This window comes from Electrona antarctica (assembly GCF_951216825.1).
Source record: "Electrona antarctica genome assembly, chromosome: 9".
Taxonomy (NCBI): domain Eukaryota; kingdom Metazoa; phylum Chordata; class Actinopteri; order Myctophiformes; family Myctophidae; genus Electrona; species Electrona antarctica.
The window spans coordinates 4,662,672-4,734,760 of record NC_136790.1 but is presented as its reverse complement, the minus strand read 5'-3'; the positions used below and the strand labels follow the sequence as shown (position 1 = coordinate 4,734,760).

At 44.6% G+C, this 72,089-nt stretch overlaps 2 protein-coding genes and 1 long non-coding RNA gene across 4 annotated transcripts; 2 read left to right on the top strand and 1 right to left on the bottom strand.

Moving 5' to 3' along the window:
- Positions 1 to 221: 221 nt before the first annotated feature.
- Positions 222 to 2,561, bottom strand: LOC306928995. The gene is made up of 3 exons (XR_013790741.1): positions 2,465 to 2,561; positions 1,500 to 1,598; positions 222 to 357 (listed from the first exon to the last, which is right to left on the bottom strand). It is a non-coding gene; the product is annotated as an uncharacterized lncRNA (long non-coding RNA).
- Positions 2,562 to 25,260: 22,699 nt separating this feature from the next.
- Positions 25,261 to 34,820, top strand: LOC306930391 (uncharacterized protein). 2 transcript variants are annotated; one of them, XM_079511334.1, is made up of 7 exons: positions 25,261 to 25,433; positions 25,523 to 25,578; positions 27,731 to 28,234; positions 30,175 to 30,792; positions 30,997 to 34,003; positions 34,282 to 34,363; positions 34,750 to 34,820. In XM_079511334.1, the coding sequence occupies exons 1-6, from the start codon at positions 25,411 to 25,413 to the stop codon at positions 34,301 to 34,303; spliced, it is 4,230 nt and encodes a 1,409-aa protein (XP_079367460.1). In that variant the 5' UTR covers positions 25,261 to 25,410; the 3' UTR covers positions 34,304 to 34,363; positions 34,750 to 34,820. The 2 variants fall into 2 exon arrangements, with proteins under 2 accessions (XP_079367460.1, XP_079367459.1); XM_079511333.1 differs by having other exon boundaries at positions 30,175 to 34,003.
- Positions 34,821 to 41,838: 7,018 nt separating this feature from the next.
- On the top strand, positions 41,839 to 51,363 carry LOC306930360 (uncharacterized protein). Its single transcript, XM_079511288.1, has 5 exons — positions 41,839 to 41,931; positions 42,021 to 42,076; positions 44,864 to 50,561; positions 50,843 to 50,920; positions 51,293 to 51,363. Exons 1-3 carry the CDS (start codon positions 41,909 to 41,911, stop codon positions 49,720 to 49,722), a joined length of 4,938 nt encoding a protein of 1,645 aa, XP_079367414.1. The 5' UTR covers positions 41,839 to 41,908; the 3' UTR covers positions 49,723 to 50,561; positions 50,843 to 50,920; positions 51,293 to 51,363.
- The last annotated feature ends 20,726 nt before the right edge of the window (positions 51,364 to 72,089 follow it).

The following is a 72,089-nucleotide window of genomic DNA, read 5'->3' as shown; positions in this document are numbered from 1 at the left end:
TGTGTCAAAAAATCCTTTCAGGTTTTTTACATTACTCTAAGTTCATCTTTTGGGGTTTGATACTTTGTGTTCTCACTTTTCCAGTGAAGTCTTATAAGGTCGAGGTATTTGGTCTCTTGGCTTTTTTCATAGCCTCAGCTATAAATCTAACATAAGCAACTGGTTTTGAGGTTGAATAAGGGTAATTATGCCATGATAATAGCTATGCAATGCAGGTTAGACCCAGGATTTTGAAAAAACATTTGAGAAGGTCTAGAAACATATCGCACAGCCTTTTGCCAAATGACTCTGCTATTTCCTCCATTTCCTTTTCACTCAACTCCTGAGCCTGAGTATAGTCTTTGCAGTTTTCTGTGCCTGTGTGGAGAAAAACACAGGTTATGTTTAACAAAAAACACAACGGAATGATTATGACAAACTAACAAGAAAAAAGGGCACACGTACACCAGTGTTGCTGAGTTGCTGACCACGGTGCAGAAGACTTTAAATGAGAAAGAAAGAGGCCGCACTGCTCATAGCCATGATGCAAATAGTATTTTAATGAAAAACAACCACAGTTTTGACCAGAGGAGTTCTTCTTCAGGGATTGAAGAAGACCCTCCATGCCTTAAGAAGACCTTATCTGGCTGAAATGTTGGTTGTTTTTCATTAAAATAATGTTTGTATCGTGGCTACAAGCAGCCTTTCTTCATTTAAAGCCTTATTTACACACACACACACGCACGCACGCACGCACGCACGCGCGCACACACACACACACACACACACACACACACACACACACACATTGCTACAGCAGTATATTTCAACACTAGGTCACTAGGTAAACTGCTGAAAAGAACATCAGGTGGTGCTGCTTGTTCTATTTATGCTTGGCTAATCACAAAGATATTGCAAGCGTCTGCTCATATTGTCTTAGCTGTGTGTATGGACTGGTCTGCTCATATTGTCTTAGCTGTGTGTATGGACTGGTCTGCTCATATTGTCTTAGCTGTGTGTATGAACTGGTCTGCTCATATTGTCTTAGCTGTGTGTATGGACTGGTCTGCTCATATTGTCTTAGCTGTGTGTATGGACTGGTCTGCTCATATTGTCTTAGCTGTGTGTATGGACTGGTCTGCTCATATTGTCTTAGCTGTGTGTATGGACTGCTAAGCGTCTGCTCATATTGTCTTAGCTGTGTGTATGGACTGCTACAAATAATTCCATTCTTCAAAATGTGATATTTCCACAGCCGTATTGATCAATGTAAGTACCTCCACATTTCATACTGCCATGGCAGTATATTTTGATGTTTATGTATGTATGTATGTGTGTGTCTGTGTGTGTGTGTGTGTGTGTGCGTGCGTGCGTGCGTGCGTGCGCGCGCGCCTGCCTGCCTGCCTGCCTGCCTGCCTGCCTGCCTGCCTGCCTGCCTGCCTGCCTGCCTGTCTGTCTGTCTGTCTGTCTGTCTGTCTGTCTGTCTGTCAGTATGAAAAACTAAACAGAATTATTCTCACCATGATCTGTGTTCAAAACCTGTACTTTTGGCCAGCCAAGACATTCCGCCTGTTTCTCAAACTCTGTCATTTCAGCAGCGGTGACAATTGTTCTCCTACCTGGTGAAGAGATGATATGATATGATATCATACAGTACAGTACATGATATGGACATTAGCCATGTGATGATGTACATTAGTGAGATTGCAGTAAATGGCAAGAACCCTAGTCCAGGGGTTCTCAACGTTTTTGGCCGGGGACCCCCGGAAATGCTTTGGCAATGTCTCGGGACCCCCGCCCCGCCCCCTCCCGACCCCCAATATAAATTGACTGCTACAATAACCTTAAACCATTTTGGGCGGGAACCCCTTTTGGTGTTTTAAGCATTGTTATAATTTAGCTATTGAAAAATAGCAGATCTACAAGCTCATAGCGCGCCACCGAGTGGCGCGCTATGAGCTTGTAGGTCTGCTATTTTTGAAAAATCGTGAAAATAAAATGTAAAAAAAATCTTTTTTTTTTTTTTTTTTAATAATTTGGGGACCCTTCTAAAATAATTTGGCGACCCCCCGAGGGGTCGCGACCCACGGGTTGAGAACCCCTGCCCTAGTCAACAAAAATTGTCACATACTGTAAGTGTAAAGAATAATCTAGAGCTTAAAATAAACTAGTATACACAGTACATCAAACCTAACATCTCCCCAAACAACATGCTACTGCAATATGACCATCATTGTTCGTTTAGCAATGTAATATTTCTTCCCTTCAATTGGAAATCAACCCTGAACCTGTAGTTTATATGTTATGTAGTTATAATAGTATTTTGAGTAATTTACGAGTTATAAATTGTGCCGTTGATTAATTATCCAATTTCACTGGATGGAGTGTACAAGTCCAAGTGACAGTGACATTAGAAACATTATAAACCTCTTCTATTCTGGCAAATGTTCAGTCTAATATTCAACTCTACGTTGGTGATTCTTACTCATGAACATGATGCTCCCGCTCTCCTTTATGACAACACAGTCAGGGCAACCCGTATGTAGGTATACTTCGTTAGGATCAGTGCCATCAAGGGAAGCTGATCATGGAAATGAAAGAATGAAGTAATGTTAAGAATGCATACAGAGAAAGAGGGTGGAGAGAGAACAGTAGAGAGCAGGGTGACATATCACTGGTAGAAAGAAATGATTTACACACATTTATTTGAAAACTTGAGTTACTATAGTTACTTTGATTATTATTACAAAACATAACACTACAGCCCTAAATACAATTCGGCCATTTGAAAATAGCCGATCTACAAGATCACAATGCGTTGCATCAATTCACAATGCATTGTGAGCTTGTAGATCTGCTATTTTCAAAGGATTTGTATGCATTTGAAAACATTTCAAATGGGACATTCTGCATAGTGATTACTTTCTACGTTTGGTACTTTAAGTACATTTTGATACCAACACGTTTGTACTTTTACGTACATTTTGAATTCCGGACTTTTACTTGTGACGGTGTATAGTTCTACATTGCAGTATTGATACTTTTAATTAAGTAAAACAATTGAGTGCTTTTTTCCACCACTGCTGTACACTCAGTTACAGTACATGTAATGTTTGTATACTGTGTGTACATATACTGTAGCTATATACACATACATACCCTTGTTACTGAACAGTTCAGTCTCATTCATACAATATCCATACCTGTTAAGGAGAAGCAAAGGTTTTCATAGCTATAATTTCAGCAGCAAATATTTAAGCACGAAAAACAAATGAAGAACCATAGCTCAATATATACCTACATTTTCATCTTTAGATTGGCATTATAAGTGTTCACTGTGCCTTTGGAGGTGATGTCCATTGAAGCACTTGGCCACAAAAACAAATTCAGTAACAGTGCCTGCCAACAGCTCTCCGTAGACATAGCTATCACATACCAGGTCCCGTTTAACTGAAATAAAAAATATATCATATTACTTTCTGAAACATCTATTACCTTTTTTATATAGCTTATATAGCTTTTTATATAGCTTACAAACACACACATGCACACACAGATTCGGGCGGAATTGGGTTGAGATTCAAATGCAAATGATTGCGGGTGCGGACGCCGGACAGGCATGTCCGTACCCACATGAAGCATTTGATTATGGAACCTTCTCTATCTCTATCTCTCTCCTATTCTGTCTCTCCCTTCTTCTCTCCTCCTCTCCTGACTAGTTCCTCCTGGAATCATCTGCATGAGCTTGTGTTCAATCAATGTGTTGCACAATATGTTATATGCAATTATATGCACAGCTGCGTCTAATGATATCCCCTTGCTGTACTCATGTTAACTTCATCTTTGAATGTGCTTATTGGCTACTGTATATATCTTTGGTGGTACCAATCGATGCATGTAGATCTATGTGCATATTGTAATGTCCAGACCAGGGTAGGTTACACAACAGTGAAAGGGTGTGTGGTTTCTATTTCTCTCATACTCAATTACAAAGGATAAGTAGAACAAGGATTGTCTCATCCCTGCTGAGGCTGAGCTAAACCAAACCAAAGGATTGTCTCATCCCTGCTGAGGCTGAGCTAAACCAAACCAAAGGATTGTCTCATCCCTGCTGAGGCTGAGCTAAACCAAACCAAAAGGATTGTCTCATCCCTGCTGAGGCTGAGCTAAACCAAACCAAAGGATTGTCTCATCCCTGCTGAGGCTGAGCTAAACCAAACTAAAGGATTGTCTCATCCCTGCTGAGGCTGAGCTAAACCAAACCAAAGGAGTGTCTCATCCCTGCTGAGGCTGAGCTAAACCAAACCTTGCCTGTATTACCTGGTACTGAATGCATGGGTTCCATTCACTCCCATCCAATCATTTGCTAAATGCCTCAACTGATTGTAAACTCTCTGTTAGAGCCATATTCTATATTATTTTAGCCTACTTATACTTTGCACACATATGCTGCATTTATGCACCATCATACAATGAAGTATAAATCAGGAGGAGAGCGACTTACATCCACTTCTTTCTCCACTGGCTTCGACAGCTTCTCACAGACCATAGGAGCACTCCAGCCCACTGCGAGAAGACTCAGCACAACAGCACTAAAAAACACAGTCTTCATCATGCTATTAGATATGAGATCCCTCTCTGCCGAGCTCTCTCAGGTTCTCTGGCTGTTAGATATGAGATCCCTCTCTGCCGAGCTCTCTCAGGTTCTCTGGCTGTTAGATATGAGATCCCTCTCTGCCGAGCTCTCTCAGGTTCTCTGGCTGTTAGATATGAGATCCCTCTCTGCCGAGCTCTCTCAGGTTCTCTGGCTGTTAGATATGAGATCCCTCTCTGCCGAGCTCTCTCAGGTTCTCTGGCTGTTATACTGTGTCACTGTCCAATAATATTCACTGGACCATGCACCCCAGTCATCTTGGCACATAATAACAACTATTTCACCATGTTGTTTACTCAAAAAACAAAGAGCTGCGTTTACACTTACTGGACCTCACAATATTCTCCTTTGCCCTTGTTTTCCATTTTTCCCATTTGTTTGTTTTTCTAGTGAACCTTGTACCCCTAAGCCTGGCTCCAGACCCTGAATCTCTAGCCAAGATTGAAATTTCAGGTTGAGGCTCATAAGATTTAGGAGTCACAGTTTTTTAGCAGGACTTGTGGAGTAAAACAAATTTACACAACAGGCTGATACAGAAACAGGAGGACACAATAAAGGCAAGACATTGGATCGAACAACATGCAGGATTATACATAAACTAGAATTAGAGGCTACAGTACAGTAACAGGCTAAGCTTACTACACCAACATAAAGAACACAGCTCAAGGGCAAGGCATACACACAACCAGACAAGACATAAAGATGGGGCAGACCATGAAGGGAGAGTGACATCTGCTGGATAGGAGCAGTCATGACAGTATCACCTACTCCTTTTGAATGCTCAGACTCATAACATTCAATTTACACAACATGAAGACAAAAACTATTGTTGTCTCCACCAGGCCGAAGGCATGGGGAGAGAGTATGTTTTGCACTCCGTCCGTGTGTGTGTGCGTGTGTCCGTCCGTCCGCCCTTCCTTCCTTCCGTCCGTCCGTTACCAGCTAATCTCCGCCACCGTTGGCCCGATCCATGCCAAACTGTGCACACACACTCCCTGGATGCCAACGACGAACCTCTGCCCCGAATATTCTTCAACGGCCTGTTATAGCGCCACCATGAGGCCGATTTAGGCAAAACACATTTATGTAGATTACTCGTACACATTTTATCCATACATCACACAATTCAGTATACACTATCTCCATAGTCATGTGATCAACACGGATCTGCACCATTTCCCATCTTCCATCCTGATTGGCTAAGATTGGCTTCCAAAAATCACATGATTGGTCCGTTTCGAACAAAATGCCACAAATCACAAACACAGCTAGTGTGCAATTTCCGTGAAATTATACACGCACATTTCCACTAGGCCCGACATGCCACTAATTTTTTTCCAAATCGGCCTCATGGTGGCGCTATAACAGGCCAATTCCTGTTTTTAGCTATAACTGCATCGATCTGTATACAACTTATGTATGCACACTCCCTAGAGGCCATGGAAAAACATTGTCCCTGCATCCCTCCACATCTGCCGGTTATAGCGCCACCATGAGGCCGATTTCTGCAAAACACATTGTTTATATTAGTTGCACAGATTTCATCCAAATCTCACGCAAATCGGTACACATGATCTCTGTAGTCATGTGATCAAGACGAGTCTGTTGTAATTCTCAGATTTTACACTGATTGGCTAGCATTGCCTTCCAAAGTTTTCAGGAGTAGCCTGTTTCGTTCAAAATGCTGCACATGTCCTGCTCATCCACAATTCTATCCTCAGAGATGCTATGAGAGTGATCTGGCTCTGCATTTCCTCAACAAAATGAAGACAATTGTTGCAAAAAACAAACAAACAAAAAAACATGTTTATATTACTCCTAAACATTTTGCCAAACATCTCACACAGTCCTATCCTCCTGGTGGAGACCTGTGAAAAAAAATCATGCTGTTTTAGTCATGTTGCCAGCATGATTAAAACAGCATGATTTTTTTTCATCATTTTGTTTGCCCCTGTTTCAGTTAACCATTATACAACAGGTCGTTTTGAGGAAGCAATCTGATTGGTTGAACACCTTTCTAGCCGTGCTTCAAACCACATTATTTCAACGCCTAATGTTCGTCTATTATCAAATTCCCAGAATAGGGACGCTTAGGGTTCCAGTGCACTTTGACCCTATGGACTAACCCTGTCCACTGACTCCACTCCCAACAATGATACACTGTGCAAGGTCCTACACAAGTGAGCTAGTTGCACTTTTCAGAGTCAGCACAATTTACGGACAGTGAAGGGCAGTTACTTGTGAGTATTGTGTTTTTTCTTGGACTTTAACCCCATAAGTTATTACAGCAATAACTTTCAAATTACATATTACATGCTTCTTTCTTCTCACAGGCACAATCCTAGACGACAGAAAGAGTTGTTGCGTGAGCCTGCCACCAATACAGTAAGGGATTGCTTTGTTTTATTGTAAAAGGGACATTACTGCAATATTAAAGTTGTGTTTTACAATATAGTCCATTGTGGTTTGAAGCTAAACAAATCTTTTCAAATCTATACCGGCATAAAGCAAATGAGATAAAGGTAAAACTAAACTCCATGATCCATTGATTCCATGATTGATTTGTTTGTCAGGCAACTTTTTGAGGGGCACTAACCCCTCCAACATCTGGCTTTCCCCTGTGACATCATGTGCCATGTGGCAGCCAAGTGTATGGATTTATTGCGACTGTAGGTCACATTTACTATGCATCTCCCGTCCGTCCGTCCGTCCGTCTGTCCATCCGTCCATCACCTACGCATGCCCATTATGGTCACACCTCGTGACATCACGTCTCCATATATGGTCACGGCACGTGACATCACGTGACATCATGAAGACCCTTAGATCTCCATATGTGGTGCCTTGTGACATGTCATGCCACCATATATGGCCATCTCCATATATGAAGATCACAACACTGACCTCATCTAACCTTGGATAACCATATATGGAGAAGACTGGATCATCACCTAGACCTGGCATATATGGAGCCGGCCAGCAACTCTACAAATGACTTCAAACCCTTATATCTCCATATATGGCGCCGGCCAGCAACCCTTATATCTCCATATATGGAGCTTACCTGTTCTGACATTCCATATGTTGATCCTTCCCCACCCGTCCTTCCTGTTCTGACATTCCATATGTTGATCCTTCCCCACCCGTCCTTCCTGTTCTGACATTCCATATGTTGATCCTTCCCCACCCGTCCTTCCTGTTCTGACATTCCATATGTTGATCCTTCCCCACCCGTCCTTCCTGTTCTGACATTCCATATGTTGATCCTTCCCCAACCGTCCTTCCTGTTCTGACATTCCATATGTTGATCCTTCCCCACCTGTCCTTCCTGTTCTGACATTCCATATGTTGATCCTTCCCCACCCGTCCTTCCTGTTCTGACATTCCATATGTTGATCCTTCCCCACCCGTCCTTCCTGTTCTGACATTCCATATGTTGATCCTTCCCCACCCGTCCTTCCTGTTCTGACATTCCATATGTTGATCCTTCCCCACCCGTCCTTCCTGTTCTGACATTCCGTATGGACAGGTGGGCAAGTGTTAGTGTCAACCCCTGGCCCCTTTAAGTACTAAACAGTTTTTGTAATGGTGGCCACTAATTTGCATATTTAGGAGAAACCTTACCACTAATTACAGGAATTGTACATCAGATCATAATATACATTTCTATATTAGATCTGCTAGGCTTTAACCTCCTTATAGAAGGCCATTTTTTCTGAATTTCCACCTGACTATCCGACTGTTGTGAGCGTAGAGGTCTGCGTGCGCGACACCATCGCGGGACGAAGCATAAATTATACTTGATGGACTGCAGGTGCGCGTGCAGCCGTGCACAAACAGGCTCTGCTGCCGTGTTCATGAGCGCACCTCCCGTTCTTATGACAGCGCCTGGAGGTGTGGTTTTGAGGACAACTGTTTTGAATTGCTATTATTGTTCAAACACAACAGAAACCAAGTATTATATATTTCAAGGGCGAGAGATCACAATAAAAATCCTAATCATTCTTCCTCCACACTGGGAGAAAAACAGCATCTGAAAGTTTGATGGTGCATTTTTTGAGTGAGTGCAGTTAGAACTTTTCCATTGCATCTTATGAGAGGTGGTGTTCTTCTGCTGCCTTTATGCGCGCGCATGCCGTTTCTTATCAGTGTGACGTCGTCTGATAAGGCGTCTATATCACTGCATAGAAATGAGTCTGGAACTTTGGTAATGGAAGATATTTCCAAGGGGTGGTTACATTACAAACAGATTCCAACATCACAGCAAAAAAAGTCTCACTTTCAGTGGGTGAAGTGCCAGACTAATCTCCCCAAGGATTATTTTTTTCCTGTGGCAGATTTGTCTGGTTTCCTCCAGGCTATATAAAAGCAGCGTGTAGTTCACTAACATGGCAGCCAACTTATTTGACTTCTTTACCCAAGAGTCTCTGCAAGCATGTCCGCCGGCGAGGACCAACTGGCCATCTTCGCTTTGACTGGCAGTTCTGCCTTGGCAAATGTCAAGGCACCTGACTACTGTTAACTCTATCCTTACTGGCCTGTCGGCATTTGCACACGTCTTCCACTTCTCCGCTCCCTCCATTGGCTCACAGTTACAGAACGCACATAGTACAAAGCAACCAAAGGTATGGCACACGGCAACCCATATCTTCAAAGCCTGATCCAACCCCTGCACTCAGATCAGCTAACACAAGGAAGCTGTCCCTAAAACATCAGGGACAACGCTCCACACATCCTAGACTCTATCTCCCTTTTTGCTTCCGAACTGTGGAATAAACTCCCCATTGCAGTTAGAACTGCAGACTCACTCCTAATCTTCCGCCGTAATCTGAAGAGGGGGGCATACATTAGTCTGACGTACAGGCCTATCTCACAGCCCCCTTTCCACGCCCACTTCCGGTAGATAGTGGTGTCTTTAACATTAGGCATTTACACTTTCTTTCTCTGGAGAATCTAAGGGGCAATTCACACTATGGTCCCGGGTTCGGACTCAGGACCACTTGTCAGATGTTGTGGTAATGTGAATGATGCGTACCGTTCCCGGGAGCGGATCGCCCAACCGTCCCCGAGACCGCATGGGGGGCGGGTCTCTGGACCGTTGAAGTGTATTCAGATACGGATCGTTCCAATGTGAATGCATGCGTACCTAAAGAAGGAAGTGGACTGTTTTTTTTTAGAACGTGACATGATCTCTAGTCGACGAGCCAAGCGTCAACAAAAAAAAACACAGATGCTGCACGACGCGTAACACCAGCTCATTTCTCAACGCCGCCCGTCGCCGATCTACAAGCTCACAACGCGTCGCAGCGCGACGCGTTGTGAGCTTGCAGATCTGCTATGTTGAATCTGCTCTACGCGCAGCACCGCAGTACGCGCTGATCTTGGGCTACACGAACTTGGACTACAAAATAATAATAATGCTAAAGTAGAATCCATTAAACTAATATCAAACACGACACTGGAGCACAGAACTGACTGACACAGTGAATAGTACAGTAGGCAGGCTGACAGTGAAGTAGTATAACGGCCAAAAGAGGCAATGCAATGCAGTGTCTGGATTTATTTGAGACAATGTGGCAGAGTTGATGGTCAGTGTCCGGGCGCACCAGCCATCAAGCACAGCAGGGGTGGGCAACTTTGACGATGGAGAGGGCCACTATATTTCCACACTCACTCCCTAGGGCCATATATTACTGTCGTAGCAAAAATAGCTACGACTGCTATATTCGAATTAAAGTCTTGAATTATTTTTTGCTATTTTTGAATTGGAATCCTGAAAATTAACATTTTTATGTAATTTCAAATGCCTTTAATTATACTTGTGTTGAGCAATGAGCTACTAATTCAGACTGAAGTAATTAAAGCGGGTCATGTTTGCATGTTGTGGAATTGAAACAGCTGAAACCAATATTATATCAGTATTCTGACATTAACCTGAGGGCCACATTAAGTGAAGGTGAGGGCCGCATGTGGCCCCCGGGCTGCCAGTTGCCCACCCCTGATCTGGAGGATCAAAGTGTGTTATGCAAGTGTACCCGGGTGCGCTGTTGAATCTCGGGCAATGTGAATCATGGCCATCGGGGACCAGGCAACCGTATTCGGAAACGGTTCCAATGAAACGGATTCAGTCCCTCTCAGTGTGAATTGCCTATAAGTACATTTCCTAATGTTAAAATGTCAAAGACCGATAATAATATGAAGAAAACACATGGACCGAAAAAAAATAATAACACCACTAGCTCTAAAAGGGGGCGGGGAAATGCTGTGAGATAGGCCTATAGTCTGGTTAGGGTTAGTAATGTATTACTTTATATTACTCCTTGCCAAACGTAACTACTTACTTATAGTCTAGGACCTGGCTCAAATATGTATGCACTTCATTTAGGAGAGAATATCTCAACTGTTTGGCTAATATGGCCGCCGCGAACAACTTGGGAACTATGGCTAATTCTCTATCTGGGACGAAATACCCGAAAATGACCACACCCTATTTAGAATGACCGCTAGTTGAAACATGGCTCTAACTTCTAAACCGTTGGAGCTACAGATTTTCTGAGATACTCAAAATGTTCAGAATACTCACGTTTGTTCAATCCGTGCCCAAGCCAGCAACCCTCCGGGTCATCATAGTGGCCAAATCCAATATGGCCGCCAGTCCGCCATTTGAAAAAGGTTTTTTCTAAAACCTTTGAACCAGATGAGCTATGAATGCAAACTTTGTCTTAATCATGTTTTTTGACAATTAGAAACATTTTGGAATACTTATCTTTATGACTGGGTGTGGCTGAATATCTATTTTGCATATTTCAAAGATGGCGACTATCTGACAATTTGTTTGACTTACTTTACTTTTGTCATTTTTTGCAAACTTTGTATCTATTTTGTGCTTTTTGAGCAATAGGAATAGGAATGCTCATATTTAGGATTGAATCCATCTAGAGCACTCTGATTTGCTTATTAAAAGTACTGTATGGCCTATATAAAAATGTTATGTAACATAAAGTTTCATCCAGATTTTAGTGTGTTGGAATGTTAAGATCAAACTGGAGGAAAGAAACAATCTGTATACAGATGTAAGTTTTATTGAAACAATAGAATAATAGCATAATATTAATAGCATAATAGCAATTTATGCTGAGCATACAACTTCTATATATCAAGGTGCAAAGGATTCCAGCTTTGCATCAGTGGAGGAGCTTTACTGGCATCTACAAGATGTCCAGTAAGGTTCCCAAGTCTTACTCATGGAGTCAGTGACCAGCCCAATGTACTGACATTTGGATGTAGTGGCCTTTTGACTAGCTCAATCAATGTAGCCTGGGTAGGACGAAGGTTCTCAAGGGACTTTCTACCATTTGTTTGACCAACATCAGCCTTCCCTGACTAGGGGTAAAGGAGCCTGAAAAGATCAACTCCGATTTCCATGTCCAAAGATTGGTGTCATCGTCATATACAGCATGATGACCCGGAGGGTTGCTGGCTCGGTTACGGATTCAACAAACATGAGTATTCTGAACATTTTGAGTATCTCAGAAAATCTGTAGCTCCAACGGTATAGAAGTTAGAGCCATGTTTCAACTAGCGGTCATTTTTAATAGGGTGTGGTCATTTCAGACACCTTATGTGTGTCTGAAAATAAATTTAAAAAAAGAACACGCTGACGCTGCTGAATTCAGTGATTGACCATTCAGAATCAAGCATTCAACCAAGCCGTGTAATGCAAAACAAATAAATGACATTCTTCAAAAAGTAAAATTTCTGTGTAATATGTTTTTGTCCGGTGGGGTAACACAGATGATGAGGAAGGAGGAGGCAGGTCACATGCTCATACAGAAACTACACAGGCTCAAAGCACTAAGTGATTTTCCTATGGATGGACCAGCAACAGGTAAGCAATACAGAGATACCGTGCGTGCGTGCGTGCGTGCGTGCATTTAACCCAACTCATAATTCAAACATCTTCAAGATTTTTCAAAAATGGTAAGAATGCAGATGTAGGCCTACAAGCTCGCAGCGCAGCACAAAGTGACGCACTGTGAGCTTTGTAGACCTATAGCCCAGGCACATGCAGAGGGGGGGGCTTTTTTTTGCCACATAAGGACATGTGGGGGGGGCAATACGAGCTTATGTGGGGGCCAATAAGGGCTTGTGGGGGGCCAATAAGGGCTTATGTGGGGGACCAATAAGGGCTTATGTGGGGGACCAATAAGGGCTTGTGTGGGGGGAAAACAAGGGCTTATTTGGTGGGCAAATAAGGGCTTATGTGGGGGGCCAATACGGGCTTGTGTGGGGGGCAAAAAAGGGCTTGTGTGGGGGGCAAAAAAGGGCTTATGTGTGGGGGCAAATGTTGTTGTTGCTGCGAGAGTGAGGTCTAGCCAACACCAACTCGGGATTCCTGGATCGCTGCCCTCCACAAATTCCTATCCAACATCAGGTTCTTGAGCTCTGCAGTGTTGTTAGCCAAGCTGTCGCGTCGCAGCACGTCTACATAGGTGGTATGCTTCTTTCCTGGCAGCGGTGGCCGAACGGATAGCGGCGCGGTCTTGATACCGGAAGGTTCCTAGTTCGAATCAGCCGTCCGACACGTTAAAATTACCACCGCTGAAGTGCCCTTGAACAAGGCATTGAACCACTACGATGAAATGTGTTCTATGAGCAGGGCCTGGCTGGAAACAAGTTCTTGAGCTTAGCCCAGGCTTGTGTGGGGGGGAAATAAGGGCTTGTGTGGGGGGGCAATAAGGGCTTGTGTGGGGGACCAATAAGGGCTTATGTGGGGGCCAATAAGGGCTTATGTGGGGGGCAATAAGGGCTTGTGTGGGGGGGCAATAAGTGCCATTGGCCCTTCAAGACGAACATTTGACAAGTAATGATAAATTCCAATAATGAATTATCTTTTAATCTGCCATCAGTCAGTTTTAGTTTCAGACTAATGAGAACATATTGCTTATTGTACTGTCCAATGACATGAAATGGCTTGAGCCCCTGCCCCCCCAGTGCTCTCTGCACGGCCCTGGTGTAGTGTGTGTGTGTGCGTGCGTGCGTGCATGTGTGTGTGTGTGTGTCACGTATAGGAGAGAGCCAGTACCGTGCTTTTCTGCTGCTGAAGGCAGTGCATACGGCCATGCACTTGAAGGCGGAGAAAGGGCGGCGGGTGAGCAGGGCAGCAGGGCAGCAGCAGGGTGACCCTGCAGGGACTTCCAGACTTTGCCGACTGCACAGCCTGGACGTGGACCTCACCTCGTTTGTCGTCTCCCCACCTTCCTACGACATCAAGAACTGCTACGGGCTGTGTTCCTTCCCCGTGCGGAACACCATCGACATCAACGACCACGCCGTCCTCCTGAACTCTGCGATCAGCGCTGGCAAGGACGTGGGACGTACCTTGTGTTGTGTCCCTGTGAAATACAGTGGCACCGACGTGATGGATTGGGAGCAAGGCGATTTAGTTTTGAAATCCCTGTTTGGCTGAGCTCACACCTTTCATGCAATTCTCGTGCTCGTTGGATGCTCGTTGTGTTGTGTCATGGCCGCCCAATGTATTTCCAATGGAGGTCACATGGTTTGACACAACATTGTGGAGGGGTGTTACGACTGCGCCCCTCCCCCTCACACAACACAATGTTGTGTCAAACCATGTGACCTCCATTGGAAATACATTGGGCGGCCATGACACAACACAACATTCATCCAACGAGCACAGAGCATTGCATTAACCGTGTGAGTGCACCCTTAGTGGCAACCGAGTGTGGATGTCGCTAAATAATGGATGGATAGCTTGTTTCGACCCTACCGAATAAAAATCCTTGCAGTGTGTCCCTCAGCAGAAACACATTTTAACCCATATTGTCATACGTTTGCCTCTACATTTACGGAGTAGGGACACTCTGTTAAATCAGTTTAATCCTGTTTCAATTATTTGTAGCGCATGTGCAGTTGTGTAGACAAGTCTCACTATAGTATGATGATGACTTGTTGTGATACGAATAACTGATACTATTGTACCTTGATAGAATATGCATGTTTCAGCTTTCTTTTCAATTTGTATTCAACTTAGTAAGAAATGTAGCTAAAGCACCTCTATGTTACACTTCCACAGCATGACTAAAATAACTAAGTACATTTACTTTGAGTGCAATTTTGAGTTATTTGTACTTTACTATTCGAGTAATTCCAATCTCCATTACTTTTACTTCTACTCCACTACATCTCGGATGCAAATATTGTACTTTTACTCCACTACATTTATTTGAAAACTTGAATTACTATAGTTACTTTGTAGAGTTAGATTAATAATTACAAAACATACATTAACCACTTCAGCCCTGTACAATTCGGCCTTTTGAAAATAGCTGATCTACAAGCTCACAATGCATCACATCTACAACACATTGTGAGCTTGTAGATCTGCTATTTTCTAAAGATTTTATACATTTGAATAATGAGTACTTTCTACTTTTGGTACTTTAAGTACATTTGTATCCCAAAAACCTTTGTACTTTTAATCAAGTACATTTTTAAATCCGGACATTAACTAGTAGTACTGTAACTGATTAGTTTGATTATTTCAGCCGATCCCCACCTTATCAATCCATTGAATTGTCAAGTTGTCATGAATTGTCACCCATTCGTCTGGGCCCAGTAGGTCCCTACTGGCCTACCAGGAGATTCTGGTAGACGCTGTCAGCCAGTTCTATCGTTGACACCATGTTAATGCCTGTGCTGTCACGTGAGGGTTAGGGTTAGGGTTAACCCTAACCCTAACCCTAACCCCCTAACCCTAACCCCCTAACCCTAACCCTCACGTGACAGCACAGGCATTAACATGGTGTCAACGATAGAACTGGCTGACAGCGTCTACCAGAATCTCCTGGTAGGCCAGTAGGGACCTACTGGGCCCAGACGAATGGGTGACAATTCATGACAACTTGACAATTCAATGGATTGATAAGGTGGGGATCGGGTGATTATTTCTACATTGCAGTATTGAGACTTTTACTTAACCCATTTTGGGAGGGAACCCCTTTTGGTGTTAGCATTATGTTATGCTTTAGCTATTGAAAAATAGCAGATCTGCAAGCTCGTAGCGCGCGCCCCCGAGAAAATCGAAGAATACCACTGACATACTGTAGAAACATAGCTTTTTCAGAAAACTGTCAGGATGTAGAAGAACATTTTTAGAATCTGATCTCAGGCAGGGACGGATTAACCCCACAAGGGCCCCTGGGCCGGTACATTTTTTGGGGCCCCCCTAGCGCGCGTGTGCGCAGAATTTGAGTTTTTTTGTGTTTTTATAAAAAAAATTACCTAAATTTAACAAAATCAATGGCCAATGAAGGTCCCCAGGAGCTTTTTTCAGGGCCTCAAACCCATTACAGGGCTTTACATTTTCCCAGAAGGGCCCCTGAGAGCCAAGGGCCCCTGGGCCACGGCCCCATTGGCCCAATGGCTAATTTGGCCCTGATCTCAGGTCAAAATTGGTTAAGTAAAGCATGTGAGTAATGTTTCCACCACTGATGATTCGTTAAAGGCTCAGGGCTCACGGAAATGATTATTATTTCACAGTAAAATATCATTGAGAGCCTAACGCTGTTGTGCAGACCTTTCTTTTTTGATGGTAACTCAGAGTGGCAAATGTATTGGATCGTAAACAATACTGTATGAGCTCAGCAAGGTTATAATAGTTTTTGACTTTTCTAATTTGGTTAGTTTTAATTACTTTTTAAGAGTTGGTTTGCTAGTTTTTATTTAACACTTAGTTTTGGTGTTAGTTTATTTCATACTTTGGCTTATTTGTCAGGTGCAGGATTCAAAAGTCAGAGTAAGTAGGCCTATTCATTTTGTAATAACTCAACAAAGGATACCATTTAAAAAATATATTCAGTTACTGACTTGGATAAAGTGAGTGAAGGGCCACACATTGGACTATTGCAGGGGTTCTCAACGTTTTTGGCCGGGGATCCCCGGAAATGCTTTGGCAATGTATCGGGACCCCCGCCCCGCCCCCTCCCGACCCCCAATATAAATAGACTGCTACAATAACCTTAAACCATTTTGGGCGGGAACCCCTTTTGGTGTTTTAAGCATTATGTTATAATTTAGCTATTGAAAAATAGCAGATCTACAAGCTCATAGCGCGCCACCGAGTGGCGCGCTACGAGCTTGTAGGTCTGCTATTTTTGAAAAATCGTGAAAATAAATTTTTAAAAAATATCTTTTTTTTTTTTCTTTTTTTTTAATAATTTGGGGACCCCCTAAAATAATTTGGGGGGTCGCGACCCACGGGTTGAGAACCCCTGGACTATTGAATACTATTCATACTAAAACTGCATGAATTTGATAGACACGGCACACTACTTTATAACAGCGTCAACTATTTAATTACATTTACTAAAAACATAGAGCTGATCTACAAGCTCAAGTTGTTGTGAGCTTGTAGATCTGCTATATTTGGGGAAGAGACTTGGGGCTATATCTTGCCACCCCTTACTCCTTATCCATAAACATATTTGCCATGCACTATGGTTACATTTGTACACTCAGTTATTGGGGTCTGTGGCCTCTAATGCATACCAAATGGTGCATTTCTTTTTAAATGGTGCATTTTTATATAGCGCCTTTATACCAAACCTGGGTCCTTTGAATATTGGTTCCCAACCTTGTCATACTGAAGTACCACCTCAGACATTATTTGGCTCTCCATTAGTACCACCATAATAACTGCCTTTTTTGTTCCATTCCTAAGCCAATGATGCTGCTGCTCTGACAAAACTCTGTTTCACTAATAAGCACAACTGATGATATTTCTAATGTGATTAATCCGTTCTCCAATCTTCTATTAACCGCTAGGTGTGCTGTCCATGCTCATTTCAGCACGGCTGGAGAGCCTATTATAACCAATTGCTTGGTCAGAAGAACTACATGTAGTAATATAAATATTTCATTCCACTTTTGTCTCTTTTCCTCCTTTTTTGGGCGCCTCCTCTATGTACCACCAGAGGGGGCTCAAGTACCACCAGTGGTACTAGTACCAGTGGCTGCTTTAAATGAACAGAAGCTAGAGTCAGACCATCCAACTTTCTTGTATGTTCTTGTGGTGGCGAAAATGCATATAACACTATGGTATTGATTAACTTAATGAAGCCTACTAGTAGTAGCTGATACTTAACACTCTAATTACCACCTGTTCTTCACTGACAAACTCATTAGAGACTGCCGAGTGCCGACTCATGTAAACCTATTTCAAACTGTGTGAGTCAACTATAGAATAGAGTCCATGTAAGGAATGACCATCTCTTGTTACTCTCTGTACTCCTGACAGTATAAAGGATGTGGGGGGGGGGGGGGGTGCTGGGGGAAACTCTGGAGGGAGGCACTATAGTCTCTCTTCGGTGTGATGACATATACAATAAAGGAATAGAGTTTGAATCCTGGCGGTTGAGTCCTGCATCTTCTTTTGTTTACTTACTTATAGTAACATCGAAATCTGCCATTACATTCTCTGGTTGTAATTATTTGTACATGTAGGCCAGGGGTGCCCAAAAGGTACATTGTGATCTACCAGTAGATCAAAACGGCTGCAGGTAGATCACATGACATGCCCCTAAAGAATAACTTTTGTTGGCTTCTGCCACTTGAATTTGATTGATTGAATGACAATCAAAAAGGGCCTGTCAGCTCAAAGTCAAACCCACAGTGCAATATTTTTATTTCAAGAGTGTTGCTGTGCACAAACGTCGGTAGCATTACAAATTAAATGCAAAAGAAAACCCTACCTATTCCATTTTATTTCCCATCCCAAGTGCATTTGTCTTATATGTAACACCAGCTCTGCTAATCCAATGCCCCCTCAGGTACATATTTGAACTATTTTCAGCAATGGTATAATAGTTCTTTCGGTGGGAAGACCTTGTTGAGCTGGTCATTTTGAAAGTAGCTCTCAAGTTAAAAAATAATTGAGATCACCCCTGATGTGGGGGATCCCCTGGGACACCCTCAACAACCCCTGTAGTGTACAGTATGGGCTGCCTATCACAAGTGGCATTATGTGAGGTTCAAATGTATTCTCCTTGGCAGGCCTTTGAAAACATATTTTATGGCGCCATCTTCTGGCAGAACCGAGAACAAGGGAATGCCTTGCATACAAAATGGAACAAGTACCCGGCTGTTAATTGTCCATTTGCACGTAGTTATTAAAAAAATAGATGCCTCATTGGCCGCTGCAGTTCGTTGGAGCCATAGAGACACACGGGGACTACAAATTCCACGCCCCCAAATGAGACAGCGTCCCCACTTCTGGTCCGTTTCAACTGTGTACTGCAGCTGCCAATGCAATCCCTATGAGAGGCATCATAAAATACCCTTATTTCACTGGTTCATTACTGAGGCTGTAGCGATTTATTTTGTGTTCGAATAATGTGTCCCATATGTTTTATTTGTCCTTTTTAATGTCATATACCTGCCATCTCAATATACAACCCACAATGTACTATAATATACTCCATAAGATTGTAAAGACTGCTAGCATCGGATATATTGAAGTTTCCCTGACGTATGATTTGTACGTCACGCATTAATCCTTATAAATACCGCTAGATGCGGCATTCCCCAGCGACGGATCGAGCGACCACGACGAGCGTGACAGAGTCCAGCGTTGTAAACGGTTAAACGGCCAGTCTTCATCATGCCTAAAGTGTGCTGCGTTCCAAAGAAAAAAACCCAGACTTGATGTTTCATCAACTTCCAGCTGATCATGAAAAGAGACAGAAATGGCTGCACCCATCCACTAGTAAAAAATATGTGAAACCATCCAGAAGAAGTTTGTGAACTCCACAAGTGGTGGAAATTAAGTATTCAAGTGAAGCTTATGAAGGTATATGTCACAGTGAAAATAGCCTTGAAACTTATGATAGTCAGTCATGACGCAACTTCACCCTGTCTTTAGTGCCTTGCTACATTTACAACGTTTAAGTGTAGGCTACATAAGCGTTCAGATTTCAAATATAAAGTGCTCATCCCCGGAGCTACGGATGTTATACATTTGCACGTTTATTAGCACCCGTGTAGTCCTTATATTGTTCAATAAAAAGCATTTTTATCCGACGGCTGGCCAATTTCTAATTTTTTCGCTGTATGCTTTCAATACGTGCCCTTATCGGTTGGGAGGTGTATTGCACTCATGCATTATTATAACCTTTATAGAAAATGGTCACCGATCGGATTAAAATGCATTTTCTTGAACAATACGGGATGCACGGCTGTTAATAGCCGCCCGTTCAAAATTCTAACATCCGTGTCCCCGGGGGTGAGCACTTTATAGGCTATTTGAAATCTGAACGTTTACAAATGCACATAACTTAGCCAGGCGCTCAAAACAAGGCAAGTCACGCCACGACGCACGTGAAGGACGAGCGCCATGTGAACCATTAATCTTATCCTACTGAATATGATATAGATTGACAATATCAAGAAGTCAGGCAAAATCATCTGAGGAGCATATGCTGCTATATAGGATTACACAGACTGAAATTGACTGCCTGAAAAGTAATTTATTATATTATTCTTCATGCATGAAGCTCCCAATTCCCGTGAAATTGCAATATATGGGCTATATAAATAAATACCCCATATAGTGTAATGTGTATTAAAACTGTAATACATAAGATAGATTCTAATTGATATTTTATTATCTATAAACCTGGAGAATCCACTAGATAGTTGACAATATCTGGATATGTCACTCCTGGCCATTTAGTTGGGTCATTTTCCCAACTACTTTTAGGCAAATCATATGGACAAATTGATAATCCAACAAGTTTTATTTTTTCTTTGTATAAAGAATTCATATACGACTGCATGTTCACACCATGCACCACAAATACGGATAATGTATCTTCAAACTCGGCGGCGCTTGGAACGTCACTTATAAGCGACAGGTAATCAGTCTGTCAACTCAGCTCTGCTCTGTTAACATTATGGGTAACTCATTCAAGTGGTAAATTAAATGTGAAACAAGTCATCTATTGAGAAAACAAAAAAATATGTTGACAAAGACACTTCATACATTTGGAAACATATTTTTATTCAAATCAATATAGTCTTCAGTTCATGTTGTATTATTTTAAAAGTAGGCTAACTACAGTGGAATTTCAATTGACTTCTATGGGCTGGCATGCAGTACACTGGTCTAACGGACCAGAAGTGGGGACGCTGTCTCATTTGGGGGCGTGGAATTTGTAGTCCCCGTGTGTCTCTATGTGTGTCGAAGGAACAATTCACACTGGGGCTAGGACAAATAAAGAGGAATGTGCACGGAGGTGTGGCCCGGTCTCTAAGGACCCGGTCTCCTGCGGGAGGTTTGCACATGCTCAGTGTAAACAGGAGTGTAAAATGGAGTGTTCCAGCAGAGGTGCTAGAGGTGCATGAGAGTTGCTGACCCTGAACTGAAATAATAAAAAGGATATCAAAAAAAGAGTAGAATGTACAGTACAATAGTACAATGTTGATTTTGTTTTTATTTTAAAAAGTAAATCAATGTCATAACTGTGTGGAAAAAATGTTGTGTATAAGTATAACAGACTGAAAGACAAAGGACAAGTACATTTACTAAATGTTTTTGTATATTTTCCTTTTGTGGATTTTCCATGTTCTTTTGATGCTCGCTTTGATTGTAGTACTTGTGTTAAACTTTTATTTTCGTGAAATGACAAAGGAACATGGATCCTGTTCATTCAAGTGCTGTGGATGATATAAAACATTTGAAAAGGGAAGGGTGACTGCTGTTTAAATCAAAGTAATGAGCTTTCTATCTAGCACCTCTGCTGCCTGGAACACTCCATCATCGCAGTTCCTGTTTACACTGTACATGTGCAAACCTCCCGCAGGAGACCGGGCCACACCTCCGTGCACACTCTAGCACTGGGGGAGGGAAGGCACGCTACGTCACGCTGTCACTCAAGTGACTACTGGCCGATCACAGCGCATCTTTTCTGGGACTTATCAGACCCGAACATGCGCTCTGTGACACACGCTCATGCTTCTGCGGTGCTTCGCAGGGAATCTCGGGAAAATCTTGCCCTCCCTTGAGCACATACCAAAGATGGTTTATGTATGAAGATGGGCCAACTTCATTGGAAATGGTACACAAAGCCTACAAATGGTCTCCTAAATATAGTAGGCGTGGTTTGCTTCTCCCCGACCTCCACCCTCCCCCCTGACAACAACACTGTTTCCACACTCAGTCTAGTAGGTGGCGGTAATGCACCATTTAGGTTTGCCGACCGCCATGAAACCCGATAGAAGAAGAAGACAACAACACTGACAAGTCATTTAACAAAGTACATTGAAAACAACTGACAAGGTGTACTTTTGAAAAGTCCTCCAACCATATAAATTCATGATTTGGATCTATCTCATTAAAAAGTCTCTCCCTAATAGAGTTGTAGAATGGACAATAAAAATTTCCTTTAGATCACACAGACTACATAATCTATCCTCCTCAACCGTGCCTACATATCTGCCTGTCTCAATATGCAGACCAAGTATGCCAGCTCTAATTTGGGCACATAGGCCTAAGGATCATTTCTAATCGTTTTAAATATGTCCATTCATTTCACATTATAATATTCACATATTATCATCTTAAATATGGGGTCAGAGCCCCCTATGTGTTGTCCGTGAAATTGCAGATGGACAGAGAGAGGCTTCCGGACTCATCTCAAATCTCGTGAGAGTTTGTTGCTGGGATAAAGAAATGTCATTAACAAAGTAGATTTTCTCCTGGTTTGTCTCGCTAAAAGAAGCCATTTTACTATGAATATCTTGTAAATATTGTGTGCCTTGTGATGATTTGGTCCAGTATTTAGTTCAGTGACCATGGAGTTAAGGAATGGTTCAGAAGCTGTGTTCACGTTCACTCTCCCATTGGAAATGAATAGACTCCAACATTCTTCCTGTCTCCTAATAATGTTACCGCCCACCTCACGCAGATACAGGAAGTAAGCAAAGTTGGCCTCTCTTGCTAATTCTCCTCTTGGGCACATACGCTCCAGAGCCAGATGGGGCGGGGCGTCTACCTTTTTATGTCGGGCGCATACTTAGTTTAGACTAGTCATTGGTTAGACATGGGTTAAGGTTAGGTTTAGGTGTGCTGCCCCGTGGGAGGTTAGGGTTAGGGTGAGGGTTTGAGATAGGTTGTAGTTGTAGGACTAATGACTGGTCTAACCAATGACTAGTCTAAACCAAGTACTGTCTAAACTAAGTATTAATTATTGTCATTCAATTCATATTTTTGCGCCCCTGTGAATGTAATGTTGATAATTTGATCATTATTACTAATAATAGGCCTAATGATCAAATGAAACAGACAAAGCTGGTCACCAAAACCAGCATATAGACGGCTGCAACGGTACCAGTACAGCACAACTATACACTGACAAACTGACTGTATAAGTCAAAGAGTGCATACAAGTAAGACGCGCAAACGCGGGAAGCGAACGCAGCTCGTAAATTGCAATAACAACAATTAGAATAAATTACGTACTTTTTAAGGTTTTTTAAGTTAAGTTTTTTTAAATTAAATGTTTTTTTAAGTTATTTTTTTAGTGTGTGTATGTGTGCGTGCGTGCGTGTTTCCTTTTAAAAAAAAAATTTTAAGTTACGTTTTTTTTTAAGTTAAGTTTTTTTTAAAGTTTTTCCTTTTTAAGTTTTTCCTTTTTAAGTTTCTTTTTTAAGTTAAGTTTTTTTTTAAGTTAAGTTTTTTGTGTGTGCGTGCGTGCGTGTGTGTGTGTGCGTGCATGTGTGTGTGTGTTTTTGTGTGTGATACAGCTGCGCCCTCTGGTGGTGGGCGGGTGGTGTTACAGCGTGACACACACACACACACACACAGACATGATCTGCTGGGTCTCATAGTAAATGCTCACTGCGTTCGCAATCACTGCGTTCGCAATAAAATGTATCATAAATCATTCATTATCATTGGCACAGAATCAGATTATTTGCAGCAATTGATTATCCAGAGTTGAGCAATGCACAGTACTGTGTATGTGTGCACTGCACTGTAGCCTAGCAGCCTCTTAACTGTAACAATTGTCATATTAAAATAGTAGGAGCACATCATTAATATTTTATTTGGCCATCTCTAGGCCTCTAGAGATGGTCCCTATAGAGCGTCGCAGTCCTGCCCCCTACCATGGACCAGGAAATGATTCTCCGTTCATTTTCCTCATAGACATTTCAGAAAGTATTTATTTAAAGACGTTTACGCCGCGGACAAAGCCAACTCGAGTCGTGACAAATCATGACAACAAACACAATGTTTGGGGCCGAAAAAATAATTAGAAAGAAGAAAAAAACGGCAGGTTACGACACTTTTTTTGTTGTTTTTCTTCTTTGTAATTATTTGTTTGGTCCAAAATATTGTTTGTGTTGTCATAAGTTGTCACGACTCGAGTTGGCTTTGTCCGTGGCGTAACCGTCTTTAAATAAATACTTTTAGAAATGTCTATGGGAAAAATGCATTGGGATTCATTTCCTGGTCCATGGTAGGGGGCGGGACTGCGACGCTCTATATTCCTAGGTTGGATTATACACTATACACAGTAGGCGTTGCCTAGTGGGAGACAAACAGTACAGTAGCCTAACACAAGTGGGAAAGAAAAATAACAACAAACATGAATCACCAGGATCCTGGGTGGCTTGATTCTAGGCTTAAAATAATTGATATGGCACAAACTGGCCTCTGCCAGTTTCCCAGCTGATTCCTTTCATTTAATCAGAGAGAGGGCATTGATTGGACAGAAATGTATGCGATACTGATGGCTTTACAGTGGGTGGAGGAGGCAAGACCAGGAAAGGTGGTGGTGTGCTCAGACTCGAGCTCGGTACTGAAAAGCCTGATGACATTCAGATCAAGGTGCAGAGAAGACCTAATGTACCGGGTGCTTCATGTGCACCATAACCTGACCCAAAAAGGAGTGGGAATACAATTCATGTGGGTACCAGCGCATGTGGGGATTGAGGGAAATGAAACTGTGGATATGTTAGCCAAGGAAGCACTGCTAAGTGAGGAAATAGAGGTGGAAATTTGTATATGTAAGTAAAGCGGAGGCCAAATCAGTGATATGGAAGACGGTGATGGAAGAATGGCAGCAAAGATGGGATGGAGAAGGAAAAGGAAGACATTATTACAACAGTCAAAGTAAAGTGGGTGGAAGTAGAAAGAACAGTAATGGATGTAGAAGAGAGGAAGTAATAATAACACGGCTAAAGATGGGACACAGTGCGTTAAACAAAACACTGAAGGTGATGGGCAAACACCCTACAGGCCTATGTGAACACTGCCAGGAGGAGGAGTCGGTGGTGCATGCCATTATGGACTGCAGACAGTACCAGAGAGAAAGAGAGAGTATGGTGGAAGAGCTGAGGGGAGTGGGAGTTGAAGAAATCACTTTTAATAAGTTAATTGATGCAGCAGAGGATAACACAGGGAGAGGCACGGTGATCAGATTTATTAAAGAAACTGGTTTATGGGATAGACTGTAAGTGAGAAAAGTGAGAGTAACAGAAGGGGGCGGTAATGCAACTATTTGGATGCCAACCGCCATAAAACCCCACGAAGAAGAAGAAGAAGATTGATTGGACAGCTCAACCAGGATACGTTTTAAACGACTGCTGCAGCACACTTTAAGAGATATAGGTTGTAAATTGTGTGTGACTGAGGCCATTTGGTCTTGTTATGTGTAGCGATAGCTGACTGAGGCCATGTGGTCTTGCTGAAGAATATGGCTCTTGTGGTTTGTATGAGGTGAAGTTCTCTTTTGAGTGGGAAGTGAACACTGAATTTAAAGTTGTTTTGACTTCATTTCACAAGTAGACCTATTTTGCTCTTTCCAGGGTGCTTTTGCTGTCACATTTGGCATGTGGAACATTTGGACAACATGCAAAAAGTGGTAAGTAGTCCTGTGTTAGCCGCAAGCAAAATGGATGCTATCAATGCTATTTGCACCTAGTTGTGACGGGCCATTTAGTGAAACAGAAAAGTCCTATCTGATTGTATTAACCAGTGAGTGGTTTTCAGCCATGACTGCCTGTGGTAAAGACAGACTGACTTTCCCACTTATGTCTTTGTACCCCCAGTATTTTATGTTTCAGTACAATCACCTTATGCATTACAAATGATGGACAAACTCAGTTGAAATATATATTTATTAAGTCATTGCTCAACCAAACTTACTCCCTGTTTTTGGGTCAGTAGCACAGAGTATAGCTAGACTGTTGTGTTGTTTTAAACACGACCTCAGTGAAAGGTTCGGCTTTAAACTTAGGCTTGATTAGAGGTCTGTAAGTTTTTTTGTTTCCTTTTTCGTGAACTACCTTTCTTGTGAAACCCTATTTGGAAGAATGATTTTTGAACATTATTTTTGAACAGCTTGCAAAAGAAGAATAAAAGTACATTTTCTAAATCTCTGGAGTGTCATTTCTGTTCACCTAGCCCTCATCCAAACGGACTCATTTACACTGCCCAAAATAATCATATTTGAACTGGGGACCCCCAAAATGATATTTGAACTGGCTACTCCCCCACCCTGATATTGCAATTGGAATGTAGGATTTGTGTCATTCAACTTAGTTTGACTCGGTTATTGTGAAATGGCAGATGATGCAGATCTACAAGCTCTCGATGCGAGGCATTGTGAGCTTGTAATGTAGATTGTCTATTTTCAAAAGGATTGTCTTTCTTATACAATTTAGCCACTGTTTTATACTGTAGGGTAGTTTATTGATTATCTTTCTTTTTTTGAGGTATTAAATGTCTTAAGTCCTATTTATGATATGCACATGGCTGCCATCCTGCCAGCAAGGTGCTACCTAGGTGCAACTTCCCATAGACAGCCCATTCATCCAAACAGAACAGTCCTATCTGTCTTAAATAACGTCAAACTCACCTACATTGCATGGCTGTACGGAAAGCTTGAATTAACCTCTTTCTATCTGCAATGTGTTTGTTAATAAAAATCCACTGTAGACATGTTATGAGCTACTCCCTGTCAAGAAATTCCTTTCAGATTTTTTTTCTAAGTGCATGTGTACCACCTATTTAGTTTGCACATAATGCAGGAGGCAGCAGGAGGTTGCTTCCAAACTCTGACACTTGAAAAATAATCATCTGCAAGGAATTTCTTGACAGGAAGTAGCTCATAACATGTCTATGGTAGATTTTCATGAAACAAACACTTTGCACATAGTAAGACGACAATTCAAGCTTTCCGTACAGCTGCAATGTTGGTGAGTTTGATGTTTTAATACAATTAAATGGGGCTTTTCTGTTTGGATGAAATGGCTGTCTATGGGAAGTCGCACCTCGGTAGCACCTTGCTGGCAAGATGGCAGCCGTGTGCATATCATCAGTCACTTCACTGTCATCTGAGGATGCCCCCCCCCCCCCCCCCCTGCAAATCATGTGGGGGGTCCTGACCCACAGGTTGAGATTCTTGAGAACCACTGTATTAAACTACGATATTTCCAAATTGCACCTGTACAGACAGACAGCTTGGGTTATCGTCTTTATCTCTGTCAATTCTTTGCAAAATGGTTATGAGCAACCTTCTGTCAACAAACTCTGTGCAGTTATTTTTGGACTTTTCAATGTCTTGTTTGAATTTGGAAGCACTTGTAAATCAATCAACATCCTCTGTTGCACCACCTGAAATTGCACAAATGCAGGAGGCAGCAGGATGTTCAGTAGGTCTAATTGAAAACGAGTGATTCCAAACTCTAACACAGGAAAAGAATACAAAAATAATCCCTGCAGAGTTTATTGACGGAAAGTTATGTAACATAATGATGGTGGATGTTTATGAAACTAAGACTTGACAAGAGACAAAGAGGATAAGCCAAGCTGTCCGTACAGTTGTGATGTTGGGGATTGTCATTTAATACAATCAGATAGGACTTTTCTGTTTGATGACTGGGCTGTCAATGGAGGACATGGATGGCATCTAAATTTCTTGCGGCTAGTCGTGTAATGTGTGTATGGTAAATGGTCATGATTAACAGTAACCCATAATCGATGTACATGACTGAACCATTAACTCTCCACAGCACTCAACTACAAAGCTCGTGGACCAAGTAGCCTTACACCTTACTTCACGTCACCTGGTGTTGTTCACAGCCAGTACCAAAAGCAGTCTTCAGCCCCTAATGAAGCTTTTCGTGCTTCCTTGTTCAAGAGTCATGGAAGTTCTCCCAATAGGCCTAGTAACAATCCTAGCAATCAGCCAGAGAAGGCTCGTTTCCAGCTTACAGATGCGGAACCTGTTTACCAGACCAAGAAAGGTATGTGGGATGTTATTAACACTCCTGAAGGCCAGCAAACCAGCAATCAACCAGAGCAGTCACCCTCCTCTACTTCCTTGAACAATGTCCCTACCAGTTCTGAAAGCTTTATTAGTAACAATCCTAGCTATCAGCAAGAGAAGCCTCGTTTCAAGCTTACAGATGCGAAACCTGTTTACCAGACCAAGAAAGGTATGTGGGATGTTATTAACACTCCTGAAGGCCAGCAAACCAGCAATCAACCAGAGCAGTCACCCTCCTCTACTTCCTGTAAGTTTTTTGTTTCCTTTTTCGTGAACTACCTTTCTTGTGAAACCCTATTTGGAAGAATGATTTTTGAACATTATTTTTTTAAGAAGAATAAAAGTACATTTTCTGTTCACCTAGCCCTCATCCAAACGGACTCATTTACACTGCCCAAAATAATCATATTTGAACTGGGGACCCCCAAAATGATATTTGAACTGGCTACTCCCCCACCCTGATATTGCAATTGGAATGTAGGATTTGTGTCATTCAACTTAGTTTGACTCTGTTATTGTGAAATAGCAGATGATGCAGATCTACAAGCTCTCGATGCGAGGCATTGTGAGCTTGTAATGTAGATTGTCTATTTTCAAAAGGACTGTCTTTCTTATACAATTTAGCCACTGTTTTATAGGGTAGTTTATTGATTATCTTTCTTTTTTTGAGGTATTAAATGTCTTAAGTCCTATTTATGATATGCACATGGCTGCCATCCTGCCAGCAAGGTGCTACCTAGGTGCAACTTCCCATAGACAGCCCATTCATCCAAACAGAACAGTCCTATCTGTCTTAAATAACGTCAAACTCACCTACATTGCATGGCTGTACGGAAAGCTTGAATTATCCTCTTTCTATCTGCAATGTGTTTGTTAATAAAAATCCACTGTAGACATGTTATGAGCTACTCCCTGTCAAGACATTCCTTTCAGATTTTTTTTCTTAAGTGCTCGTTGACTATCACTCAACAGCCCATGTGTACCACCTATTTAGTTTGCACATAGTTTAGCGGCAGCGGTGGCCGAACGGATTGCAGAGCGGTCTTGATACCAGAAGGTCGCCAGTTCGAATCAGCGGTCCGACACGCTAAAATTACCACCGCTGAAGTGCCCTTGAACAAGGCATTGAACCACTACGATGAAATGTTCTATGAGCAGGGCCTGGCTGGAAACAAGTTCTTGAGCTTAGCTCAGATACCCTGGGTAAATATAGTAATCATATCATTTCATTTCATATAATGCAGGAGGCAGCAGGAGGTTGCTTCCAAACTCTGACACTTGAAAAATAATCATCTGCAAGGAATTTCTTGACAGGAAGTAGCTCATAACATGTCTATGGTGGCTTTTTATGAAACAAACACTTTGCACATAGTAAGACGACAATTCAAGCTTTCCGTACAGCTGCAATGTTGGTGAGTTTGATGTTATTTAATACAATTAAATGGGGCTTTTCTGTTTGGATGAAATGTCTGTCTATGGGAAGTCGCACCTCGGTAGCACCTTGCTGGCAAGATGGCAGCCGTGTGCATATCATCAGTCACTTCACTGTCATCTGAGGATGCCCCCCCCCCCCCTGCAAATCATGTGGGGGGTCCTGACCCACAGGTTGAGATTCTTGAGAACCACTGTATTAAACTACGATATTTCCAAATTGCACCTGTACAGACAGACAGCTTGGGTTATCGTCTTTATCTCTGTCAATTCTTTGCAAAATGGTTATGAGCAACCTTCTGTCAACAAACTCTGTGCAGTTATTTTTGGACTTTTCAATGTCTTGTTTGAATTTGGAAGCACTTGTAAATCAATCAACATCCTCTGTTGCACCAACTGAAATTGCACAAATGCAGGAGGCAGCAGGATGTTCAGTAGGTCTAATTGAAAACGAGTGATTCCAAACTCTAACACAGGAAAAGAATAAAAAAAATAATGATGGTGGATGTTTATGAAACTAAGACTTGACAAGAGACAAAGAGGATAAGCCAAGCTGTCCGTACAGTTGTGATGTTGGGGATTGTCATTTAATACAATCAGATAGGACTTTTCTGTTTGATGACTGGGCTGTCAATGGAGGACATGGATGGCATCTAAATTTCTTGCGGCTAGTCGTGTAATGTGTGTATGGTAAATGGTCATGATTAACAGTAACCCATAATCGATGTACATGACTGAACCATTAACTCTCCACAGCACTCAACTACAAAGCTCGTGGACCAAGTAGCCTTACACCTTACTTCACGTCACCTGGTGTTGTTCACAGCCAGTACCAAAAGCAGTCTTCAGCCCCTAATGAAGCTTTTCGTGCTTCCTTGTTCAAGAGTCATGGAAGTTCTCCCAATAGGCCTAGTAACAATCCTAGCAATCAGCCAGAGAAGGCTCGTTTCCAGCTTACAGATGCAGAACCTGTTTACCAGACCAAGAAAGGTATGTGGGATGTTATTAACACTCCTGAAGGCCAGCAAACCAGCAATCAACCAGAGCAGTCACCCTCCTCTACTTCCTTGAACAATGTCCCTACCAGTTCTGAAAGTTTTATTAGTAACAATCCTAGCTATCAGCAAGAGAAGCCTCGTTTCAAGCTTACAGATGCGAAACCTGTTTACCAGACCAAGAAAGGTATGTGGGATGTTATTAACACTCCTGAAGGCCAGCAAACCAGCAATCAACCAGAGCAGTCACCCTCCTCTACTTCCTTGAACAATGTCCCTACCAGTTCTGAAAGTTTTATTAGTAACAATCCTAGCTATCAGCAAGAGAAGCCTCGTTTCAAGCTTACAGATGCGAAACCTGTTTACCAGACCAAGAAAGGTATGTGGGATGTTATTAACTCACCTGGTGTTGTTCACAGCCAGTACCAAAAGCAGTCTTCAGCCCCTAATGAAGCTTTTGGTGCTTCCTTGTTCGAGAGTCATGGAAGTTCTCCCAATAGGCCTAGTAACAATCCTAGCAATCAGCCAGAGAAGGCTCGTTTCCAGCTTACAGATGCGGAACCTGTTTACCAGACCAAGAAAGGTATGTGGGATGTTATTAACACTCCTGAAGGCCAGCAAACCAGCAATCAACCAGAGCAGTCACCCTCCTCTACTTCCTTGAACAATGTCCCTACCAGTTCTGAAAGTTTTATTAGTAACAATCCTAGCTATCAGCAAGAGAAACCTCGTTTCAAGCTTGCCTCAGGCACTCCCTTATACAGTTCTGAAAGTTTTATTAGTAACAATCCTAGCTATCAGCAAGAGAAGCCTCGTTTCAAGCTTACAGATGCGAAACCTGTTTACCAGACCAAGAAAGGTATGTGGGATGTTATTAACACTCCTGAAGGCCAGCAAACCAGCAATCAACCAGAGCAGTCACCCTCCTCTACTTCCTTGAACAATGTCCCTACCAGTTCTGAAAGTTTTATTAGTAACAATCCTAGCTATCAGCAAGAGAAGCCTCGTTTCAAGCTTACAGATGCGAAACCTGTTTACCAGACCAAGAAAGGTATGTGGGATGTTATTAACACTCCTGAAGGCCAGCAAACCAGCAATCAACCAGAGCAGTCACCCTCCTCTACTTCCTTGAACAATGTCCCTACCAGTTCTGAAAGTTTTATTAGTAACAATCCTAGCTATCAGCAAGAGAAGCCTCGTTTCAAGCTTGCCTCAGGCACTCCCTTATACAGTTCTGAAAGTTTTATTAGTAACAATCCTAGCTATCAGCAAGAGAAGCCTCGTTTCAAGCTTACAGATGCGAAACCTGTTTACCAGACCAAGAAAGGTATGTGGGATGTTATTAACACTCCTGAAGGCCAGCAAACCAGCAATCAACCAGAGCAGTCACCCTCCTCTACTTCCTTGAACAATGTCCCTACCAGTTCTGAAAGTTTTATTAGTAACAATCCTAGCTATCAGCAAGAGAAGCCTCGTTTCAAGCTTACAGATGCGAAACCTGTTTACCAGACCAAGAAAGGTATGTGGGATGTTATTAACACTCCTGAAGGCCAGCAAACCAGCAATCAACCAGAGCAGTCACCCTCCTCTACTTCCTTGAACAATGTCCCTACCAGTTCTGAAAGTTTTATTAGTAACAATCCTAGCTATCAGCAAGAGAAGCCTCGTTTCAAGCTTGCCTCAGGCACTCCCTTATACAGTTCTGAAAGTTTTATTAGTAACAATCCTAGCTATCAGCAAGAGAAGCCTCGTTTCAAGCTTACAGATGCGAAACCTGTTTACCAGACCAAGAAAGGTATGTGGGATGTTATTAACACTCCTGAAGGCCAGCAAACCAGCAATCAACCAGAGCAGTCACCCTCCTCTACTTCCTTGAACAATGTCCCTACCAGTTCTGAAAGTTTTATTAGTAACAATCCTAGCTATCAGCAAGAGAAGCCTCGTTTCAAGCTTACAGATGCGAAACCTGTTTACCAGACCAAGAAAGGTATGTGGGACGTTATTGACACTCCTGAAAGCCAGCAAACCAGCAATCAACCAGAGCAGCTATCCCTCTCTACTTCCTTGAACAGTGTCCCTACAAGTTCTGGAAGTTTTATATCTGTGAACCCTGGTACTGTTTCTTATTCTAGTCTGGGAGGTGGAGATGTGTCTGGTAAAAGTCCTAACCGCCAGCAACAGCAGGGTACTGATACAAGGAATGTTTATGAGAGCAAGAAAGGCATGTGGGATATTGCCTCACAACATGAAGGGGGTGGTTCTAGCAACCTGAAGCCCATTTCGTCAGTTGGAACTTACCAATCCATGCCTCAGGCACTCCCTTATACTGACAAACCACAGCTACTTCAACGGCCTGCCAGTGCCTACCAGTCCGAACCAGAGCGCCCTCGGAGGCCTTACCAGTCCAATCCACAGCCCCTAAGGCCTTACGAGTCCACACCACCACCACCTCAGAGGCTACCTCTGGCACCTGCTTACCAGTCGCAGCCACCCCAGAAACCTGCTTACCAGTCACAGCAGCCACCTCAGAGGCCTGCTTACCAGTCACAGCAGCCACCTCAGAGGCCTGCTTACCAGTCACAGCAGCCACCCCAGAGGCCTGCTTACCAGTCCCAACCACTGGCCGCTCCTTGGCCTCAATGGCCTGCATACCGGCCCCAACCACAGCAGCCCGCCCAGAGGCCTGTATACCCGTCCCAACCACAGCAGCCCGCCCAGAGGCCTTTATACCCGTTGCAGGAGCCACACCACCCACCCCAGAGGCCTGCTCACCAGTCACAGCAGCCACCCCAGAGGCCTGCTTACCAGTCCCAACCACTGGCCGCTCCTTGGCCTCAATGGCCTGCATACCCGCCCCAACCACAGCAGCCCGCCCAGAGGCCTTTATACCCGTCCCAACCACAGCAGCCTGCATTCCCGTCCCAACCACAGCAGCCTGTATACCCACCCCAACCACAGCAGCCCGCCCCAAGGCCTGTATTCCTGTCCCAACCACAGCAGCCCGCCCCAAGGCCTGTATTCCTGTCCCAACCACAGCAGCCCGCCCCAAGGCCTGTATACCCACCCCAACCACAGAAGCCCGCCCAGAGGCCTGTATACTCACCCCTGCCCCAATCACAGTGGCCCATATACCGGCTCCCCAAACCACAGCAGCCCGCCCAGAGTCCTGTATACTCATCCCAACTGCAGAGTCCTGTATACTCATCCCAACTGCAGAGTCCTGTATACTCATCCCAACTGCAGAGTCCTGTATACTCATCCCAACCGCAGAGTCCTGTATACTCATCCCAACCGCAGAGTCCTGTAGATCAGTCACAATCACAGAGGCCTCTATACCATCCCCAACCACAGCAGCCTGCCCAGAGGACTGTATACCAGACTGGTCAGAAGCCAAGTGACCACAGGCCCCAGTCTAGCTATGACTCAAATCCTGCACAATGGCAAAGTAAAAGCGGTCAAAAGCAGACGCATGACCCTTCAAAATGGCAGCCAGCTACTGCTTTCTTCAATTGGCAGCCTAGCTCCCAACCAGAACCATCCTACAAACAAGAGCCTTACGCTGCTTCTGTCGACTTTCCACGATTAATAAGGTATGTTAAGATAATTAAATCATGGTCTTCATCATAAATTCTTAATTTAACCCATTTTGACCTGAGATCAGATTCTAAAAATGTCTTCTACATCCTGGCAGTTTTCTGAAAAGGCTATGTTTCTATGTCAGTGGTTCTTCGATTTTTCAAAAATGGCAGACCTACAAGCTTGTGAGCTTGTAGATCTGCTATTTTTCAATAGCTAAAGCATAACATTATGCTAACACCAAAAGGGGTTCCCGCCCCAAAATGGGTTAACAATGTTTTGTTCTTTATAGGCACGGAGTGAAGATGAGGTGAAGATGTGCCCAAAAACTGGACTGGGTACAGTGTCTGCAGAGTAACTACACAATTGGCAAAGTAATTTTACTTCCCTTTTCTGCTCTTTACCCATATCTTTTTTTTTTTTTTTTTTTTTTTTTTTTTTTTTTTTGTAGCACGTACAAAATATTTCACCCACTTTTGTTAAATCAGTAAATTTGTGATGTGGCAAAGTTTAGCAGTGGAAGATCTGTATGTGCAAACATTCAAAGACATTGTTGAACAGTGGTTGAAGTGGTCTAACTGAAACCTCAGTGGTAAAGTATTGGTATTTGACCACTTAAACCCCATTTATGCCTTGTGTACAACAGGTTCGTTCTTTGTAGATCTATATTCAAAACGTTCTCATCTATGACATGCCGCAAAATAAAATGGTTTTAAAGGAATATGAACTGCATCGGTTGATGGTTCTTATCTCTCCACAGATTCTTCAACCTGCGTTTACCTGGAACAGTGTCTGTTGTAGAAGTGTTTTAATAAAACTGCATGGAAGAAACTGTTTGTGGTTCTGGAGTTTTTAAGCTATTTTCTGGAGTTGTACTTTTATCTTCCCCTGAAATGATCTTTACTTATATTAATCCTGCGTGTGTGTGTGTGTGTGTGTCTCAAAATCCTTAAATCTAAGTTTTCTCTCTCTCCTGATTGGATAAAATTGGTATCCTCATCTGAAAATGCATTTTCGGTTTAAGCGCAGGAGAGACATGTTTCTGAACAAATTATACGTATGAGAATATAGTGTGTATATATATTTTTTCTTTGTCCAAGGGTTTTTCTAAAATCTTAACCGAAGACAAAAAAGACAATCTTATGGATGTGTAGTTAAAAGCTAAAGTACAATACAGTATAATACTCAAAAGAACATGAGTCAGACAGTACTTTCAGTCATTCAATCCTTGCCACTACAAAATATGGTCGCAAAGGTATTATATTTCACTGAATTAGACAAACTTTTCCACAGCGGCTGCGGTGGAGGGCGATTGTGCGCGCCTCGGCGATGGACAGCGGCTGGACGGCGGGGAGGGTGCCCCGGCCCGTGTGCGTTCATCGGCGGTCTGCGGTCCAAGGGAGGCGATGGCCACTTCGTTGACTCTTCTCGGCGCGTCTCGACTCGACAGGAGGCGAGGCGTGAGGCGGCTGATCTACAAGCTCGCAACGCGGCACATCACAAGTTTCCGCCTCACAGAGGCCTACAGGCTCCTGTGATGACACTGATTCACTTTCTCGTTTTTTTTAGTCATGTTGTATTGTCATGACTGAAAGGGAGGAGGTGATGTAAAGTGAATTCAGATTAGAATGAAAGTTTTCGGACAAAGGGCAACTCGACAACAGAGCGGCCTACGCCATGCGGTGCATAAGTGTACTGCATCACAAAGCTCGTTTGACCCGTGTGCGCTGACTGATGAACATCGAAGGTGAGACGAGAAGAAGAGAAACGTTACAGAAGATTCTATTATATCAGATGGATATCGTTCCATTTGATTCCAAATGTATGTTTACGTTTGTCTAGTTCAACATATAATGGGCATGTATGTTGATTTTATGTGTCAGGTATTTAATTAGATAAGTTGGCTTAATGGGGATGAATATGCCTAAGGGAGATTTGGATCTGAATAGAAATATTTACCGGAGTAAAATTAGTTAGATGTTTCTTTGTCAGGCGAAAGACAGTGCTCCTGTCGTACGCATAAGTGTTAATCGTCCTAATTGTGCATAAAGTACTTATTTTTGTTCGAATAAATTTGTGAATGGGAAAAGTCAACGAAAGTATTTCTGCTATGACATGTGGGGAAAACTCTAAAGTTATATAAATTACTCTAGGATTTTAACGTTAGTAGGTAATAGTAGCATGCACGAGATCTGGAAAAACATACAGGGCCCCGGCCCGAGGGCGTTAATCGCGGGGTGTAGGGTTTATGGTCGCCGCAGTGCTGTTATTTGTACGAGCCTTGGGAAATCTAGAGTGTTGAAATAATTATAGATGATTTCTGCATGTCCTAAAAAGAGGAGTTAACTAAACAAAAATGAATCATTTTATGGATGACTATGGTAAAATGTATCCTTGACATTAACTGATGCTAAGAGCATCAGATGTAAAGTTTGAAGAACCGTAACACACTTTGTATTCAATAATTGGGTGCTTTGGAGTGAAGCAAAAGGGGTTGGATTCAGCGACGGTGTATTGTGTTTAAGTGTCAGATATATGTTTACGGGTTATCATTTATGCCAATGATCATGTTTTGAGTTATGTAAAGGTTAAAGGTGAAGTTGATTACAGTACAGAGAGTGTGTAAGAGAGATTCTTACTGATAATACTGTAATGGAATGAGAACACTGGTAACAAGTTATGTGATTTGAATGCCTAGAAGTTTGTAAGCCATTTTTGAATTCTACTGTAATTGTTGATTTCTTTGTGTCATATTTTTTATGTTCCAGTCAGTGCCAAAGGGAGGACGAGGGTCAATTGTGTTTCCATATTCGTTTTTATGAGGCATGGTTGCCTCAAAGGGAGGTCTGATGTATCTGGAAACCACAATTAACACTAATATAGCTTAAACAACTGTTTAGTGTAGTATGACATTACATTGTCTTTCAGCAGTGCAAACGAGTCAGGACACAGAGGCTAGGAATTTCAGCTTGACCAACCATTTGGTACGGGGGTTGTATGCTAATAGATCAGCCTGCTGATAGCAGACCAGGACACCTACTGTTCTTCCTGGGCTTGTTTCCTGGTGACCATATATGGAGACAATTTGGACAATGTTGACCACTTTAGACTTCAGGGGGGTGGGGTAACCTGAGACCACCTTTGCATTTCCCTTTGTTGTCTCTGTCTTTCAGTTGTATAAATGTCTACTGTAAATGCTTGTAACAGTGAGTGTTAGTCCGGAGGCCGAGGGGCTGAGGGAAGGATCCATGGGGCTCCGGCCCCATGGCTGTCTGATTGCTGTATTGAACTCTGCAAATAAAATGGGACTCCGGAACAACTTTCATCTGCTTGCCTGAATGCCTGTGCTTCTTCATCCATCTATCTGTCTGCAGAACTTCTCCGTATTTTTGCCTGAGTATTTTCTAGTCTAAGTATTTAAGGTCTGATTATGCTCTATGGGGAGAGGAAAAGCACTCTCCCCTTTGTAGTTTATATTCATCACAGTCAAAGTGATCTGTTCCATATTATAGATCTATATCGTTTACTATATCTATCCATTCATTTATGGTGGAGGGATTCGGGAAGCAACCAGTGCAGTGTAAATACTTCTACATGTCGCAGATATCAGAATGCCATATAGGTATTCTTCAGATCTCCCTGTCCAGAAATGTACATATCCCAAAAATGTAGTAAACTCGAAGGACAAATTTGCACCAAATATTGTATTTATTCTCTGAAATTCTGCCCAGAAGGTTCTAATCACTGGACACCACCAGGAAATATGCCAATGGTTAGCCTCCAGAGATCCACACTGTCTCCAGCATGTCGCCTCCCCATCCGAAAAATGGGCCTTAGGCACTTCCACCCAAATTCCCTCCATACATCATACATGTGAATTTGTCAGAATATATTATTGACACTTATTTTAACCAAAATTGTTAACAATACCTTACCTTTAATCCCTGCCAAATTAACCATGTGTACATGAATTTATTTTTTGCAAGAAACTATTGTCTTTGTACTGGATGGGTTTTCTGAGGGGGTTCAAGGCCATAAAGAAAGGACTGTTTCCTAATGCAAGTCAATGAGTGCCGGGTGGACAAGCTTGGAACAAACCATCTCTTTGATTATATAGAGAATAAAGGAAGACATATCATATGCTTTTCTTCAATGTGCACACTAGAATTGTATTAATATCTCAAATGTATATAGCGCATTTCTAAGGACCGAGACACTTCACATCGTACGTTTTAGACTGTGCTGTCAAACCTTGAAACCTGATGAATCTGCCATAGTGAACACTGCCCAGTCAGAAATGTACTACTGTACTGTATCAAGTGTGTGTGTGTGTGTGTGTGTGTGTGTGTGTGTGTGTGTGTGTGTGTGTGTGTGTTGTGATTGGCATTGCTGTCATGTGATCTGTGGGGGATTAGCAGAGTCTATACCTTGCCTTGGGCTAAAGTCACAAGTTTAGAACTGGCATCTGGATTTTCTAGGCCAACGAGTCATGGACCTGTGGTTCAAGAATACCTGAACAGCAGCTTCATCACCCCACGAACCCTTTGGATTCAAATGTAGGACATATACTTGAAATCTTAATTAAATAGTTTCCCTCGATGTATTGGGCTTACACTTGGCTGAAATTAGAGCACCGTATCAGTCTAATTTTGACTTTTAGCCATTAGCAGTGATTGCCCGTCTACAGAAAATGTTTTGTCCGGTCAGTATGCAGTATATAATTCAGTAGATCCCAGCCTATACATTTTTAAATGCCATTCACTACCATTAATGTTAAATCAGTGCATGTGGGAGAACATGAAACCTTAAAGCTGCTAGGTATAAGTAGGCCTAATTCACCATTTTAAAAGTCAAACACTGTTGATTTTATCTAAACAATACAATACATCTATCAATGCCTGGATAAATAGTTCCTTACAAGAGCTGCATTCTGAACTCATATATTTGAGCTTTTTGAGTGTTTTAACAACAACCCCTCCTATGATTGTAATATGTATATGGGCTGAGGTACGTATAGTTTTGAACCAAAGAAAAGGCAGATAATTTGACCTCAGTCTAAATCAAACATAAAATATAAACAAAAGGCCAACTCTAACCCACAATATATAATTGTGTGGTGATAAATAGCTGTTTAAAGAATATATTTTTAAATTCTCAAAACTGAGTGTTGACGTTGGCCCAAAGGCCACCAGGTCACATTGTCTCCTATCAGATGACCTATCTTTGAAGGGAAATGGGAGTTTGATTGATTGATTGAAGTATTTATTAACAGATTGGAGAATTACAGTACATTTCAAGCACAACTCAATACAAAACTGTTAACTGTATTTGACTCCATAAAGCATTTCACTTGTTTACAATAGGGTCCACCATGTTCAATTAAAGTAAATGGCTTGTATCAAAACATTTTTACATCAGTATTTATTGATACATGGCAGCAGAGTGTGCATGCTGGTAATAAATGGCAGGTGTCAAAGAGTCAATATATCTTGTAAATATTTCCAACCCAATTCATATATGCCCTGCCAAAGAAGACTACTCAAAATCACAAACTTTTGAGTTGAAGAAAATACAACCGATGTACAGTGCATTATGAGAAAAGATTTGACTTACAATTACAATTATTTTTTAATGCATTTTCACCCCCCATTTTCTCGCCAATGTAGTCATTGCCATGTAGACTGTGGTCCCTGTTGTTACATCGCCCCCTACTGTTGTCCTGAGGAGGGGTAGACAACCTCATCCTCCATGACACATTCATTCATTCACCGGGAGAGTGCAACACACAGAGGTTCACGTTATCTCCACGTTATTCACAAATTATCTGCCTCAGAATACTGGCACCAAGGGAGATTTTACACAGCTGAAGTGTACAATGCATTATGAATATTCAGCTGATATATGATGTGTTATATACAGTAACTCTAGCTCTTACAATTTGCAAATCACAGAAATATATACCAAGCGACGAACAGGGCTACACAATACACATGCAGTTTATTATATACCAAGGGACGAAAATGGGCTACACAATACACATGCAGTTTATTATATACCAACAAGGGACGAGCAGGGCTACACAATACACATGCAGTTTATTATATACCAACAAGGGACGAGCAGGGCTACACAATACACATGCAGTTTATTATATACCAACAAGGGACGAACAGGGCTACACAATACACATGCAGTTTATTATATACCAACAAGGGACGAGCAGGGCTACACAATACACATGCAGTTTATTATATACCAACAAGGGACGAGCAGGGCTACACAATACACATGCAGTTTATTATATACCAAGCGATGAGCAGGGCTACACAATACACATGCAGTTTATTATATACCAAGCGATGAGCAGGGCTACACAATACACATGCAGTTTATTATATACCAAGCGATGAGCAGGGCTACACAATACACATGCAGTTTATTATATACCAACAAGCGACGAGCAGGGCTACACAATACACATGCAGTTTATTATATACCAAGCGATGAGCAGGGCTACACAATACACATGCAGTTTATTATATACCAACAAGCGACGAGCAGGGCTACACAATACACATGCAGTTTATTATATACCAAGGGACGAGCAGGGCTACACAATACACATGCAGTTTATTATATACCACCAAGGGACGAGCAGGGCTACACAATACACATGCAGTTTATTATATACCAACAAGGGACGAGCAGGGCTACACAATACACATGCAGTTTATTATATACCAACAAGGGACGAGCAGGGCTACACAATACACATGCAGTTTATTATATACCAACAAGGGACGAGCAGGGCTACACAATACACATGCAGTTTATTATATACCAAGGGACGAACAGGGCTACACAATACACATGCAGTTTCACTTCAGGAACAAACTGAAGAAGTCAGCTGGTGGTTTGTTTCCATGCTCAGCAGCACTCATATCTGCTTGGTGGCAGAAGTCTGGAGGGTTGAGCTCTTGGGGGTCCGCAATTCCAATAACGTTATTGAAGAGGCTAGAGTAACAGAGGGACAGAGGTTTCAGTTTAAATTAATGTAATAATGCTACTGAATAGCACTAGTGCTGATGATTTCTTGTATGTTATTGTACTATACGTCTTTATATATCTTGATGAATTTAATACATACATAGGACCACAATGGAAACAAGCCCTTAGGGCTTTAATTGTGTTATCCTTATAGCATATTTGTATAATCATACCACTGTACTATTTTGCAAACTGAGATTCCAGAGATTTAGAAAATGTACTTTTATTCTTCTTTTGCAAGCTGTTCAAAAATAATGTTCAAAAATCATTCTTCCAAATAGGGTTTCACAAGAAAGGTAGTTCACGAAAAAGGAAACAAAAAACTTACAGACCTCTAATCAAGCCTAAGTTTAAAGCCGAACCTTTCACTGAGGGCGTGTTTAAAACAACACAACAGTCTAGCTATACTCTGTGCTACTGACTGGTCACTATAAAGGCAGAGCTATCCAGCATGGTGCCCTTCTATTCCCTCTACTACCTGAAACTGGAATCCCTTCCCCACCCACAATCTGGGCCTTTCAATTGTTGGGTCAAACCAACAGTGTTGAGCTCTGGTTTAAGACTATAGTTTCACCAACCTCTCTAGCCAAAATAAACACAGAAAACATTTCCCAAACCTTACGGACATCATAATCCGCAAGGTGTTCTAATCATGTTTTTAGCAAACAACTAAAAATATAATAATATAAAGTTACATACCGGTATACAAATACACACACACACACCCGCCCGCATAAGTGGTAAGTCCCAATTAGGTTCCTCCACCAACCTATAAAAGGATCCCCAGAATCAGCTTTGACTGTTTTTTGTTTTTTGTCAGCTATAGCCAGTCAGCTATAGCTGACTGAGGCCATTTGGTCTTGCTGAAGAATATGGCTCTTGTGGTTTGTATGAGGTGAAGTTCTCTTTTGAGTGGGAAGTTAACACTGAATTTAAAGTTGTTTTGACTTCATTTCACAAGTAGACCTATTTTGCTCTTTCCAGGGTGCTTTTGCTGTCACATTTGGCATGTGGAACATTTGGACAACATGCAAAACGTGGTAAGTAGTCCTGTGTTAGCCACAAGCAAAATGGATGCTATCAATGCTATTTGCACCTAGTTGTGACGGGCCATTTAGTGAAACAGAAAAGTCCTATCTTGATTGTATTAACCAGTGAGTGGTTTTCAGCCATGACTGCCTGTGGTAAAGACAGACTGACTTTCCCACTTATGTCTTTGTACCCCCAGTATTTTATGTTTCAGTACAATCACCTTATGCATTACAAATGATGGACAAACTCAGTTGAAATATATATTTATTGAGTTAAAGAAAACGCTCATTGCTCAACCAAACTTACTCCCTGTTTTTGGGTTGATCATCCAAAACAGTCACAGCTGATTCCGGGGATCCTTTTATAGGCTGGTGGAGGAACCTAATTGTGTGTGTGTGTGTGTGTGTGTGTGTGTGTGTGTGTGTGTGTGTGTGTGTGTGTGTGTGTGTGTGTGTGTGTGTGTGTGTGTGTGTGTGTGTGTGTGTGTGTGTGTGTGTGTGTGTGTGTGTGTGTGTGTGTGTGTGTGTGTGTGTGTGTGTGTGTGTGTGTGTGTGTGTGTGTGTGTGTGTGTGTGTGTGTGTGTGTGTGTGTGTGTGTGTGTGTGTGTGTGTGTGTGTGTGTGTGTGTGTGTGTGTGTGTGTGTGTGTGTGTGTGTGTGAGACTTTATATTATTATATTTTTAGTTGTTTGCTAAAAACATGATTAGAACACCTTGCGGATTATGATGTCCGTAAGGTTTGGGAAATGTTTTCTGTGTTTATTTTGGCTAGAGAGGTTGGTGAAACTATAGTCTTAAACCAGAGCTCAAGACTGTTGGTTTGACCCAACAATTGAAAGGCCCAGATTGTGGGTGGGGAAGGGATTCCAGTTTCAGGTAGTAGAGGGAGGAGAAGGGCACAATGCTGGATAGCTCTGCCTTTATAGTGAACAGTCAGTAGCTCAGAGTATAGCTAGACTGTTGTGTTGTTTTAAACACGCCCTCAGTGAAAGGTTCGGCTTTAAACTTAGGCTTGATTAGAGGTCTGTAAGTTTTTTGTTTCCTTTTTCGTGAACTACCTTTCTTGTGAAACCCTATTTGGAAGAATGATTTTTGAACATTATTTTTTAACAGCTTGCAAAAGAAGAATAAAAGTACATTTTCTAAATCTCTGGAGTGTAATTTCTGTTCACCTAGCCCTCATCCAAACGGACTCATTTACACTGCCCAAAATAATCATATTTGAACTGGGGACCCCCAAAATGATATTTGAACTGGCTACTCCCCCACCCTGATATTGCAATTGGAATGTAGGATTTGTGTCATTCAACTTAGTTTGACTCGGTTATTGTGAAATAGCAGATGATAAAGATCTACAAGCTCTCGATGCGAGGCATTGTGAGCTTGTAATGTAGATTGTCTATTTTCAAAAGGATTGTCTTTCTTATACAATTTAGCCACTGTTTTATAGGGTAGTTTATTGATTATCTTTATTTTTTTGAGGTATTAAATGTCTTAAGTCCTATTTATGATATGTACATGGCTGCCATCCTGCCAGCAAGGTGCTACCTAGGTGCAACTTCCCATAGACAGCCCATTCATCCAAACAACAGTCCTATCTGTCTTAAATAACGTCAAACTCACCTACATTGCATGGCTGTACGGAAAGCTTGAATTATCCTCTTTCTATCTGCAATGTGTTTGTTAATAAAAATCCACTGTAGACATGTTATGAGCTACTCCCTGTCAAGAAATTCTTTTCAGATTTTTTTCTAAGTGCTCGTTGACTATCACTCAACAGCCCATGTGTACCACCTATTTAGTTTGCACATAATGCAGGAGGCAGCAGGAGGTTGCTTCCAAACTCTGACACTTGAAAAATAATCATCTGCAAGGAATTTCTTGACAGGAAGTAGCTCATAACATGTCTATGGTAGAATTTTATGAAACAAACACTTTGCACATAGTAAGACGACAATTCAAGCTTTCCGTACAGCTGCAATGTTGGTGAGTTTGATGTTTTAATACAATTAAATGGGGCTTTTCTGTTTGGATGAAATGGCTGTCTATGGGAAGTCTCACCTCGGTAGCACCTTGCTGGCAAGATGGCAGCCGTGTGCATATCATCAGTCACTTCACTGTCATCTGAGGATGCCCCCCCCCTGCAAATCATGTGGGGGGTCCTGACCCACAGGTTGAGATTCTTGAGAACCACTGTATTAAACTACGATATTTCCAAATTGCACCTGTACAGACAGACAGCTTGGGTTATCGTCTTTATCTCTGTCAATTCTTTGCAAAATGGTTATGAGCAACCTTCTGTCAACAAACTCTGTGCAGTTATTTTTGGACTTTTCAATGTCTTGAAATTTGGAAGCACTTGTAAATCAATCAACATCCTCTGTTGCACCAACTGAAATTGCACAAATGCAGGAGGCAGCAGGATGTTCAGTAGGTCTAATTGAAAACGAGTGATTCCAAACTCTAACACAGGAAAATTATAAAAAAAATAATCCCTGCACCTGCAGAGTTTATTGACGGAAAGTTATGTAACATAATGATGGTGGATGTTTATGAAACTAAGACTTGACAAGAGACAAAGAGGATAAGCCAAGCTGTCCGTACAGTTGTGATGTTGGGGATTGTCATTTAATACAATCAGATAGGACTTTTCTGTTTGATGACTGGGCTGTCAATGGAGGACATGGATGGCATCTAAATTTCTTGCGGCTAGTCGTGTAATGTGTGTATGGTAAATGGTCATGATTAACAGTAACCCATAATCGATGTACATGACTGAACCATTAACTCTCCACAGCACTAAACTACAAAGCTCGTGGACCAAGTAGCCTTACACCTTACTTCACGTCACCTGGTGTTGTTCACAGCCAGTACCAAAAGCAGTCTTCAGCCCCTAATGAAGCTTTTGGTGCTTCCTTGTTCGAGAGTCATGGAAGTTCTCCCAATAGGCCTAGTAACAATCCTAGCAATCAGCCAGAGAAGGCTCGTTTCCAGCTTACAGATGCGGAACCTGTTTACCAGACCAAGAAAGGTATGTGGGATGTTATTAACACTCCTGAAGGCCAGCAAACCAGCAATCAACCAGAGCAGTCACCCTCCTCTACTTCCTTGAACAATGTCCCTACCAGTTCTGAAAGTTTTATTAGTAACAATCCTAGCTATCAGCAAGAGAAGCCTCGTTTCAAGCTTAGAGATGCGAAACCTGTTTACCAGACCAAGAAAGGTATGGGGGACGTTATTGACACTCCTGAAAGCCAGCAAACCAGCAATCAACCAGAACAGCTATCCCTCTCTACTTCCTTGAACAGTGTCCCTACAAGTTCTGGAAGTTTTATATCTGTGAACCCTGGTACTGTTTCTTATTCTAGTCTGGGAGGTGGAGATGTGTCTGGTAAAAGTCCTAACCGCCAGCAACAGCAGGGTACTATTACAAGGAATGTTTATGAGAGCAAGAAAGGCATGTTGGATATTGCCTCACAACATGAAGGGGGTGGTTCTAGCAACCTGAAGCCCATTTCGTCAGTTGGAACTTACCAATCCATGCCTCAGGCACTCCCTTATACTGACAAACCACAGCTACTTCAACGGCCTGCCAGTGCCTACCAGTCCGAACCAGAGCGCCCTCGGAGGCCTTACCAGTCCAATCCACAGCCCCTAAGGCCTTACGAGCCCACACCACCACCACCTCAGAGGCTACCTCTGGCACCTGCTTACCAGTCGCAGCCACCCCAGAAACCTGCTTACCAGTCACAGCAGCCACCTCAGAGGCCTGCTTACCAGTCACAGCAGCCACCCCAGAGGCCTGCTTACCAGTCCCAACCACTGGCCGCTCCTTGGCCTCAATGGCCTGCATACCCGCCCCAACCACAGCAGCCCGCCCAAAGGCCTGTATACCCGTCCCAACCACAGCAGCCCGCCCAGAGGCCTTTATACCCGTTGCAGGAGCCACACCACCCACCCCAGAGGCCTGCTTACCAGTCACAGCAGCCACCCCAAAGGCCTGCTTACCAGTCACAGCAGCCACCCCAGAGGCCTGCTTACCAGTCCCAACCACTGGCCGCTCCTTGGCCTCAATGGCCTGCATACCCGCCCCAACCACAGCAGCCCGCCCAGAGGCCTGTATACCCGTCCCAACCACAGCATCCCGCCCCAAGGCCTGTATTCCTGTCCCAACCACAGCAGCCCGCCCCAAGGCCTGTATTCCTGCCCCAACCACAGCAGCCCGCCCTGGTTTCTTATTCTAGTCTGGGAGGTGGAGATGTGTCTGGTAAAAGTCCTAACCGCCAGCAACAGCAGGGTACTATTACAAGGAATGTTTATGAGAGCAAGAAAGGCATGTTGGATATTGCCTCACAACATGAAGGGGGTGGTTCTAGCAACCTGAAGCCCATTTTGTCAGTTGGAACTTACCAATCCATGCCTCAGGCACTCCCTTATACTGACAAACCACAGCTACTTCAACGGCCTGCCAGTGCCTACCAGTCCGAACCAGAGCGCCCTCGGAGGCCTTACCAGTCCAATCCACAGCCTCTAAGGCCTTACGAGTCCACACCACCACCACCTCAGAGGCTACCTCTGGCACCTTCTTACCAGTCGCAGCCACCCCAGAAACCTGCTTACCAGTCACAGCAGCCACCTCAGAGGCCTGCTTACCAGTCACAGCAGCCACCTCAGAGGCCTGCTTACCAGTCACAGCAGCCACCCCAGAGGCCTGCTTACCAGTCCCAACCACTGGCCGCTCCTTGGCCTCAATGGCCTGCATACCCGCCCCAACCACAGCAGCCCGCCCAGAGGCCTGTATACCCGTCCCAACCACAGCAGCCCGCCCCAAGGCCTGTATTCCTGCTCCAACCACAGCAGCCCGCCCTGGTTTCTTATTCTAGTCTGGGAGGTGGAGATGTGTCTGGTAAAAGTCCTAACCGCCAGCAACAGCAGGGTACTGATACAAGGAATGTTTATGAGAGCAAGAAAGGCATGTTGGATATTGCCTCACAACATGAAGGGGGTGGTTCTAGCAACCTGAAGCCCATTTCGTCAGTTGGAACTTACCAATCCATGCCTCAGGCACTCCCTTATACTGACAAACCACAGCTACTTCAACGGCCTGCCAGTGCCTACCAGTCCGAACCAGAGCGCCCTCGGAGGCCTTACCAGTCCAATCCACAGCCCCTAAGGCCTTACGAGTCCACACCACCTCAGAGGCTACCTCTGGCACCTTCTTACCACTCGCAGCCACCCCAGAAACCTGCTTACCAGTCACAGCAGCCACCTCAGAGGCCTGCTTACCAGTCACAGCAGCCACCTCAGAGACCTGCTTACCAGTCACAGCAGCCACCCCAGAGGCCTGCTTACCAGTCCCAACCACTGGCCGCTCCTTGGCCTCAATGGCCTGCATACCCGCCCCAACCACAGCAGCCCGCCCAGAGGCCTGTATACCCGTCCCAACCACAGCAGCCCGCCCAGAGTCCTTTATACCCGTTGCAGGAGCCACACCACCCACCCCAGAGGCCTGCTTACCAGTCACAGCAGCCACCCCAAAGGCCTGCTTACCAGTCACAGCAGCCACCCCAGAGGCCTGCTTACCAGTCCCAACCCCTGGCCGCTCCTTGGCCTCAATGGCCTGCATACCCGCCCCAACCACAGCAGCCCGCCCAGAGGCCTGTATACCCGTCTCAACCACAGCATCCCGCCCAGAGGCCTTTATACCCGTCCAAACCACAGCAGCCTGCAGTCCCGTCCCAACCACAGCAGCCTGCATTCCCGTCCCAACCACAGCAGCCTGCATTCCCATCCCAACCACAGCAGCCCGCCCCAAGGCCTGTATTCCTGTCCCAACCACAGCAGCCCGCCCCAAGGCCTGTATTCCTGCCCCAACCACAGCAGCCCGCCCAGAGGCCTGTATACCCACCCCAACCACAGCAGCCCGCCCCAAGGCCTGTATACCTGCCCCAACCACAGAAGCCCGCCCAGAGGCCTGTATACTCACCCCTACCACAGCAGTCTGCCCAGAGGAATGTATTCCTGTCCCAACCACAGCAGCCTGTATACCTGCCCCAACCACAGCAGCCCTCCCAGAGGCCTGTATACCCACCCCAACCACAGCAGCCCGCCCAGAGGCCTGTATATCCACCCCATCCACAGCAGCCCGCCCCAAGGCCTGTATTCCTGTCCCAACCACAGCAGCCTGTATTCCCGCCCCAACCACAGCAGCCCGCCCCAAGGCCTGTATTCCTGTACCAACCACAGCAGCCCGCCCCAAGGCCTGTATTCCTGCCCCAACCACAGCAGCCCTCCCAGAGGCCTGTATACCTGCCCCAACCACAGCAGCCCGCCCCAAGGCCTGTATTCCTGCCCCAACCACAGCAGCAGCCAGTTATTAACACTCCTGAAGGCCAGCAAACCAGCAATCAACCAGAGCAGTCACCCTCCTCTACTTCCTTGAACAATGTCCCTACCAGTTCTGAAAGTTTTATTAGTAACAATCCTAGCTATCAGCAAGAGAAGCCTCGTTTCAAGCTTACAGATGCGAAACCTGTTTACCAGACCAAGAAAGGTATGTGGGACGTTATTGACACTCCTGAAAGCCAGCAAACCAGCAATCAACCAGAGCAGCTATCCCTCTCTACTTCCTTGAACAGTGTCCCTACAAGTTCTGGAAGTTTTATATCTGTGAACCCTGGTACGGTTTCTTATTCTAGTCTGGGAGGTGGAGATGTGTCTGGTAAAAGTCCTAACCGCCAGCAACAGCAGGGTACTGATACAAGGAATGTTTCTGAGAGCAAGAAAGGCATGTGGGATATTGCCTCACAACATGAAGGGGGTGGTTCTAGCAACCTGAAGCCCATTTCGTCAGTTGGAACTTACCAATCCATGCCTCAGGCACTCCCTTATACTGACAAACCACAGCTACTTCAACGGCCTGCCAGTGCCTACCAGTCCGAACCAGAGCGCCCTCGGAGGCCTTACCAGTCCAATCCACAGCCCCTAAGGCCTTACGAGTCCACACCACCACCACCTCAGAGGCTACCTCTGGCACCTGCTTACCAGTGGCAGCCACCCCAGAAACCTGCTTACCAGTCACAGCAGCCACTTCAGAGGCCTGCTTACCAGTCACAGTGGCCCATATACTCACCCCTGCCCCAATCACAGTGGCCCATATACCGGCTCCCCAAACCACAGCAGCCTGCCCAGAGTCCTGTATACTCATCCCAACTGCAGAGTCCTGTATACTCATCCCAACTGCAGAGTCCTGTATACTCATCCCAACCGCAGAGTCCTGTAGATCAGTCACAATCACAGAGGCCTCTATACCATCCCCAACCACAGCAGCCTGCCCAGAGGACTGTATACTCATCCCAACTGCAGAGTCCTGTATACTCATCCCAACTGCAGAGTCCTGTATACTCATCCCAACTGCAGAGTCCTGTATACTCATCCCAACTGCAGAGTCCTGTATACTCAGACCAAATGCAGAGTCCTGTATACTCATCCCAACTGCACAGTCCTGTATACTCACCCCTGCCCCAATCACAGTGGCCCATATACCGGCTCCCCAAACCACAGCAGCCCGCCCAGAGTCCTGTATACTCATCCCAACCGCAGAGTCCTGTATACTCATCCCAACCGCAGAGTCCTGTAGATCAGTCACAATCATAGAGTCCTCTATACCATCCCCAACCACAGCAGCCTGCCCAGAGGACTGTATACCAGACTGGTCAGAAGCCAAGTGACCACAGGCCCCAGTCTAGCTATGACTCAAATCCTGCACAATGGCAAAGTAAAAGCGGTCAAAAGCAGACGCATGACGCATACCCGTCCAAACCACAGCAGCCTGCAGTCCCGTCCCAACCACAGCAGCCTGCATTCCCGTCCCAACCACAGCAGCCTGCATTCCCGTCCCAACCACAGCAGCCCGCCCCAAGGCCTGTATTCCTGTCCCAACCACAGCAGCCCACCCCACGGCCTGTATTCCTGCCCCAACCACAGCAGCCCGCCCAGAGGCCTGTATACCCACCCCAACCACAGCAGCCCGCCCCAAGGCCTGTATTCCTGCCCCAACCACAGAAGCCCGCCCAGAGGCCTGTATACTCACCCCTACCACAGCAGTCTGCCCAGAGGAATGTATTCCTGTCCCAACCACAGCAGCCTGTATACCTGCCCCAACCACAGCAGCCCTCCCAGAGGCCTGTATACCCACCCCAACCACAGCAGCCCGCCCAGAGGCCTGTATATCCACCCCATCCACAGCAGCCCGCCCCAAGGCCTGTATTCCTGTCCCAACCACAGCAGCCTGCATTCCCGCCCCAACCACAGCAGCCCGCCCCAAGGCCTGTATTCCTGTCCCAACCACAGCAGCCTGTATACCTGCCCCAACCACAGCAGCCCTCCCAGAGGCCTGTATACCCACCCTTCAATCGGCAGCCTAGCTCCCAACCAGAACCATCCTACAAACAAGAGCCTTACGCTGCTTCTGTCGACTTTCCACAATTAATAAGGTATGTTAAGATAATTAAATCATGGTCTTCATCATAAATTCTTAATTTAACCCATTTTGACCTGAGATCAGATTCTAAAAATGTCTTCTACATCCTGGCAGTTTTCTGAAAAGGCTATGTTTCTATGTCAGTGGTTCTTCGATTTTTCAAAAATGGCAGACCTACAAGCTCGTGAGCTTGTAGATCTGCTATTTTTCAATAGCTAAAGCATAACATTATGCTAACACCAAAAGGGGTTCCCGCCCAAAATGGGTTAACAATGTTTTGTTCTTTATCGGCAGGGAGTGAAGATGAGGTGAAGATGTGCCCAAAAACTGGACTGGGTACAGTGTCTGCAGAGTAACTACACAATTGGCAAAGTAATTTTACTTCCCTTCTGTGCTCTTTACCCATATCTTTTTTTTTTTTTAAACTGCTTGTAGCACGTACAAAATATTTCACCCACTTTTGTTAAATCAGTAAATTTGTGATGTGGCAAAGTTTAGCAGTGGAAGATCTGTATGTGCAAACATTCAAAGACATTGTTGAACAGTGGTTGAAGTGGTCTAACTGAAACCTCAGTGGTAAAGTATTGGTATTTGACCACTTAAACCCCATTTATGCCTTGTGTACAACAGGTTCGTTCTTTGTAGATCTATATTCAAAACGTTCTCATCTATGACATGCCGCAAAATAAAATGGTTTTAAAGGAATATGAACTGCATCGGTTGATGGTTCTTATCTCTCCACAGATTCTTCAACCTGCGTTTACCTGGAACAGTGTCTGTTGTAGAAGTGTTTTAATAAAACTGCATGGAAGAAACTGTTTGTGGTTCTGGAGTTTTTAAGCTATTTTCTGGAGTTGTACTTTTATCTTCCCCTGAAATGATCTTTACTTATATTAATCCTGCGTGTGTGTGTCTCAAAATCCTTAAATCTAAGTTTTCTCTCTCTCCTGATTGGATAAAATTGGTATCCTCATCTGAAAATGCATTTTCGGTTTAAGCGCAGGAGAGACGAGGGTTTTTCTAAAATCTTAACCGAAGACAAAAAAGACAATCTTATGGATGTGTAGATAAAAGCTAAAGTACAATACAGTATAATACTCAAAAGAACATGAGTCAGACAGTATTTTCAGTCATTCAATCCTTGCCACTACAAAATATGGTCGCAAAGGTATTATATTTCACCGAATTAGACAAACTTTTCCTTTTGCAGTCAAAGTGATCTGTTCCATATTATAGATCTATATCGTTTACTATATCTATCCATTCATTTATGGTGGAGGGATTCGGGAAGCAACCAGTGCAGTGTAAATACTTCTACATGTCGCAGATATCAGAACTCCATATAGGTATTCTTCAGATCTCCCTGTCCAGAAATGTACATATCCCAAAAATGTAGTAAACTCGAAGGGCAAATTTGCACCAAATATTGTATTTATTCTCTGAAATTCTGCCCAGAAGGTTCTAATCACTGGACACCACCAGGAAATATGCCAATGGTTAGCCTCCCGAGATCCACACTGTCTCCAGCATGTCGCCTCCCCATCGGAGAAATGGGCCTTAGGCACTTCCACCCAAATTCCCTCCATACATCATACATGTGAATTTGTCAGAATATGTTATTGACACTTATTTTAACCAAAATTGTTAATAATACCCTACCTTTAATCCCTGCCAAATTAACCATGTGTACATGAATTTATTTTTTGCAAGAAACTATTGTCTTTGTACTGGATAGGTTTTCTGAGGGGGTTCAAGGCCATAAAGAAAGGACTGTTTCCTAATGCAAGTCAATGAGTGCCGGGTGGACAAGCTTGGAACAAACCATGTCTTTGATTATATAGAGAATAAAGGAAGACATATCGTATGCTTTTCTTCAATGTGCACTAGAATTGTATTAATATCTCAAATGTATATAGCGCATTTCTAAGGACCGAGACACTTCACATCGTAAGATTTAGACTGTGCTGTCAAACCTTGAAACCTGATGAATCTGCCATAGTGAACACTGCCCAGTCAGAAATGTACTACTGTACTGTATCAAGTGTGTGTGTGTGTGTGTGTTGTGATTGGCATTGCTGTCATGTGATCTGTGGGGGATTAGCAGAGTCTATACCTTGCCTTGGGCTAAAGTCACAAGTTTAGAACTGGCATCTGGATTTTCTAGGCCAATTCATATATGCCCTGCCAAAGAAGACTACTCAAAATCACAAACTTTTGAGTTGAAGAAAATACAACCGATGTACAGTGCATTATGAGAAAAGATTTGACTTATCAGTCACACTATACAATTATTTTTGAATGCATTTTCACTCCCCATTTTCTCGCCAATGTAGTCATTGCCAACATCTCATGTAGACTGTGGTCCCTGTTGTTACATAGCCCCCTACTGTTGTCCTGAGGAGGGGTAGACAACCTCATCCTCCATGACACATTCATTCATTCACCGGGAGAGTGCAACACACAGAGGTTCACGTTATCTCCACGTTATTCACAAATTATCTGCCTCAGAATACTGGCACCAAGGGAGATTTTACACAGCTGAAGTGTACAATGCATTATGAATATTCAGCTGATATATGATGTGTTATATACAGTAACTCTAGCTCTTACAATTTGCAAATCACAGAAATATATACCAAGCGACGAACAGGGCTACACAATACACATGCAGTTTATTATATACCAAGGGACGAACAGGGCTACACAATACACATGCAGTTTATTATATACCAACAAGCGACGAACAGGGCTACACAATACACATGCAGTTTATTATATACCAAGCGACGAACAGGGCTACACAATACACATGCAGTTTATTATATACCAACAAGCGACGAACAGGGCTACACAATACACATGCAGTTTATTATATACCAAGCGACGAACAGGGCTACACAATACACATGCAGTTTATTATATACCAAGCGACGAACAGGGCTACACAATACACATGCAGTTTATTATATACCAAGCGACGAACAGGGCTACACAATACACATGCAGTTTATTATATACCAAGCGACGAACAGGGCTACACAATACACATGCAGTTTATTATATACCAACAAGCGACGAGCAGGGCTACACAATACACATGCAGTTTCACTTCAGGAACAAACTGAAGAAGTCAGCTGGTGGACTTGAAATATTACAAATAGTGTAAATATTATTTTACATGAGTCTGTCACAGTGCGTTCACCTTACCTCCTCCATTTCAAGGAATTTGACGTTACCAGCAGGTACATCAACATGAGAGACATCAACATGAGAGACATCCTCATGAGAGACGTCAACATGAGAGACATCATCCTCATCATCATCAGGGGCCCGTTCCACGAAACTTGGATTAGAGATTAAGCCGGGATTTAACAGATATCCTGGCTTAATATATCCTGGATCAGCGATTAACCGGTTTCATGAAAGCTGGTTAATCTTGCCAGATTAATTTAACCAGTTAACCTGGATATGTTGAGGCTTGATTCGGTTTCATGAAAGTGATGCTACATTAGTTACCATGGAAACTAATGCTTTGGACTTAGCCTGCTCCGGACCAGGCTAACAGCCAGGTTTAACCTAATCCTGATGTCTTTACTGTTCATTAAGCAGTCAAACTGATCACAAACCAATGATGTTTTCCACACTTATTCAATTATTATAGGTTTATGTTGTTTATGTTGTTTTATCGGTCTGCATTAAAGGACTAATTTAAGCACTATATAAAATCAAACATCACGACAGCTTGTGAGCTTGTAGATCAGCTGCTTTTGGTGAATGTTCCCCAGAATAGGTTTGCTGTCGTGCAAGTGCACGGTTAAGAAGAATTATTATATTATATTATATTATATTATATTATATTATATTATATATGATATGATATGATATGATATGATATGATATGATATGATATGATATTATATTATATTATATTATATTATATTATATATATATTTGTTTTTTTGTAAAAGTGAAAACCACTAAATATTACCATTACTCATTGTTTTACAACATATTACTATTGTAACGTTTCACCCACTATTGAACCCATGACCCACAGTTCACCAGTCTGGCCCCTGTCTGGACAACAACCCACTTCCCCAAAGGTAGCTCCCTCAGAGGAGGAAGTTATGGCCAAATATCACAATGCGACAATATCATTATGCTTACAATATTAAGAATTCTGTTTTAAGTTAATAGTAGTGGTAAAATGTAAACTATATTTTTGGGGTAGTTAATCATTCAGTCTATCCACTGTTGAGAGTATGTTCTCTCTTTAATTACAGCAGCAGTATTTATTTTAGAAGCTTAAGTCCTTGTATCAGTAAGTCTTGAATAGATTAGTAATGATAGTAATGATAGTAATGATGGGCAGTAATGCAACTATTATTGATGCAAACTGCCATAATACCCCATGAAGAAGAAGGATCAGTAAATCTGTGTTCCATCTAATGGGTCTAGAAACAAAAAGCCAGGCTCTGCATTCAGCCAGGCTTTATGATCCTGGCTCGATAAATCCGCCAATTCTAAGCCTCGCTTGGCTTTAGTGGAACAGAATAAACCAGGCTGTAAAGACCAGGATTTAAAAAGCCTGGTTTTGGCCTAAATCCTGGATTAGTTAATCCAAGTTTCGTGGAACAGGCCCCAGGGACATCATCCTGAGAATCAGAATCAATGGTTATTGTCACATCACATTACAAGTAAGGTGGGTGAAAAACGTGGCTGTGCCTAAAGACTCATCAGTTAAAAAGGATAGAGAGAAGGGATGAGCATAACGTGCATAATATGACATTGTGGGTGCATAATAAATAAAAGGTCATGAATGAATATATGTATCAGTATAAATAAACAGGAGTCACTATTAAAACATGAACTAGTTCAGTCTGTACATCAGACTTAGCTCCTGTTCAGCAGTCTATTTGCTGAGAAGTACAAACTATTCAGGGTCAGCAGGTTGATGACGTTACACGTGGAAGTCCCATTTACTGTAGGTTCAGATTTATGTGTTTACTTGTAGTATAGTTTTATAAAAAGTGTAAATAGCCTTTTGTTACAATACGTCTGCCACTGTGGGTTCACCTTACCTGATCATATGGGGCTACAGGTAGGGACATGTTTGTTACAATACGTCTGTCACTGTGGGTTCACTTTACCTGATCATATGGGGCTACAGGTAGGGACATGTTTGTTACAATACGTCTGTCACTGTGGGTTCACCTTACCTGATCATATGGGGCTACAGGTAGGGACATGTTTGTTACAATACGTCTGTCACTGTGGGTTGACCTTACCTGATCATATGGGGCTACAGGTAGGGACATGTTTGTTACAATACGTCTGTCACTGTGGGTTCACCTTACCTGATCATATGGGGCTACAGGTAGGGACATGTTTGTTACAATACGTCTGTCACTGTGGGTTCACCTTACCTGATCATATGGGGCTACAGGTAGGGACATGTTTGTTACAATACGTCTGTCACTGTGGGTTGACCTTACCTGATCATATGGGGCTACAGGTAGGGACATGTTTGTTACAATACGTCTGTCACTGTGGGTTCACTTTACCTGATCATATGGGGCTACAGGTAGGGACATGTTTGTTACAATACGTCTGTCACTGTGGGTTCACCTTACCTGATCATATGGGGCTACAGGTAGGGACATGTTTGTTACAATACGTCTGTCACTGTGGGTTGACCTTACCTGATCATATGGGGCTACAGGTAGGGACATGTTTGTTACAATACGTCTGTCACTGTGGGTTCACCTTAGCTGATCATATGGGGCTACAGGTAGGGACATGTTTGTTACAATACGTCTGTCACTGTGGGTTCATCTTACTGATCATATGGGGCTACAGGTAGGGACATGTTTGCCGACGGCCACCCACCTTCAAAGAAACAAAGAATAATTTTAGCAAAGTGTTAATGGTCAAAAGGAAAAAATAAAATAAAATAAAAATGGGTGAAATTGGTTCACTGTGTAAACATTTATTTTTAATTTACTAATGCCAAATAAAAAGTGAACCAGTTAAGGTGGATTCATGCTTTCTCACAATTTCTAAAATAGTAAAAATAGCTTAATATCGACATGCAAACAATGGGTCACAATGTGACATGTCGATAGCTCATAGATCAGTTTGGAAAATGTGTGCCTTCATTTTTTTAATAAAACACATTTTACTTATGGTAGCCTATACGCCTAATGGTGGTTAATATACACACACATGTACACACAATGTACTGAACATAAATTAATCAATACAATGTATAGTTGTTACAATAATAATGTGTGGTTGTCACAATATCCCATGACACATCTGGACTAGTCCTCAGCAGTCAACACACTGTTTGGGAACAGCTAGACCATAAGAGACTCCGTTTGGGAACCACTTACTTGGCTGAGTCGGTACAGGTCCAGGAGAGACCAGCTGGGCCAGGAGAACCAGGATGGACACAGGGAGCAGAAAACACATCTTCATCTGCAAACAGCAACAATGGAGAACACACAAGTCCATTATGTAATAGTCCTACTAAATACATACAAATTATCATGTTTGCTTGATAAATTATGAGTGTTAGCCTGTATTCTGCTTTTCATGGTGCTAAACTAAAGTCAGCTAAAGTAAACAACATTATGTTAAATCATGTTAAAATGAACATGAAAATGGACTCACCGTTGCAGCTTGTGTTTGTCCCGTTGGCTTGTTGCTTCTGAGCTGAATGTCAGTCAGAATGAGGAGCTGGACTTATAAACGCTCACCATGAGGCCGTATGTCCTATTCATGCTCCAGGTTTAGGTGATAAGGTGACCACCGGAACAGTGCTTAGTACAAACAGAGAGATGTGTTGGGGTGGGGGGTGAGTCACTTATCACCGCGGTGTGATGTCATGTTGTTCGGTGGTCACCTTATCACCTAAAACTGTTGTACTGTATGAATAGACACCATAGTTTATCAGACGTATAAACCCTCACCATGAGGCCTAACTGTGACACCATAGTTTATCAGATGTATAAACCCTCACCATGAGGCCTAACTGTGACACCATAGTTTATCAGATGTATAAACCCTCACCATGAGGCCTAACTGTGACACCATAGTTTATCAGATGTATAAACCCTCACCATGAGGCCTAACTGTGACACCATAGTTTATCAGATGTATAAACCCTCACCATGAGGCCTAACTGTGACACCATAGTTTATCAGACGTATAAACCCTCACCATGAGGCCTAACTGTGACACCATAGTTTATCAGATGTATAAACCCTCAGATGTATAAACCCTCACCATGAGGCCTAACTGTGACACCATAGTTTATCAGACGTATAAACCCTCACCATGAGGCCTAACTGAGTCCCTGGTGGTAAATCATTTCATTCCCTGGGGGTCCCTGGGGGTCCCTGGTGGTAAATCATTTCATTCCCTGGGGGTCCCTGGTGGTAAATCCTTTCATTCCCTGGGGGTCCCTGGGGGTCCCTGGTGGTAAATCATTTAATTCCCTGGGGGTCCCTGGTGGTAAATCCTTTCATTCCCTGGGGGTAAATCACTGTAGATCAGCATTCCCTGGGGGTCCCTGGGGGTCCCTGGTGGTAAATCCTTTCATTCCCTGGGGGTCCCTGGGGGTAAATCACTGTAGATCAGCATTCCCTGGGGGTCCCTGGTGGTAAATCCTTTCATTCCCTGGGGGTCCCTGGTGGTAAATCCTTTCATTCCCTGGGGGTCCCTGGGGGTCCCTGGTGGTAAATCATTTCATTCCCTGTGGGTCCCTGGGGGTCCCTGGTGGTAAATCCTTTCATTCCCTGGGGGTCCCTGGTGGTAAATCCTTTCATTCCCTGGGGGTCCCTGGGGGTAAATCCTTTCATTCCCTGGGGGTCCCTGGTGGTAAATCCTTTCAAATGGGGGTCCACGGCACGGCCAAACATAATTATATCAATTTGAAACTGTAGAATAATGAGAAGCACATAGATGATACATATAATCTGTGTGTGAGTCACTAATACAGTTTTATCAGGACATCAAAGATACTACATGTAACTGTTTAAGTACATACATCTCGTCTACATTGTAGAACATGTTTTATTGTGTACTGTATCATTACAAACTCCTTTCTTTATCTGTCATGATGACTGGCATGCAGTGATGGAGTGACTCACGCTTTTGTATCAATACCATGAAGTAGGTTACTCTGTTAGAAGTAAAAGTTTGGTATTGAAGATTTACCTGAGTGAAACTTTATTTATTCTTTCATTTAATGTATTTATTTATTCCGAACATGTTCAAATATAAACAAGAAGCCTGGGCCATGGCTCAGTGGTCCAGGCACCTTGGCTGGTAATCCAGTCTGGCAGTGTGCCGCGGGTTCCCGACGGCCTTTACTGCATGTCTTCCCCCCCATCTCTCTCCCCATTTCCTGTCAGCCTACTGTCTGTCCCTCCATAAAAATATAAAATAAAGGCAAAAGCCACAAAAAAAACAACATTAAAAAACATATATATAAACAAGAAAAGACAAAGTAAATATTAAAAACAAAAAAAGAAGCGTCCAAAAATAATAATAATAGTGATCTTTCATAATCCTTAACTTATGTTTATGTTCGAAAAAGGAGTAGGAAGAAGTTTATTGAAAAACGTATCAAGTCCTACCCCTTCTGTATACATATACTTATATACCACTTGAACCCCAGCATCCATATTCTGGGGGGGGATATTAGCCCCACAAAATAGCAGATCTACAATCGTGGCATTGATTACTTTGACTTCAGTAACCAATCAGAGTAGCTGTTCTCCTACTGCCCGTTATCCTTGGACATGCAGGGCTCCACCCCTTACCCCTTATACCTAAACTTATTTGCCATTTTTTACTATTTTAAAACATTTAAAAATAGTTCAACTATAGCCGATCTACATCGACACGTTGTTAGCTTGTAGATCGGCTATTTGTACTATTTTAAAATGTTTTAAAATAGTAAAAAATGGCAAAACAAGTTTAGAGATAAGGGGTAAGGGGTGGCACAGTGTCCTGATAAACCATGGTGTCACAGTTAAGGCCTAGTAGCAACTCATAATGTATACATTTATACATTATTATTTGACATTATTATTATATATTTTGTATAGCAGTTATTACATTATGAGTTGCTATTTGATTGATTGATTGATTGATTGAAATATTTATTAACAGTTTGCAGAATTACAGTACATTTCAAGCACAAACTCAATACAAAGACTGTTAACTGTGAGTGGACGACCCAATTAAGCATTACACTTGTTTACAAGAGGGTCCACCTTGTTCAATTTATCAAAACATTTAGAGACGTACAAATAGACACTATATAGTCAAAGAACAGAACAGGAATTCATCATAAGGAAGGGAAAAAGGGAAAATAAACATATACAGTGAGGGAAAAAAGGGGTGGGCGGTTGGGGGGGGGGGATGCTACAAGGCCTAAACTATGGTGTTATCATCATCATCACTATATTTATTCTCGGAAATACAGTTGAGGGCAAGCCCTCATTTCCAACGTAGCCGAGGTTACAATACATAAAATACAGTCAAAAAATACATCAAACACAACATTATAAATCAGGATAAATTACAAAGGAACTTTATACAGAACAACCATCAGTTGTCATAGTTTAGGCCTCATGGTGATCGGTTTATAAGTCTGATAAACTATGGTGTCACAGTTAAGGTCTATTCATACAACAGTTTTTAGGTGATAAGGTGACCACACAAAACTACAACATTGATATCACGCCACGGTGATAAGAGACTTATCGCCGCCCACCCAAACACATCTCTCTGTTTGTACTAAGCACTGTTCCGGTGGTCACCTTATCACCTAAACCTGGAGCATGAATAGGACATGGTGAGCGTTTATAAGTCCAGCTCCTCATTCTGACTGACATTCATCTCAGAAGCAACAAGCCAACGGGACAAGCTGCAACGGTGAGTCCATTTTCATGTTCAATTTAATATGATTTAATATAATGTTGTTTACTTTAGCAGTGGTGGAAAGTAACTTGTACTTTACTTGAGTATTTCCAATTTCCAGTACTATTACTTCTACTCCACTATACATCTCAGAGCCAACATTTTGTACTTTTACTCCACTACAATAATTTGAAAACTTTAGTTACTAGTTACTTTGGAGATTTAAATTTTGATTGGAAAACATACATTAACCCTATACATTTCGGCCATTATAGCCGATCTACAAGCTCACAATGCGTCAGTCAGACACTAGACATGTGGGCACAGTTGATTTGATTTCAACCATAGTTTGAGTCCTCTGTAGAACACATTACCATCCGCCTCTAGTTTAGAACCATAAGCAAGGAAGTTTGCCCCCTTTACTGAGAAGGCAGACTGTCCGACTGAGTTGTTACATTACACCTGGGAACAATACAGTTACCACTTGTTGGGGCTCGTGTAGTTGCTCTACCAGAGCTCGGAAGTCTATCAACCAGTCCAGAGAACAAAGGTGAAACAAGACCATGTAAACATTTAAAAAACGATTTGATGGTAGAAAAAAAACACAACATTTTCAAATGTAAAAACGTTGTGTGTTTTTTAAATACCACAAAGGTGCCATCTCATTGGCTTTTGATCCATGATTTTATAGCCTGTTTGTATATTGATGTTATTGGTTTTTAGACAGTTTGAGAAGATTGTGACCATGTTGTAATGCTGTATGATAGGTGTGAGAAAATCATCTGGCTGATAAGTCCCTTCTAATATGACGAAAACAATTTAAATAATAATAATAATATGCTTTACATGCTTTTCAAATTTTAGGTTTTTATCCAAGATAATTCCTAAAATATTTTACTTCACTCATTTCAACAAGAGTTCCATTTCATTTTGTTTGTAGATGAAGATGTGTTTGCTGCTCCCTGTGTCCATACTGGTTCTTGTGGCCACGCTGGACTCTTCTCCGACTCCACGTCCTCAGGGTCCCTGGCGCACTGAGAGTCTTGAGGAGAATCATGGTAAGTGCGCAGTGATGGAAAATACATCCTACTACTATAAATGCTGTCTGCGTGCGTGTGTGCGTGTAATGCACGTAACTCGAGAACTGCTTGCCCCACCGACTTCAAATTCGACACACACGTTCCACATCCCCGCAGGGAGTGCAGTATCCCGGTATCGAGTCGGTCGGACCCACGGTTGTCCAGAACCACCACAAAAGGCTCTGGTCAGGCTCTGCCAGTGGGCCTAATGAGCCAAAGTCCCCTCACCTGTGCAATTTCCAGCCTCTGCCTCAGCCAATTGATTGCCATGGCAACCCCACACCTGCAAATTGATTACTTAACCACTCCACTTTTCACAGTCAGTTTGCACTCTTCAGACACAGGCAGGCAGACAGGCAGATACAGAGATCTCCATGTGGGACACAGACAGATAAAACGGGTGCTACTGTATATGACAAGTTGACAACGGGTATTATTAGGTTCCCAAGTTGCATCGCTCTCAAGTAGGCCGGCGACCGACGGGCACGACCCGGCACGTACAGCCGTCGTTGTTTAAAGTCTCTATTATGTAGTCCAGGAAAGAAGTGATAGACCATGTGTCTGACTAGTCCAGATGTCTTAAGGGATCTTAAAGAAGTGATAGACCATGTGTCTGACTAGTCCATATGTCTTAAGGGATCTTAAAGAAGTGATAGACCATGTGTCTGACTAGTCCAGATGTCTTAAGGGATCTTGTGACAACCACACATTATTACTTGCGCAAGCAGAGCGTGCAAGTATTCTCCATATTCAGACCGCAGCCATCTTGCCAGCAAGGTGATACCTAGGTGACACTTCCCTAGAGAGCCCATTCATCCAAACAGAAAAGTCCTCTCTAATTATATTAAACACCGTCAAAATCACCAACATTGCAGCTGTAGGGAAAGCTTGAATTATCCTCTTTCAATCTGTAAAGTTTTTGTTTAATATAAATCCACCGTAGACATTGTATGAGCTACCTCCTGTCAAGAAATTCCTTGCAGATGATTATTTTCTAAGTATCAGAGTATGGAAGCGCTCGTTATCAGTAAAGCAACCTCCTGCTGCCTCCTGCATTATGTGCATTCAAAACAGGTGGTACGCATGACCCGTTGAGTGATAGTCAACGAGCACTTCCAAACTCCAGCACTTGGAAAAAAATCATCTGCAAGGAATTTCTTGACAGGAAGTAGCTCATAAAATGCATAGAGTATATAAAAGGATAGAGACTGAACTGGCGCGAAGCTCCGCCCCCCAGCTATTCATGTCAGTGGAAGTTGCTCAGTGGCGTTTTGAAGCACCCGGACGACTGCCGGAAGTACCGTCTCAGAACGTCTACTTCCGCATTTGACCACCACATTTTGGTGGTCAAATGCGGAAGTGCAACCGAGCGCTCAATGTTAAAGCCCAGCTGCACGGGGTTTCCCGGTCATGAATCCACGGGTCCGCCTGTAGTCCCTCCTCCTACCACTAGGGCCCAGTGCTTCAACGTTGAATAGCCTCACTGGCCCCTTGATAAAATGTCTACGGTGGATTTTTATGAAACAAACACTTTACAGATTGAAAGAGGATAATTCAAGCTTTCCCTACAGCTGCAATGTTGGTGATTTTGATGTTGTTTAATATAATTAGAGACTGGACTTTTATGTTTGGATGAATGGGCTGTCTATGGGAAGTGTCACCTAGGTATCACCTTGCTGGCAAGATGGCTGCGGTTTGAATAAAGAGAATTGTGGTCGGCTGGACCAAAAGTGGTATATGTATGTATGGTGTGCATACCCCTAATTGGCTGTTGATGGTGACGTAATTAAGAAATTGTTTCAATGTTGGGTAAAAGGTAATGTATGTAAAATGGTGCAGGCGATGTACTATGAGCTCACAACATACATGCTTGCAATTTTTACTATTTTAAAATGTGTCTAAAGTATGAATCCACTTTAAGTGGTTAACCTTTTATTTGGCATTAGTAAATACAAATATATATGTTTTGATAAGATCCAAAAGTGATGAGAGTAATAAGATAGTGGGAGAGGCGATTTTGCATATAGTACATGAACAAGATGTTTTAACTTTTTGGACACAAAAACAATTGAATAGCACTGCGGTTATAGGTCTGCTTCTGCACAGTATCCAACCAACCACAGAATAGCACTGCGGTTATAGGTCTGCTTCTGCACAGTATCCAACCAACCACAGAATAGCACTGCGGTTATAGGTCTGCTTCTGCACAGTATCCAACCAACCACAGAATAGCACTGCGGTTATAGGTCTGCTTCTGCACAGTATCCAACCAACCACAGAATAGCACTGCGGTTATAGGTCTGCTTCTGCACAGTATCCAACCAACCACAATGACCAGTTTCACCCAATCTTTTTGTGTGTTTTTTTGGTTTACCTTTAACACACCATCAGAGAAGATAAGCCTATCTCACAGAATTTCCCCGCCCCCCTTAATACGCCCCCTTTCGGGGTTAGTGGTGATAGCGTGACGTCACTCCATAGACGCTACATGTTAACAAATAATTTAAGAAGTCTACAACTTTTGTTTTCTCAAGGTAAGGTTTGTTCTATCTGTTCGAGCTGATTTACCATCTTGTTTGCTTCATAATAATATTGGTCTGTCACATTTTTACATTAGAAAATGTACTTAGATTCTCCAGAGAAAAAAACGTGTAAATGCCCATGTTAAAGTCACCACTATTTACCGGAAGTGGGCGTGGAAAGCGGGCTGTGAGATAGGCTTATTGAAGCTGAGTGGCGGAAGTGGAAGGAGTGGTCGAGTGTCGGCGACGTCCCTGACACTGACATCCCTGTCACTGACGTCCCTGTCACTGACGTCCCTGTCACTGACGCCCCTGTCACTACTGACATCCCTGTCACTGACGCCCCTGTCACTACTGACATCCCTGTCACTGACGCCCCTGTCACTACTGACGTCCCTGTCACTACTGACGTCCCTGTCACTGACGTCCCTGTCACTGACGTCCCTGTCACTGACGCCCCTGTCACTACTGACGTCCCTGTCACTGACGTCCCTGTCACTGACGTCCCTGTCACTGACGCCCCTGTCACTACTGACGTCCCTGTCACTGACGCCCCTGTCACTACTGACGCCCCTGTCACTGACGCCCCTGTCACTACTGACGCCCCTGTCACTGACGCCCCTGTCACTACTGACGCCCCTGTCACTACTGACGCCCCTGTCACCACTGACGCCCCTGTCACCACTGACGCCCCTGTCACTGACGCCCCTGTCACTGACGCCCCTGTCACTGACGCCCCTGTCACTGACGCCCCTGTCACCACTGACGCCCCTGTCACTGACGCCCCTGTCACTGACGCCCCTGTCACTGACGCCCCTGTCACCACTGACGCCCCTGTCACTGACGCCCTTGTCACTGACGCCCCTGTCACTGACGTCCCTGTCACTACTGACGCCCCTGTCACCACTGACGCCCCTGTCACTGACGCCCCTGTCACTGACGCCCCTGTCACTACTGACGCCCCTGTCACTACTGACGCCCCTGTCACCACTGACGCCCCTGTCACCACTGACGCCCCTGTCACTGACGCCCCTGTCACTGACGCCCCTGTCACTGACGTCCCTGTCACTACTGACGCCCCTGTCACCACTGACGCCCCTGTCACTGACGCCCCTGTCACTGACGCCCCTGTCACTACTGACGCCCCTGTCACTACTGACGCCCCTGTCACCACTGACGCCCCTGTCACTACTGACGCCCCTGTCACTACTGACGCCCCTGTCACTACTGACGCCCCTGTCACTACTGACGCCCCTGTCACCACTGACGCCCCTGTCACCACTGACGCCCCTGTCACTGACGCCCCTGTCACTGACGCCCCTGTCACTGACGCCCCTGTCACCACTGACGCCCCTGTCACTGACGCCCCTGTCACTGACGCCCCTGTCACTGACGCCCCTGTCACTGACGTCCCTGTCACTACTGACGCCCCTGTCACCACTGACGCCCCTGTCACTGACGCCCCTGTCACTGACGCCCCTGTCACTACTGACGCCCCTGTCACTGACGCCCCTGTCACTACTGACGCCCCTGTCACTGACGCCCCTGTCACTACTGACGCCCCTGTCACTGACGCCCCTGTCACTGACGCCCCTGTCACTGACGCCCCTGTCACTACTGACGTCCCTGTCACTGACGTCCCTGTCACTGACGTCCCTGTCACTGACGCCCCTGTCACTACTGACGTCCCTGTCACTGACGCCCCTGTCACTACTGACGCCCCTGTCACTGACGCCCCTGTCACTACTGACGCCCCTGTCACTGACGCCCCTGTCACTACTGACGCCCCTGTCACTGACGCCCCTGTCACTACTGACGCCCCTGTCACTGACGCCCCTGTCACTGACGCCCCTGTCACTACTGATGCCCCTGTCACTACTGACGCCCCTGTCACTGACGTCCCTCTCACTGACGTCCCTGTCACTGACGTCCCTGTCACTGACGCCCCTGTCACTATTGACGCCCCTGTCACTGACGCCCCTGTCACTGACTCCCCTGTCACTGACGCCCCTGTCACTATTGACGCCCCTGTCACTGACGCCCCTGTCACTGACTCCCCTGTCACTGACGCCCCTGTCACTATTGACGCCCCTGTCACTGACGCCCCTGTCACTGACTCCCCTGTCACTGACGCCCCTGTCACTATTGACGCCCCTGTCACTGACGCCCCTGTCACTGACTCCCCTGTCACTGACGCCCCTGTCACTGACTCCCCTGTCACTGACGCCCCTGTCACTATTGACGCCCCTGTCACTGACGCCCCTGTCACTGACTCCCCTGTCACTGACGCCCCTGTCACTATTGACGCCCCTGTCACTGACGCCCCTGTCACTGACTCCCCTGTCACTGACGCCCCTGTCACTGACTCCCCTGTCACTGACGCCCCTGTCACTGACTCCCCTGTCACTGACGCCCCTGTCACTGACTCCCCTGTCACTGACGCCCCTGTCACTGACTCCCCTGTCACTGACGCCCCTGTCACTGACTCCCCTGTCACTGACGCCCCTGTCAATACTGAGAGTAATTATTATTATGATGATGATGATTATTATAATCATAATGCTGACGCCCCTGTCACTGACGCCCCTGTCACTACTGACGCCCCGGTCACTGACGCCCCTGTCACTGACGCCCCTGTCACTGACGCCCCTGTCACTGACTCCCCTGTCACTGACGCCCCTGTCACTATTGACGCCCCTGTCACTGACGCCCCTGTCACTGACTCCCCTGTCACTGACGCCCCTGTCACTGACTCCCCTGTCACTGACGCCCCTGTCACTATTGACGCCCCTGTCACTGACGCCCCTGTCACTGACTCCCCTGTCACTGACGCCCCTGTCACTATTGACGCCCCTGTCACTGACGCCCCTGTCACTGACTCCCCTGTCACTGACGCCCCTGTCACTGACTCCCCTGTCACTGACGCCCCTGTCACTGACTCCCCTGTCACTGACGCCCCTGTCACTGACTCCCCTGTCACTGACGCCCCTGTCACTGACTCCCCTGTCACTGACGCCCCTGTCAATACTGAGAGTAATTATTATTATGATGATGATGATTATTATAATCATAATGCTGACGCCCCTGTCACTGACGCCCCTGTCACTACTGACGCCCCGGTCACTGACGCCCCTGTCACTGACGTCCCTGTCACTGACGCCCCTGTCACTACTGATGCCCCTGTCACTACTGACGCCCCGGTCACTGACGCCCCTGTCACTGACGCCCCTGTCACTACTGACGCCCCGGTCACTGACGCCCCTGTCACTGACGTCCCTGTCACTGACGCCCCTGTCACTACTGATGCCCCTGTCACTACTGACGCCCCGGTCACTGACGCCCCTGTCACTGACGTCCCTGTCACTGACGCCCCTGTCACTACTGACGCCCCTGTCACTGACGCCCCTGTCACTACTGACGCCCCTGTCACTGACGCCCCTGTCACTACTGACGCCCCTGTCACTACTGACGCCCCTGTCACCACTGACGCCCCTGTCACCACTGACGCCCCTGTCACTGACGCCCCTGTCACTGACGCCCCTGTCACTGACGCCCCTGTCACTGACGCCCCTGTCACCACTGACGCCCCTGTCACTGACGCCCCTGTCACTGACGCCCCTGTCACTGACGCCCCTGTCACCACTGACGCCCCTGTCACTGACGCCCTTGTCACTGACGCCCCTGTCACTGACGTCCCTGTCACTACTGACGCCCCTGTCACCACTGACGCCCCTGTCACTGACGCCCCTGTCACTGACGCCCCTGTCACTACTGACGCCCCTGTCACTACTGACGCCCCTGTCACCACTGACGCCCCTGTCACCACTGACGCCCCTGTCACTGACGCCCCTGTCACTGACGCCCCTGTCACTGACGTCCCTGTCACTACTGACGCCCCTGTCACCACTGACGCCCCTGTCACTGACGCCCCTGTCACTGACGCCCCTGTCACTACTGACGCCCCTGTCACTACTGACGCCCCTGTCACCACTGACGCCCCTGTCACTACTGACGCCCCTGTCACTACTGACGCCCCTGTCACCACTGACGCCCCTGTCACTACTGACGCCCCTGTCACTACTGACGCCCCTGTCACTACTGACGCCCCTGTCACCACTGACGCCCCTGTCACCACTGACGCCCCTGTCACTGACGCCCCTGTCACTGACGCCCCTGTCACTGACGCCCCTGTCACTGACGCCCCTGTCACCACTGACGCCCCTGTCACTGACGCCCCTGTCACTGACGCCCCTGTCACTGACGCCCCTGTCACTGACGTCCCTGTCACTACTGACGCCCCTGTCACCACTGACGCCCCTGTCACTGACGCCCCTGTCACTGACGCCCCTGTCACTACTGACGCCCCTGTCACTGACGCCCCTGTCACTACTGACGCCCCTGTCACTGACGCCCCTGTCACTACTGACGCCCCTGTCACTGACGCCCCTGTCACTGACGCCCCTGTCACTGACGCCCCTGTCACTACTGACGTCCCTGTCACTGACGTCCCTGTCACTGACGTCCCTGTCACTGACGCCCCTGTCACTACTGACGTCCCTGTCACTGACGCCCCTGTCACTACTGACGCCCCTGTCACTGACGCCCCTGTCACTACTGACGCCCCTGTCACTGACGCCCCTGTCACTACTGACGCCCCTGTCACTGACGCCCCTGTCACTACTGACGCCCCTGTCACTGACGCCCCTGTCACTGACGCCCCTGTCACTACTGATGCCCCTGTCACTACTGACGCCCCTGTCACTGACGTCCCTCTCACTGACGTCCCTGTCACTGACGTCCCTGTCACTGACGCCCCTGTCACTATTGACGCCCCTGTCACTGACGCCCCTGTCACTGACTCCCCTGTCACTGACGCCCCTGTCACTATTGACGCCCCTGTCACTGACGCCCCTGTCACTGACTCCCCTGTCACTGACGCCCCTGTCACTATTGACGCCCCTGTCACTGACGCCCCTGTCACTGACTCCCCTGTCACTGACGCCCCTGTCACTATTGACGCCCCTGTCACTGACGCCCCTGTCACTGACTCCCCTGTCACTGACGCCCCTGTCACTGACTCCCCTGTCACTGACGCCCCTGTCACTATTGACGCCCCTGTCACTGACGCCCCTGTCACTGACTCCCCTGTCACTGACGCCCCTGTCACTATTGACGCCCCTGTCACTGACGCCCCTGTCACTGACTCCCCTGTCACTGACGCCCCTGTCACTGACTCCCCTGTCACTGACGCCCCTGTCACTGACTCCCCTGTCACTGACGCCCCTGTCACTGACTCCCCTGTCACTGACGCCCCTGTCACTGACTCCCCTGTCACTGACGCCCCTGTCACTGACTCCCCTGTCACTGACGCCCCTGTCAATACTGAGAGTAATTATTATTATGATGATGATGATTATTATAATCATAATGCTGACGCCCCTGTCACTGACGCCCCTGTCACTACTGACGCCCCGGTCACTGACGCCCCTGTCACTGACGCCCCTGTCACTGACGCCCCTGTCACTGACTCCCCTGTCACTGACGCCCCTGTCACTATTGACGCCCCTGTCACTGACGCCCCTGTCACTGACTCCCCTGTCACTGACGCCCCTGTCACTGACTCCCCTGTCACTGACGCCCCTGTCACTATTGACGCCCCTGTCACTGACGCCCCTGTCACTGACTCCCCTGTCACTGACGCCCCTGTCACTATTGACGCCCCTGTCACTGACGCCCCTGTCACTGACTCCCCTGTCACTGACGCCCCTGTCACTGACTCCCCTGTCACTGACGCCCCTGTCACTGACTCCCCTGTCACTGACGCCCCTGTCACTGACTCCCCTGTCACTGACGCCCCTGTCACTGACTCCCCTGTCACTGACGCCCCTGTCAATACTGAGAGTAATTATTATTATGATGATGATGATTATTATAATCATAATGCTGACGCCCCTGTCACTGACGCCCCTGTCACTACTGACGCCCCGGTCACTGACGCCCCTGTCACTGACGTCCCTGTCACTGACGCCCCTGTCACTACTGATGCCCCTGTCACTACTGACGCCCCGGTCACTGACGCCCCTGTCACTGACGCCCCTGTCACTACTGACGCCCCGGTCACTGACGCCCCTGTCACTGACGTCCCTGTCACTGACGCCCCTGTCACTACTGATGCCCCTGTCACTACTGACGCCCCGGTCACTGACGCCCCTGTCACTGACGTCCCTGTCACTGACGCCCCTGTCACTACTGACACCCCTGTCACTGACGTCCCTGTCACTGTCGTCCCTGTTAATAATTATTATTATGAGGATTCTTATTATGATGATGATTATGATTATTATAATCATAATGACCCCTCTCCCGTGGTAAACGCAGCAGCAAGCTGGTGAGGCTGAAAGCCGCCCTGGTGCATTTCTCTGCATCTACCCTGGTTGGAAATGGATCGACCTGTCTCTGTCTCCCCTCGCTCTCTCTCGCAAAGGTTTTTCCTTGGCCTCTAGGGAGTGTGCATACATGGTTTTACACAGATCGGTGTAGGTAAAACACAAATCGGACAGTTATAGCGCCACCATGAGGCTGAGTTGAAAATATTCAAGTGGCATTTCTTCCTCGACCTAGTGGGAATGTGCGTGCAAAATCTCACGGAAATCACACCATGTGTTCATGTTTTTCAGCATTTCGTTTGAAACGGAGCATTCCTGCGAACTTTGGAAGCCAATCTTAGCCAATCAGGATGGAGTCTGAAAAATCTGAAAGACCTGTTTTGTTGAATGGCTCTAGAGAGACTGTGTACCAATTTGCGTAATGTTTGGACAAAATCTGTAGGTGTACTGTCAAAACATTTGTTTTGCACAAAGCGGCCTCCTGGTGGCGCTATAACAGGCCAATGTGAAAACTTTGGGGCAGAGGTTCAGCTCTGGCATTCAGGGAGTGTGTGTGCAGAGTATGGCTGCGATCAAGCCAACGGTGCCAGAGATTAGCTGTTCACAGACGGACACACGGACGGACGGACACACTGACAGACACACGGACGGACGGAAGGAGTGCAAAACATACTCTCTCCCCATGCCTTCGGCCTGGTGGAGACAAATATGCAAATTAGGCATTATATGCGCTAATTTGCATACATTTCGGGACGATAAATCTGAAGATCGGATAAAGCCACGTTCAAAATGATTGTTTCATTTTGTTGACATATTAGAGACAAAGAAAATTACAGATGGGATTTTAGATATCTCTAATTATCACTCCACAAATCAGAAAATAGTGTCAACAGGCATAAAAAAAAACAATTTTCAGCATGTTTTTAGGAATAAAATGTGATGTAAATCAGGCTGTGGAGTAATATTAGAAAATGTGTTTTACATATGTCGGCCTCCTGGTGGCGCTATAAAGAGCAGATGTGAAAAATTCCAGGCAAAGGTTTTTCCTTGGCCTCTAGGGAGTTGGCATACAAAGTTATCCACAAATCCGTGCAGTTGGAGGTAAAAACACTTTTCGGCCAGTTATAGCGCCACCATGAGGCTGAGTTGAAAATGTTCACGTGGCATTTCTTCCTCGGCCTAGTGGGAATGTGCGTGTGTGCGTGTGTGCGTGCGCAATTTCACGAAAATCACACGATGTGTTCATGATTTGCAGCATTTTGTTTGAAACTGAATACTCCTGCGAAATTTGGAAGCCAATCTTAGCCAATCAGGATGGAGTCTGAGAAATCTGAAAGACGCGTTTGGTTGAATGGCTCTAGAGAGACTGTGTACCAATTTGCGTGATGTTTGGACAACATCTGTAGGTGTACTGTCCAAAAACTTGTTTTGCACAAAGCGGCCTCCTGGTGGCGCTATAACAGTCCGTTCTGGAAATTTTGGGGCAGAGGTTCATCGTTGGCATCCAGGGAGTGTGTGTGCAAAATGTGGCATCGACCGGGTTAACAGTGCCGGAGATTAGCTGTTCACAGACGGACACACGGACGGACGGACGGACGGACACACGGACGGACGGACG

Excerpts from the sequence above, each read along its gene's own strand:
- LOC306930391 (XM_079511333.1), top strand. The coding sequence starts at position 25,411 with ATGGCTCTTGTGGTTTGTATGAG. Across the intron at positions 25,434-25,522 it reads GCTCTTGTGGTTTGTATGAG|GGTGCTTTTGCTGTCACATT; the intron begins GTGAAGTTCTCT and ends TGCTCTTTCCAG. Across the intron at positions 25,579-27,730 it reads TGGACAACATGCAAAAAGTG|CACTCAACTACAAAGCTCGT; the intron begins GTAAGTAGTCCT and ends AACTCTCCACAG.
- LOC306930360 (XM_079511288.1), top strand. The coding sequence starts at position 41,909 with ATGGCTCTTGTGGTTTGTATGAG. Across the intron at positions 41,932-42,020 it reads GCTCTTGTGGTTTGTATGAG|GGTGCTTTTGCTGTCACATT; the intron begins GTGAAGTTCTCT and ends TGCTCTTTCCAG. Across the intron at positions 42,077-44,863 it reads TGGACAACATGCAAAACGTG|CACTAAACTACAAAGCTCGT; the intron begins GTAAGTAGTCCT and ends AACTCTCCACAG.